Source organism: Camellia sinensis, chromosome 1, assembly GCF_055761805.1.
Source record: "Camellia sinensis isolate YWXY chromosome 1, ASM5576180v1, whole genome shotgun sequence".
Lineage (NCBI taxonomy): Eukaryota > Viridiplantae > Streptophyta > Magnoliopsida > Ericales > Theaceae > Camellia > Camellia sinensis.
In genome coordinates, this window is record NC_138961.1 from 128,878,607 (window position 1) to 128,950,695 (window position 72,089).

The following is a 72,089-nucleotide window of genomic DNA, read 5'->3' on the forward strand; positions in this document are numbered from 1 at the left end:
AAAGTAAAAGTATACCATTTTGTAAATAAAACAATAGCATTCATATGTATATATCCAATCAATATTACAATTCTATCAATATCAATGCACCACACTCAGAAAAATTCCAATAGTAATATATGTATGACCCGTAGATTAAATGGTATTAAAAAAAAAGAAGAAGAAAATAAGCTCCACATTGATCCAGTACTCACAAGCTTCAAAAAGCTTTATCTATACACTTGCTACAACCAACAAAAGATTCTCCATATTTAAAAGAAAACTTCCCATAGTGAATATAACAATTCTAACAATTCAAACATCATCTCCATCACAAATGAGACTTAGTTTATTAATATGATAGAATTTGTTTGTATAACATTAATAAAAAAAAAAACAATATATTAGAAAGCATGACTTACCCCACCCTAAGAAGAAGGTCAAGTGATGGAGGATCAATTCCTTTTTGATTGATAACAAGTTGTTATCATTACCGGAGCAGACCTAAATAGCAAGTATAGGTCATGTTTAAAGACACTATAAAGCATTAGTGCACAGATGAAAATCTTAAAAAACCATAAAGAATAATGCCGCATTTCGAATTCAGTACCTTGTCCTTTAGCTTAATGATTTTCCTTACTCTCTCATTGACTGAACGCCTTTCTGCTGCAACCATTGTCTCTCTCTGCTCTGCACTAAAGTAGAAAAATCCTGCATTTATTTCACTGAGAGAAAGAGATGTCAGTTTGATATACCCAAATAGACCATCCAACACATCAAGTAAACAATAGTTAAGTCTGTTTACTGATGAAAAATTTTCAATATCCATATCAACATCAATTTCAAAAAAAAAAAAATATCATTTTTTTTTTTCAAATTTCAACCCCCTAACTTTTTCAAAATTGCATAAAATTTTGGATGGTAGGCAAGAATGCTTCCATCTAGATGACCAAAATCTTACAATTTATCACCATAACTTATAAATGGAGTCGAGATTACAAAATATCATGTGAACTAAACAACTTGTACATTATCTCATCTTTCTACCTTCATAAAATTTGCATCATAACAAGAAAATTTAAGATTCCTCATGGCTAAATGAGTTGATGCAATGAAATCATAAATTTACAAGATCCAAATAAACATTTATTCTTCAAGATATTTATGTACATACAGTGAATAAAACGGACAAACACATACATACAAAAATATTTACTCTTTCCGCTTTCCTAGCAACACATTTTATCAGTACTTACCTTTTCTCATACTCCAGTGATACATTACATGTCAAGATATAGCAATTCTCAGCTATTCGCTTCATGTCAGGATGTCTTGAACCATGATCCAGGACAAGACCCTCAACCTAGAAAACAGTATGCGCAACATGAGAAACTAAGGGCGACGAATATAAAAATCATATTAATATACAAATCATACAACAAAACTTGCCATTGGATGTAAACCAACAAAAAATAAAATTGACCTACCAAACAGGTGTCTACATCAAACTTATGGCGCATATGCATGATCTCAACCATAAACAGATCAATAGCTTCCTCAGGCTTCTGAATGCAAAGTACCTATCAAATCCAAGGTGTGGTGGAAAATTGCAAAAAAGATGAGATAAAGGTATCAAAATATTGTATATTAATAATGCAAAGTCTAGTCAGTGGGAACTGATAGCTACCGAAAATTAACAATGTGAATAAATAAACTGCACAAAAACTCTTCCAAAATGCTCCTTATATCAAAGAACAGTTTTTCTATCAACATGTGAAGTAACAGCACCAGGAGCACTTGCCGCATTTACAACTATGTTAGTCAGTGGATCTGCCAGTGCTTCATATAACTGAAAAAGAGAGTACAACATGGAATCACCGGGCAGATGTTGCACCATGTCTAGGTCCTCCTCTATGAAAGATATCATCGGGCCCTAGTGTCCTTCTATCCGGGGCTTCTTCTGTTGGACTTGGAAGACATGTTGCAGATGCCTTACCCTTTGTGTCTCTCCTCGAATCTCGTTTGCATTGACCTTCGTATGGATCACGTTGATAACCCAAGGTCCATCCACTTATAGCGCCAGGGGGGGTGCTGCTGTTGCCAACGCCTGGGCTAGCTTCGCCTATTCCTATCTTGTCTTTGCTTTGTCTATCAAGTCTTTTAGGTGTCCCTGCCTGACCAAGTCCTCTAGGTGTTTCTTTAGAGCCCGACACCCTTGAGTCATGTGTCCATTCTCATCATGGTAGGCACAATTCTTTCTAGGGTTCTTTTCCATGTACTCCTCTGAGGTCTTCTGCGGTGCCCTAAAGTAGGGCTGTTTCCTGATCTTCTCCAAGATCCTATAGATCGGGATCTTTAAAACTATGCTCATGGCCTACATAGCCCTCAATCCATGTTTCGGCTTGTCAATGCCGTTATTTCTTCGACTGCGCTTTGATGAGTTATTTCTCTTCTCTTGCTTCACTACACTCGCCTTCTTTGTTTTCTTGTCTTCCTCCGCCCTTGCATACTTCTTGATCCTTGAGGTCCTCCATGCTTTTCGGGAGGGTCTTTGCAAGGGATTGCCGAAGACGGCAATCATTCTCCAAGCTGTTCTTGAAAGACACGATTGCAAGTTCCTGGTGTCGGTATCTGGTTGTAAACCTCATAGTATCTCTTTGCGTAAGCTCTAAGGCTTTCACCATTGTCAATCTTCAGGGCCAACAGGGAGTCGACCCTGAGTGGCTACAATCTGCTCGTAACCAACCTGGCCACAAACATCTCGGCCAGTCCTTCCTAATTCTTAATGCATCCCTTTGGCAGTTTGAGGAACCAATCTAATGCTATTTCCCCAAATGTCAAGGGGAATACTTTGCATAATAACTGCTCATTTCCACTCCACAGAGACATTGCATTTAAATATAAACTAACATGGAAGTTTGGGTCTGACTTACCATTGTAGATCTGGAACCTCGGGATACTAAATCTCTTTGGTGCCTCGAACACATCCAACTCTACTGAGAAAGGCATTCTCGACTGAGCGGTGGATGTGACCTCGGCGCCCTATCTCTTCCTCTGCAGGTAGTTTTGCAAGTCTTCTTTCGTCTGCCTAAAAGCTTGACTATTGGTTGATTTTAGTCTCTTTGGCGCGCTACTTCCTGTGTTAGGATGTGATCTCTTGGACTTCTCCACATCTATTATGTCGTCAAAATAGTGGCCTTGCCCATTGACCTGCCGAGATCCTTTGATCTGGGCTCCCTTGGTCCTGAAGGTTCTATTAGACTTTTTCCACCATGATTCTGTCCGTCTAGCATTCTATGATCGCCGATGTGAGTTCCCAAGTCTCTTTTCGTGTTGCAGGATAGTTGGTACTGCAACCTGTCCTGTTTTCTCGGTGTCGACATTTACTGCTGGGGTCGGCGTTTCCAATAAGGGCAACGCTAGTTGCATTACCTTGCTCTACATCATGAAATTTACCATTGTTTGTAGGTCCGTCAGTTTGTTGGCTAGGTCCTTCACCTCGTTATCTCTTCTCAGGCACCTTTCTTTCCATATCTGGAAGTCACTCTCATTGTAATATTCTTCTCAATTGCCTCTTCTCAGGCCATTACGACCCTTCACGGCATTGTTCACTTCAGGATTTACTTCTTGCACTTCTTCGTCATTGTTTCCTCCTCCATCATTTGGTTCCACGTACTCCTCTTCCTGACTGTGTATGTCATCATTGACTCTCGCCTCCTGTCCGACATTGGCCATCTATTCTTTACTAAGTTCCCACAGACGATGCCAAATAGTGGGTGTTAATTTCCTACCTCACAACCAAACAGGGAACTTAGCTAGAGAGCACGCGCCATAATAGATTAAACCAAGCACCTGCTAACAAGAAGACTAGAATACCACGGTGGCTCGTCCACCCGGAGGCACTCCGACGATCAAGTCAATCACTTATATCTCAAAGATATCTAATCAAGTATTCAGTGCACAAGTAAAAACTTACCTTAGACCTACAGTTGTGCCTTACTTTTATAGCCAATAGTGCCCTTGTCTACTAGCAGTCTCACTTCATAAGACTCAAGCACAATGCTTATCTTAGACTCTTAGTTAGATATGGATGAACTCAAAAGCTTCATCTTTATCCGAACTAAGCACATCACATATCTAGGACTCTTGTTCCATATCTAAATATCTCAGGATTCCGGTATTACTACACCATACATTGGCAATACCATAATCACCTCGGCAATCTAGCTCGTCCGCATGGCACGACCCTAAAAATATGTCCCCACAGGAGGTATATGAAGAAATTTAATACTTCCTTGGAGCATCTCTATGCCTTTGTTCATGGCAGGATGGTTAATAGGTTTCATTTGTATGCACCATAAAGTTACTACTATCATCTTCTTTACCATCTCCTTCTCCTCCTTCATCGTCTCTCCCATTTCTACGTGCTTTCTATTTGTGAATTGGTCATAAACCCATGAAGGGAAATAAATTTGGCTTGAATTAGCTGATGCATTCCAATTCCTCCTCTTGCCTGCTATTTCCATCAACAACATTCCAAAACTATAAACGTCAGCTTTATATGACACACCTCCAATGTTTTTGTAGAATAACTTGGGGCCATGTAACCCATGGTTCCTCTTGCTGCAGTGAGAGGCACAATACTATCAACTGTTGGATACAATTTTGCTAGCCCAAAGTCCGAAACTTTTGGAGTGAAATTCTCATCAAGGAGAATGTTGTGAGGCTTTATATCAAAATGCAGGATTTGCATATCACGACCTCGATGCAAATATTCAATCCCCCGTGCCACTCCAAGAGAGATTTCCGGGGTTACTAGTGTACCTACTCAATTTACAGATAGCATAAGCTATATCAGGACGAGTACAATTCATTAGGTACATTAGGCTTCCAATAATTTGGGAGTATTTTAACTGAGACACTGCATCACCTTTATTTTTTGATAAAGATTAACGTCTACAGGTGTTCTAGCTAAATTCATATTATCCTTGATAAATTTATCAAGAATTTTCTCAATATAATGTGATTGAGATAATGCATATCCGTCAGATGTTTTAGTAATTTTCATTCCTAATATAACATCTGCGACCCCCATATCTTTCATATCAAATCTTTTGTTAAGCATTTGCTTAGTTGATTTGATCATGTTTTGACTGCTTTTAATGATAAGCATGTCATCCACATAAAGACAAACTATGACATGTCCTTGGTCAGTGTTTTTAACATAGACGCATTTGTCACATTCGTTTATCTTAAACTCATTAGTAAGCATTGCATGATCAAATTTTTCATGCCATTGCTTAGGTGCTTGATTTAATCCATAAAGGGATTTTACAAGTCAACAAACTTTCTTTTCTTGCCCTGATACTACAAACCCTTCGGGTTGCTCCATATAGATCTCTTCATTTAGATCACCGTTTAAGAAAGCTGTCTTAACATCCATTTAATGTATTTCTAAGTTAAACAACGCTGCTATAGAAATAAGCATGCGAATGGATGTTATTCTTGTCACAGGAGAATATGTGTCAAAATAGTCCAGACCTTCCTTTTGTCTGTAACCTTTAACTACAAGTCTTGCTTTATACTTGTCAATTGAACCATCTGCTTTCATTTTTCTCTTAATATCCATTTATATCCAAGAGGTTTAGTGTAACGCCCTCAAAAAAAAAAAAACATTAAACCCATGAATATAGACATGCATTGATATGTAAAAGTTCCACATTCTTCCATTTATCAGAGTTTCATTACAAAAAGTATTACATGTTAACGACAAAAGCAAATGCCCTAAAGGCTTACAGCTTTCCAAGTTAACACTTGGTTACAACAAAAGAGTACTAACTCATTTACACATTAAGCCCTTGGCTTGAATTTACATGTAATACATCAAAAATAAGACGACAAAAGTGTGTCCGCCTCTAGCCTCCCAAGCTACGTCCTTGGAGGTGGCATGCTACCTGTACCTGAAAATGATATTCCCATATAGGGTGAGCCACAGCCCAGTAGAAACATACTAAACAAAATATGAACAATGACTAAAAGATTAGCAGTTGATAGATGGTCAACACTGATACTTTCCCTTATCACACTTTACATTTTTTTTATGACATACAAGTCCATGTTACAATTCATTTTCCAATTCCTTTCAATTCTCAAATTACAACCATGGCTCAGAACCTGGCCAAACAATTCATATGAGACAGTAACTCATATCACACACTTCCCGTTTCACATTAGATAAGCATACTAGCTATATCACACAACAACAGATAAGCATACAAGCTATATCATCACTTCCACAGATATGCATACGAGCACTATCACACTTCCAATGACAAGCATATGAGCTCTGTCAATACATCACTAGATAAGCATATGAGCTCTATCTACGGAGTCCATCCCCTATCTCCTCCCAACAACATCCGGTTTAGAGGTCCATCCCCTATTTTCCCCTAAACCGTGGAGTACATCCCCTATCTCCTCCAACACAACACAATGCATATAAACAACAATTATACACATCATCACACAATACATAAATTTAATGTATTCTTTCAATCGTCAATCTCAATGACACATTCCAGTGATTAGTTATAGTTTGCCTAATCATCATGCATTGTCTACAACAATCACGACTATCCTCCACCGATAGCCCAAAGCAGTTATTTCTATACAGAAAATAAATGCAACAATGGATATATAATCAACATTTCAACTAGGTGAGTGATAAATAATCCAACTACACCCTTTAACCCCTTTCCTTTTCAATTTCCACATTCTCAATTCAATTCCTCATTCCCAACAATTTGTTATACAAATTAATCAATCAATGTAATTAGGTTATTTTCCATAATTAACATTCCAACCCTTAGGTCCCATTTTCTTCAATGATTCAACATTTGTTCCATTTCTCTATACCAAACGTGCATTTAGGTTTATTATAGATAAAACCCCAACTTTTGTAAAATAACACAAAAGCCCCAAACTTTCACAAAATTACCAAAACAACGCCAACATCTCAAAATACTAAAATTTAAAGACAAAATCCATAGAGAGGAGTAGGATATCCCTACCTCAAATCCGGAGCCCCAAGGGAGAAGATGACAAAACCCAACGTGCTCCAAATCCCGAAGTTTTCAGATTAAAATGTAGCCCTCGACGATCAACAACTTTTTTGTAAAAGCCAAAGATGAGCAAATCACTCCTACTAGATCAAAACCTAGAGAGAAGGTAGAGTTCTAGAGTGAGAGGCTCAACAATGGTGTTTTTGGGAAAGTAGGAGAGAGAAGAGAAAGTGAAAAAGTGATTTGAAAAGTCAAAACTCGGAACTTAAACCCAAACGCCCTGCTCGAGCGTCACTCACAGAATCCCGCTCGAGCGTTAACAATCCCGCTCGAGCGGCGGATACACACTCCCATAACTTTTACAGAACCAGGTCTCCGCTCGAGCGTCAAACCTCCCGCTCGAGCGTCACACACAACAACTCGCTCGAGCGTCAAAGTTCCCGCTCGAGCGTACAACTCTGCAGAGGAGATACTGGAAGATGGAAAACTACGCTCGAGCGTCAAGAACCCCGCTCGAGCGTCAAGAACCCCGCTCGAGCGGACAGACAATAACGAAGGGCCCGCTCGAGCGTCAAAATCCTCGCTCTAGCGTGAAGGCCAAAATCTGGGCAACTACTCTTGGTTTCTAAGTTCAACCAACCTATAACAAACTCGCCCAATACATCCTATAACCCAAATACAAAGTAAGAAAGGATGTACACCAGGTAATAACCAACTACTATCATCCACGGACACATGTCCGGATCACTGTACAACAAGGGTAAACCCGGGATCGCTATAACCTCCCCCCCTTAAAGAATTTCGTTCCCGAAATTAAGCACAAGTTTTCAAAAACAGGTTTTCCTCCATTTTAAACAATGTTACATTTTAACATTCAACAATTCGACCCATTACCGGTCATCCCATCCCTTCAACAAGAGGCATTTCACAATATGTAAATAACATATGTACTTTCAACATGCATCAACATTACGCATTTCCGTTCCAATTTCAACAATATATTCAACATATATATAATGTTACATTCAACTTCCATATGAGGCAAGTTCCAAAACATACTTCCAATAAACCAAAACATTTTCAATGTTTCACAACTTAAGACATATATAAAAGCTCTTAAGTTCAACAATAGTTCAAAATCTAAATACAAGATTACATATCAACAAACAAGTCCGGATATCTCTCACGGACTTCCAACTCACGTTCCCAAGTGGCTTCCTCCACTCCGTGATGTTTCCACAAGACTTTCACCAAAGGAATGGTCTTGCCACGCAGGACCTGATCCCGCCTATCCAAGACCCGAACCGGTCTCTCCTCATACGAGGCATCCTCATCTACCTCTAAATCGGTCCAATCCAATACATGTGATGGATCTGGCTCATACTTCCGAAGCATACTCACATGAAACACGTTATGCACTCCGGACAACTGCGGCTATAAGGCTAACCGATAAGCAACCTCGCTAACCCTCTCAAGGATCTCAAAAGGCCCAATGAACCGAGGGGATAACTTCCCACTCTTCCCAAACCTCATCAAACCTCGCCTAGGTGATACCTTCAGAAAGACATGATCACCTACCTCAAACGCCAAAGGCCTCCTCCTATGGTCAGCATAAGATTTCTGACGACTCTGGGCTGTAACAAGCCTCCTGCGGATAAGCTCAACTTTCTCCGTCGTCTCCCTAACCAACTCCGAACCCAACAAAGGTGCATCACCCACCTCGGCCCAACACACTGGAGACCTACATGGTCGGCCATACAAGGCCTCAAACGGTGCCATACCGATACTAGACTGAAAACTGTTGTTGTAGGCAAACTCTACCAAGGATAAGTGCCTCTCCCACGTCCCACTGAAGTCCAGGACACAACCCCGAAGCATATCCTCGAGGATCTGAATAGTACGCTCAGACTGCCCGTCAGTCTGAGGATGATAAGCCGTACTAAAGGTCAACTTAGTGCCCAAGGCACTCTGCAAACTCTGCCACAACCTGGCGGTAAAACGAGGATCTCTATCTGAGACGATCGTCACTGGGACCCCGTGCAATCTCACTATGTCCCGAATATACAAGTCGGCAAGATGATCTACCGAATCTCTCACGCGCATAGGAATAAAGTGCGCCAACTTAGTCAACCGGTCTACAACCACCCAAATAGCATCACTACCCCGCTGAGTCCTCGGAAGACCCACGACGAAGTCCATAGTGACATGCTCCCACTTCCACTCGGCAATAGGCAGAGGTTGCAACAAACCCGCTGGCCTCTGATGCTCGGCCTTCACTTGCTGGCAAGTAAGGCACCTCGATACAAAAACAGCCACATCTCTCTTCATACCCCGCCACCAAAACTGGCGACCCAAATCCCGATACATCTTAGTGCCTCCCGGATATACCGCAAGACGTGAATGGTGAAACTCTCGGAGTACTTCCTCTCGGCAAGACTCCGGTACAAACAAACGGTCTCGGTATCTCACACTCTGGTCGGGATACACCGTCAAACCTTTCTCAACCTTCCCACTAGAGATCTTCTCTCGGAGGGACTCTACCTCAAGGTCACCTCTCTGCGCCTCTAACACTCTAGTCACAAGTGTAGGCTGTGCAACAACAGAAAACAAGGCCGCAGCCTCAACAGATTCGCCCAGTAGCAAATCAAACTCACCAAGTGCTCCCAACATCTCCCATTCCCGGATGGCTATACAAGCTACATCACTAATGGACTTCCTACTAAGGGCATCGGCCACAACATTGGCCTTTCCCGGGTGATAATGCAACTCAAAATCGTAGTCCTCAATGAACTCCATCCATCTCCTCTGCCTCAAATTCAAGTCTCTCTGTGTAAACAGATACTTCAAACTCTTGTGGTCCGAGAACACCTCGAACTTCTCACCATAAAGGTAGTGCCTCCAGATTTTCAAGGCAAAGATCACTGCCACTAACTCTAGGTCGTCTGTAGGGTAATTCTTCTCGTGAATTTTCAACTGACGTGAGCCATAAGCTACCACTTTCCCTTTTTGCATCAACACACAACCCAAACCCTCTCGCGAGGCATCACAATAAACCGCATAACCCAACCCTCTCTCTGGAATAATCAAAACCCGAGCGGCGGTCAATCTAACCTTCAATTCCTGGAATGACTTTTCACAAGTCTCACTCCATACAAACTTGACCCCTTTCCGCGTCAACCTAGTCAACGGCGAAGCTAGCCTGGAGAAATCCTTCACAAACCGACGGTAATACCCAGCTAATCCCAGAAAACTGTGGATCTCAAACACATTCTTCGGCTGTGCCCAATCTTGCACTGCCTCTACCTTGGATGCATCAACAGACACCCCTTCCCTGGATACCACGTGGCCTAAGAATTTCACCTCTCCTAGCCAAAACTCACACTTCCCAAACTTGGCATACAGCCTATGGGCTCTAAGTAACTCAAGCACCACTCTCAAGTGTGCCTCGTGCTCCTCCTCAGAAGGCGAATAAACAAGAATGTCGTCCACGAAAACGACCACAAATCGGTCCAAAAATTCCCGGAAGATCCGGTTCATCAAGTCCATAAAGACTGCCGGTGCGTTGGTAAGCCCAAATGGCATCACCAAAAACTCATAATGCCATACCGTGTACGGAACGCCGTCTTAGGAATATCCTCCTCCCTGACCCTCAACTGGTGGTAACCCGATCTCAGGTCTATCTTAGAGAAACAACGAGAACCCTTCAACTGGTCAAACAAATCATCTATACGGGGCATAGGGTACTTATTCTTGACCGTAGCCCGATTCAACTTCCGGTAGTCTATACACAATCTCAAGGCACCATCTTTCTTTTTAGCAAAGAGGGCCGGTGCTCCCCACGGTGAAACACTAGGGCGAACAAAACCCTTATCTAACAATTCCTGGAGCTGAACTTTCAACTCAACCAACTCTGCTGGAGCAAAACAGTAAGGTGCCATAGAAATCGGCGCCGTGCCGGGCACTAAATCAATAGAGAACTCTATCTCTCGGTGAGGTGGCAAACTAACAAGGTCTTCGGGAAAGACATCCGAATACTCACAAACCACCCTCGGCAATACAACATGGGTCTCATCACACTCACCACTCTCAAAGCTAGCAAGTAGACCACTAAGCTCACTTCGCCCTCGCGAATCATACCCCGGTGGCAAAACACTACCAACCCGGTCTCTCAAGAAATGGAACCACTCCCCGCTCAAGGTACATAACGTGACCCTCTGGCGGTAGCAGTCGATAACAGCCCGGTATGACGATAGCCAGTCCATACCCAAAATAACATCAAAGCCCTTCATGGGCATGACAACAAACGGAAAAGGAAGCCTATGGTCGGCGACCTCTATATCACAACCTCTAACACCTTGTTTCAAGATCAACTCACCCCCAAGAGGTGACACTACACAAATAGGAGATGCTAACTGTGCCAACTCCAATTCCAAAACAGATGCAAATGCAGCAGATACAAAAGAATGAGATGCACCCGTATCAATCAACACACTAGCAACCGAGTTGCAAAACAGAAAAGTACCTCTCATTACTGATGGAGCCGGTACTAAATCCTGCACGGTAACAGCATACACGCGCCCTGTAGGCCCCTGATCTACCTGCTCACCTCTAGGAGCATACGACTGCTGCACTGACTGGGACGACGAAGCCCCCGGATTGGCCCTCGAGGCCTGCACAGACTGAGCTGGCTGAAAACCCTGCGTCTCTCTAGAACCAGACGCTCCCGAAGTAGCACTCAACTGCGGGCAATACCTCTTCAGGTGCCCAGGCTGACCACACTGATAACAAGACAAAGGCTGGCCTCTGCCCTGACCCTGGCCCTGAGGTCTAGCTGATGAAGAAGCAGCTCGCTGACCCCCTCTCTTTTGCGGGCAAACTGAAGACTTGTGACCCAGCTGGCCACACGTAAAACAAGTCAAGCCTCCCTGACTACCTCTCCCAGAACCTGCACTCGGCACTGGAAAGGTCGATCTAGCCAAACCGCCCTGAGACTGCTGAGGGTTAGGACCCCTTTGTCTCCTACCATCACCCTGACCATCTTGGCCCCTCTTGGAGCCTCTCTGCCCCTCATCCTCCTCCTGCATCATGAGCTCCATATGAGCTGCAGCATTCACTAAATGTCTATACTCTCGGATGTAAGACCCACCAACCCTCAACTTGAGGCCCCGCCTCAACTTCCGCTCAAACTCATAGCAACGGCGTTCTTCGGACGCCACCAACTCAGGTGCAAACCTGGACAAACTAGTGAAAGTGGCCTCGAACTCTGCCACAGACATACCCTGCTGATTAAGCCGGCTAAACTGATCCCTCAGCTTCTCCCTAGCCACTGTAGATAAAAACCTCTCTTGGAAAGCATTTACGAACGCCTCCCATGTACCACCAACACGAGCCTTCTCGTACTTCCACCATTGACCCGCATCTCCCTTCAGCTGGAAGGATGCCAAGGTCACTTTCAATGCTCCGTCCTCGATGCCAAGCATCTCGAACGTCTTACTCATCTGCTCTAACCACTCGTCAGCCTTCAGTGGCTCCTTTGGATCCCCAACAAACTCCTCCGGGTTAGACCGGAAAAACTCTCTCTTCAAGAAAGAAGGCCCTACCTCAGCTGCCTGATTCCCAGCTCTGAGAATACCCAAAGCTCCCACTATCTCTCGTGCCAAGGCACTCATAGCCTGCTGGCCCGCTGGTTCGGCCACGTTGGCCTGACCAACACCCTCCTGCACTGCCGGAACCTCCTCCGGTAACGGTATTTCCTGCCTCGCAGGTCTACCACGCCTAGCACCTCTTCCTCGTCCTAACATCCTAATAAAGGTAATACAGAACGTTAGCACATTCATAAATGTGTCGAAGCTAAACACTCACGTCCTAGTGCACGGACAACAGTAATTCACTCCACGTAAGCACATAAACACATAGACACTTACGAATTTCATCTCCGGATAATGATAGTCCCGAGGCGTTACTAGAGTTCCGGTTAGAAACAGCATTGATCAAGTGCTTTTCCAACAAAACTCCCAGAAACCCAAGGATCCAATCAACATCCTAGAAACTACATTCCATACCCACATAGTCACATAAGCATGTTATCAATTAAGCACATAGCATATGACACTACATCTAAGTCTCTATCAAGCGAGACAAACCCATTGTGATCCTAATCACTTCCCACGTACCCAAAGTATTCGAACCCGGTACGCTCTGATACCAAGTTGTAACGCCCTCAAAAAAAAAACATTAAACCCATCAATATAGACATGCATTGATATGTAAAAGTTCCACATTCTTCCATTTATCAGAGTTTCATTACAAAAAGTATTACATGTTAACGACAAAAGCAAATGCCCTAAAGGCTTACAGCTTTCCAAGTTAACACTTGGTTACAACAAAAGAGTACTAACTCATTTACACATTAAGCCCTTGGCTTGAATTTACATGTAATACATCAAAAATAAGACGACAAAAGTGTGTCCGCCTCTAGCCTCCCAAGCTACGTCCTTGGAGGTGGCATGCTACCTGTACCTGAAAATGATATTCCCATATAGGGTGAGCCACAGCCCAGTAGAAACATACTAAACCAAATATGAACAATGACTAAAAGATTAGCAGTTGATAGATGGTCAACACTGATACTTTCCCTTATCACACTTTACATTTTTTTTATGACATACAAGTCCATGTTACAATTCATTTTCCAATTCCTTTCAATTCTCAAATTACAACCATGGCTCAGAACCTGGCCAAACAATTCATATGAGACAGTAACTCATATCACACACTTCCCGTTTCACATTAGATAAGCATACTAGCTATATCACACAACAACAGATAAGCATACAAGCTATATCATCACTTTCACAGATATGCATATGAGCACTATCACACTTCCAATGACAAGCATATGAGCTCTGTCAATACATCACTAGATAAGCATATGAGCTCTATCTACGGAGTCCATCCCCTATCTCCTCCCAACAACATCCGGTTTAGAGGTCCATCCCCTATTTTCCCTTAAACCGTGGAGTACATCCCCTATCTCCTCCAACACAACACAATGCATATAAACAACAATTATACACATCATCACACAATACATAAATTTAATGTATTCTTTCAATTGTCAATCTCAATGACACATTCCAGTGATTAGTTACAGTTTGCCTAATCATCATGCATTGTCTACAACAATCACGACTATCCTCCACCGATAGCCCAAAGTAGTTATTTCTATACAGAAAATAAATGCAACAATGGATATATAATCAACATTTCAACTAGGTGAGTGATAAATAATCCAACTACACCCTTTAACCCCTTTCCTTATCAATTTCCACATTCTCAATTCAATTCCTCATTCCCAACAATTTGTTATACAAATTAATCAATCAATGTAATTAGGTTATTTTCCATAATTAACATTCCAACCCTTAGGTCCCATTTTCTTCAATGATTCAACATTTGTTCCATTTCTCTATACCAAACGTACATTTAGGTTTATTATAGATAAAACCCCAACTTTTGTAAAATAACACAAAAGCCCCAAACTTTCACAAAATTACCAAACCAACCCAACATCTCAAAATACTAAAATTTAAAGACAAAATCCATAGAGAGGAGTAGGATATCCCTACCTCAAATTCGGAGCCCCAAGGGAGAAGATGACAAAACCCAACGTGCTCCAAATCCCGAAGTTTTCAGATTAAAATGTAGCCCTCGACGATCAACAACTTTTTTGTAAAAGCCAAAGATGAGCAAATCACTCCTACTAGATCAAAACCTAGAGAGAAGGTAGAGTTCTAGAGTGAGAGGCTCAACAATGGTGTTTTTGGGAAAGTAGGAGAGAGAAGAGAAAGTGAAAAAGTGATTTGAAAAGTCAAAACTCGGAACTTAAACCCAATCGCCCCGCTCGAGCGTCACTCACAGAATCCCGCTCGAGCGTCAACAATCCCGCTCGAGCGGCGGATACACACTCCCAGAACTTTTACAGAACCAGGTCTCCGCTCGAGCGTCAAACCTCCCGCTCGAGCGTACAACTCTGCAGAGGAGATACTGGAAGATGGAAAACTACGCTCGAGCGTCAAGAACCTCGCTCGAGTGGACAGACAACAACGAAGGGCCCGCTCGAGAGTCAAAATCCCCGCTCGAGCGTGAAGGCCAAAATCTGGGCAACTACTCTTGGTTTCTAAGTTCAACCAACCTGTAACAAACTCGCCCAACACATCCTATAACCCAAATAGAAAGTAAGAAAGGATGTACACCAGGTAATAACCAACTACTATCATCCACGGACACATGTCCGGATCACTGTACAACAAGGGTAAACCCGGGATCGCTATATTTAGAACCTGGTGGAAGATCCACCAATTCCCAAGTATGATTTTGCATAATGGATTCAATTTCATTATTAACAGCCTCTTTCCACAAAGGTGCTTCAGGTCCTGTCATTGCTGCCTTAAAGTTTTGAGGTTCATTTTCTAATAGGTATGTCAGAAAATCTGGACCAAAGGATTTTGAAGTTCTCGCTTTCTTACTTCGTCTTGGTTCATCATCAGTTAAATCCTGTTGGTCGAGACTATTACTGGTCACTTGTGTTTGATTGTCATTAGTCTCTTGACTTTGTGTACAATCATAAATTCTTTTCTTTGAACTTAATTCATGTCCTTTCTTGTAAGGAAAGACATGTTCAAAAAACACAGCATTCCTTGACTCTATAATAGTGTTCATATTTATATCTGGTATTTCTGATTTATAAGTCAGAAACCGATATGCACTACTATTCTGAGCATAACCAATAAACACACAGTCTACTGTTTTTGGTCCAATCTTAATCTTTTTAGGAACAAGAACTTCAACTTTTGCCAAACACCCCCACACTTTTAAGTATTTGTAGGAAGGTGGTCGACCTTTCCACAATTCATAAAGAGTGCTGTTGGTTTTCTTGTGGGGTATTCTATTAAGAACATAATTAGCAGACAAAATTGCTTCCCCCCACAAGTTCTGTGGTAAGCCTGAACTTAGTAACATGGGTGCTGTAGTTTGGTGAATAATGCAATGTTGTGCACAAAATTCACCACCCCTATTACTTCTGATATAAATCAATGAATTTCAAAACAAATTCGAGAAAAACCAAAATAATTATGACTACTCAAGTCAGAATTAATGTTTTGATAAAATCATATCCTCATAAAAAATTTTGCCTAAGAATCAAACAATTCAAAAACCCATTTGATTGTATACATTCTTGCAACTCAATAACAAATAAATGTCACTGTCATAAAAATATTTGTGACAGAAGAAAATTAAATTATCTCCACTAATACAAGAGATACACCCCCACATTAATAAAATGGTTCATGGTTTAATAAATTCTACTACGCAAGTAAAATAATTATTAATGACATCTCATGTCACATAATTCAAAATAAACTAAAAATCAACATAAAAGATTCTTAAATTTACTTTCCAATTAAATGGAACGATATAACTACATACATTTTCATGTTTAAATTTCTCTGGTGTTTAAACACCCATTCAAAATTGATTGGAAAAACTCAAATTAATCAGCATATCAATTTAACATTCCATATCACAAGAAATTTTTGTTAAGAAATAACTTGAGTTGGCATCATACATGCTTATCAAACGCATTAACTAAAAATAATGAATTAACAAAATAAAATAATCATGCATGATCCCAAAATTTGCATCATGAAATAAAAAGATTCTCAACTCATATATAAAAGTCAATGCGTGTTGAATTTTAAACTCCAAAATGACAAAACATACCTTCATTTAATAAGTTTGATTTGTACATAAATAAACTAATTAAATATGCATTAAAAAGTCCTTGTGAATATATATATATATATATATATTATTCCGACTCATATGCAGAAACTATTCACGACTACAGATCCACAAAAAAAAAATGATTCAAAAAACCAATAAAGAAACTAAACTTGCCACAAAGGTTTCTTTGTAATAAAAAAGAAATTTGTTTGTAAATTAATATTTTACTCCAGAAACAAATTCTCCTATGTATTACGATAAAGTCAAAAGAACTATGATTAATAAAATTAATTTTCTAGTTACTAAAACCAGAAAATAAATTATAACATAAAATAATTTTATTTTCCTTTTTATTTAAACTAGTAAAATAAAATACCGAAATAATATCTGATTACAAAAAATCAGATAAACAAACCACAAAATAATTTTCTAGTTACTAAAACCAGAAAATAAATTATAACACAATCATTTTATTTTTCTTGTTACTAAAACTAGAAAATATTGTAATTTTATTTTCCTTGTTACTGAAGCTAGAAAATAAAATACCACAAAACTATCTGATTACAAAAATCAGAAAAAACACAAAATAATTTTCTAGTTACCAAAACCAAAAAATAAATTAAAACACAAAATAATTTTATTTTCTTTGTTACTAAAACTAGAAAATAATATAATGTTATTTTCCTTGTTACTAAAACTAGAAAAATAAAATACCAAAATAATTTTCTGTAACACCAAATAATATTCTGCAATTGTTAATGACACCAGTATATTACTACTAGTTGTCAAAGAAAAAAGACAGTATATTACTACTATCTGTCAAATAGCATAAATCACTATTTGTTTTTCCAACCAGAATATTACTTTGAAAACACAGAAAATTAAATACAATGAAGATACCAAAAACAAAATAAGTATCTGTCTTAAGATTTTTGGACAATCTTCACTGTATTTCAAAGACTTAATTCTATTGTGTACAAAACAACAACTAGAATTTAAAGAAATAAAGAAAATGAGAGAATTTGTTTGATTACAAAAATCAAACTCGAAATAATAAATAAATAAATAAAAACAGATTTTATTTTGTTACAAAAACAAAATTAAAATCTGATTTAAATAAATAACAATAACACAAAAATTAATTAAATAACTTACTTGATTTAATTTCTTCGAATTATAATATGATCAAGTCCAGTGTTTGACACTGTGTCCTTAAGACAGATTCGTCCTCTCCACGGTGCTTTCAGAATGTGGACGTCTATCTCCGAAGATAAAATGATCTACTACAAACAATAGCAGCACTACAAATTGTTTGCCTTACGAACACACTAAGTGTTTATACTCTCTCTGACAAAAAAATAATGCAGCAAAATGAAGAGGATGTTTGCAGAATTATGAAGGACGAAAATTAGAGTTACAAAATCCAAATGAGGGCTGTCCTATTTATAGATGTAATAGTGGCTGTAGGTTTTGAATTGAACAGGTATGAAACCTGTTGGTTTTGAATTCAAACAGATTTGAATCTGTTGGATTACAGTAAATCTAAACCAATTTAATTCTGGTTTAAAAACGGGAAGGGCCCTGTTTGGATGTACAATAAAACCAAACTAGTTTAATTTTGAATTCTGGATTTTATTTTACCAAAAATTGTAACGCCCTCAAAATAACAACATTAAACCCATCGGATAAGACATGCATTTACATATAAACTAACCACATTCTTTTATTCATTAGAGTTCCATTACATAAGTATTACATGTTAACATCAAAACAAAATGCCCTACGGGCTTACAGTTTTCCAAGTTAAAACTTGGTTACAACAAAAGAGTACTAACTCGTTTACATAATAAGCCCTTGGCTTGAAGTTACATGTAACACATCAAAAGTTAGGCGACAAAAGTATGTCCGCCTCTAGCCTCCAGCTATGTTCTTGGAGGTGGCATGCTTCCTGCACCTGAAAATGATATTCCCATATAGGGTGAGCCACAGCCCAGTAGAAATATACTAAACCAACCATGAACAATGACTAAAAGATTAGCAATTGATAGATGGCCAACACTGATACAATCACATAAATCATATATTTATGTCAAACGACTTACAAGTCCCAATTACTTTTTTATTTCCCCTTTTTCAACAGATAGGCATATAACCACTACCCACATGCTCAACAGATATGTATAACAACAATATCCACATTCTCAGATAAGCAAATAAGTTATATCCACATTCTACAACAGATATGTATAACAACAATATCCACAGATAAGCATAAAAGCTATATCCACACATAACAAAGATAAGCATATAAGCTTTATCTTCACTTCTTTAGACAAGCATATGAGCTGTATCTACGGAGTTCATCCCCTATCTTCTCCCAACACTATCCGGTTTAGAGGTACATCCCCTATCTTCCCCTAAACCGCGAAGTACATCCTCTATCTCCTCCTCTACACATAACGTATATAAACACATTGGTTCTATATACAATCACCCAATACATACAGTTAATGTATTCTATCAATCGTCAAGTTCCATGACACATTTCATTGATTAGTTTCAGTTTGCCTAATCATCATGCATTGTCTACAACAATCACGACTATCCTCCACCGATAGCCTAAGCAGTTATTTCTAAACAGAAAATAAATGCACAAATGGATATTCAATCAACATTTCATTTCCTCATTTCTCACCATTAATTATCCCAATCAATCAATAATGTAATTAGGTCGTTATCCATAATTACCATTTCATCCCTTAGGTCCCATTTTCATCAATGATTTAACATTCATTCAAGTTCTCTATGCCAAACATGCATCCAGGTTTATTATGAATAAAACCCCAACTTTTGTAAAATTACACAAAAGCCCCAAACTTTCACAAAATTACCAAACCAAGCCCAACATCTCAAAATACCAAAATTTAAAGACAAAATCCATAGAGAGGAGTAGGATATCCCTACCTTGAAGTTTTAGCCAAAAAGGAGATGAAGACTCGAAGATCAACGTGCTCCAAATCCAAACCTTTTCAGATTAAATCGAAGCTCTCATCACCCTCTATCTTTTTAACAAAGGCCCTAGGCTAGATTCACACTCTAGGGAGATCAAATCTTAGAGAGAGTGCAAGTGTAGAGAGAGAGAGGCTCGGATTTAGGGTTTGATCAAAAAAAGAAGTGAAAAACTGAAGCTCAAAACCGCTACTGTCCGCTGATATAAAACACTCTTGCTCGAGCGAAGACTTGGTCGCTCGAGCGACCAGACACAGAAAACTCTCGCTCGAGCCAAGAAATTCTTGGTCGAGCGAAGAAAAACCCAGACCGCTCGAGCGAAGGAAGCTCGCTCGAGCCAAGAAAGGCAACTCTCAGGTCCAGAACCAGATGCAACCGCTCGCTCGAGCGAGCCACTCTGGCTCGACCCACCAAACACGAACCCCACTCTCGCTCGAGCGACCAACTCCTCGCTCGAGCGAAGGTCCAAAATTCTGGGCAGCAACACTAGGCTCCCGAACACAACCAACCTGTAACAAACCTGCCTAACACATCCTATAACTCAAATATGAAGAAAAAGGAATGTAAACACGATAATAACCAACTACCAACATCCACGGACACATGTCCGGATCACTGTACAACAAGGGTAAACCCGGGATCGCTATAACCTCCCCCCCTTAAAGAATTTCGCCCCCGAAATTAAGCACAAGTTTTCAAAAATAGGTTTTCCTCCATTTTAAACAATGTTACACTTGAACATTCAACAATTCGACCCATTACCGGTCATCCCATCCCTTTAACAAGAGACATATCACAATATGTAAACAACATATGTATTTTCAACATGCATCAACATTATACACTATCTTTCCAATTTCAACAATATATTCAACATATACAATGTTACATTCAACTCCCATATGAGGCAAGTTCCCAAAACATACTTCCAATAAACCAAACATTTTCAATGTTTCACAACTTAAGACATATATAAAAGCTCTTAAGTTCAACAAAATGCAAAATGTAAATACAAGATCACATATCAACAAGCAAGTCCGGATATTTCTCACGGACTCCCAACTCACGTTCCCAAGTGGCTTCCTCCACTCCGTGATGTTTCTACAAGACTTTCACCAAAGGAATGGTCTTGCCACGCAGGACCTGATCCCGCCTATCCAAGACCCGAACCGGTCTCTCCTCATACGAGGCATCCTCATCTACCTCTAAATCGGTCCAATCCAACACATGTGATGGATCTGGCTCATACTTCCGAAGCATACTCACATGAAACACGTCATGCACTCCGGACAACTGTGGCGGTAAGGCTAACCGAGAAGCAACCTCACCAATCCTCTCAAGGATCTCAAAAGGACCAATAAACCGAGGGGATAACTTCCCACTCTTCCCAAACCTCATCAGACCTCGCCTAGGTGATATCTTCAGAAAGACATGATCACCTACCTCAAACGCCAAAGGCCTCCTCCTACGGTCAGCATAAGATTTCTGCCGACTCTGGGCTGTAACAAGCCTCCTACGGATAAGCTCAACTTTCTCCGTCGTCTCCCTAACCAACTCCGGACCCAACAAAGGTGTATCACCCACCTCGGCCCAACAAACTGGAGACCTACACGGTCGGCCATACAAGGCCTCAAACGGTGCCATACCGATGCTAGACTGAAAACTGTTGTTATAGGCAAACTCTACCAAAGGTAAGTGCCTCTCCCACGTCCCACTGAAGTCAAGGACACAACCCCGAAGCATATCCTCGAGGATCTGAATAGTACGTTCGGACTGCCCGTCAGTCTGAGGATGATAGGCCGTACTAAAGGTCAACTTAGTGCCCAAGGCACTCTGCAAACTCTGCCACAACCTAGCAGTAAAACGAGGATCTCTATCTGAGACAATCGTCACTGGGACCCCGTGCAATCTCACTACGTCCCGAACATACAAGTCGGCAAGATGATCTACCGAATCTCTCACGCGCATAGGAATAAAGTGCGCCGACTTAGTCAACCGGTCTACAACCACCCAAATAGCATCACTACCCCGCTGAGTCCTCGGAAGACCTACAACGAAGTCCATAGTGACATGCTCCCACTTCCACTCGGCAATAGGCAAGGGTTGCAACAAACCCGCTGGCCTCTGATGCTCGGCCTTCACTTGCTGGCAAGTAAGGCACCTCGATACAAAAACAGCCACATCTCTCTTCATACCTCGCCACCAAAATTGGCGACCCAAATCCTGATACATCTTAGTACCTCCCGGATGCACCGCAAGGCGCGAATGATGAAACTCTCGGAGTACTTCCTCTCGGCAAGACTCCGGTACAAACAAACGGTTTCGGTATCTCACACTCAGGTCGGGATACACCGTCAAACCCTTCTCAACCTTCCCACTGGAGATCTTCTCTCGGAGGGATTCTACCTCAAGGTCACCTCTCTGTGCCTCTAACACTCTAATCACAAGTGTAGGTTGCGCAACAACAGAAAACAAGGCCGCAGCCTCAACAGATTCGCCCAGTAGCAAATCAAACTCGCCAAGTGTTCCCAACATCTCCCATTCCCGGATGGCTATACAAGCTACGTCACTAATGGATTTCCTACTAAGGGCATCGGCCACAACATTGGCCTTTCCCGGATGATAATGCAACTCAAAATCATAATCCTCGATGAACTCCATCCATCTCCTCTGCCTCAGATTCAAGTCTCTCTGTGTAAACAGATACTTCAAACTCTTGTGGTCCGAGAACACCTCGAACTTCTCACCATAAAGGTAGTGCCTCCAGATTTTCAAGGCAAAGATCACAGCCGCTAACTCTAGGTCGTGTGTGGGGTAATTCTTCTCGTGTATTTTCAACTGACGTGAGCCATAAGCTACCGCTTTCCCCTCTTGCATCAACACACAACCCAAACCCTCTCGTGAGGCATCACAATAAACCGCATATCCCAACCCTCTCTCCGGAATAATCAACACCGGAGCGGTGGTCAATCTAACTTTCAACTCTTGGAACGACTTTTCACAAGTCTCACTCCACACAAACTTGACTCCCTTCCGAGTCAGTCTAGTCAACGGTGACGCTAACCTGGAGAAATCTTTCACAAACCGACGGTAATACCCAGCTAATCCCAGAAAACTGCGGATCTCAAACACACTCTTAGGCTGTGCCCAATCTTGCACTGCCTCAACCTTGGATGTATCAACAGACACCCCTTCCCCGGATACCACGTGGCCTAAGAATATGACTTCCCTCAGCCAGAACTCACACTTCCCAAACTTGGCATACAGCCTATGGGCTTTAAGCAACTCAAGCACCACTCTCAAGTGTTCCTCGTGCTCCTCCTCAGAAGGCGAATAGATAAGGATGTCGTCCACGAAGACAACCACAAATCGGTCTAAGAACTCCCGAAAAATCCGGTTCATCAAGTCCATAAAGACTGCCGGTGCATTGGTAAGCCCAAATGGCATCACCAGAAACTCGTAATGGCCATACCGCGTACGGAATGCCGTCTTCGGAATATCCTCTTCCCTGACCCTCAACTGGTGGTAACCCGATCTCAAGTCTATCTTAGAGAAACAACGGGAACCGTTCAACTGGTCAAACAAATCATCTATACGGGGCATAGGATACTTATTCTTAACCGTAGCCCGATTCAACTTCCAGTAGTCAATACACAATCTCAAGGCACCATCTTTCTTTTTAACAAAGAGGGCCGGTGCTCCCCATGGTGAAACACTAGGGCGAACAAAGCCCTTATCTAGCAATTCCTGGAGCTGAACTTTCAACTCAACCAACTCTGCTGGAGCAAAACGGTAAGGTGCCATAGAAATCGGCGCCGCGCCGGGCACTAAATCAATAGAGAACTCTATCTCTCGGTGAGGTGGTAAACTAACAAGATCTTCGGGAAAGACATCCGAATACTCACAAACCACCCTCGGCAACACAAGCTGGGTCTCACCACTCTCACCACTCTCAAAGCTGGCAAGTTGACTACTAAGCTCACTTTGCCCTCGCGAATCATACCCCGGTGGCAAAACACTACCAACCCGGTCTCCCAAGAAATGGAACCACTCCCCGCTCAAGGTACATAACGTGACCCTCTGGCGGTAGCAATCAATAACAGCCCGGTATGACGATAGCCAGTCCATACCCAAAATAACATCAAAGCCCTTCATGGGCATGACAACAAACGGAAATGGAAGCCTATAGTCGGCGACCTCTATATCACATCCTTTAGCACCCTGTTTCAGGATCAACTCACCACCCAAAGGCGATACCACACAAATAGGAGATGCTAACTGTGCTAACTCCAATTCCAAAACAGATGCAAATGCAGCAGATACAAAAGAATGAGATGCACCCGTGTCTATCAACACACTAGCAACTGAGTTGCAAAACAGAAAAGTACCTCTCACTACTGATGGAGCCGGTACTAAATCCTGCGTGGTAACAGCATACACGCGCCCCGTAGGCCCCTGGTCTACCTGCTCACCTCTCGGAGCAAAAGACTGCTGCACAGACTGGGATGACGAAACTCCCGGATTGGCCCTCGAGGCCTGCACAGACTGAGCTGGCTGAAAACCCTGCGTCTGCCTAGAACCAGACGCTCCCGAAGTGGCACTCAACTGTGGGCAAAACCTCTTCAGGTGCCCAGGCTGTCCACACTGATAACAAGTCAAGGGCTGCCCCCTGCCCAAACTCTGACTCTGCGGTCTAGCTGAAGAAGAAGCAGCTTTCTGACCCCCACCCTTCTGTGGGCAAACTGAAACCTTGTGACCCAACTGGCCACACTTGTAACAAGTGAATTCCCCCTGACCACCTCTCCCCGAGCCTACACTCGGCACTGGAAAGGTCGATCTAGAGACTGCACCCTGAGACTGCTGAGGGTTATAACCCTTCTGTCTCCTGCCATCACTCTGACTATCCTGGCTCCTCTTGGAGCCCCTCTGTTCTTCCTCCTCCTCCTGCATCATAATCTCCATATGAGCAGCAGCATCAACTAGGTGTCTATACTCTCGGATGTAAGACCCACCAACTCTCAACTTGAGGCCCCGCCTCAACTTCCGCTCAAACTCATAGCAATGGCGTTCCTCAGACGCCACCAGTTCCGGTGCAAACCTGGACAGACTGGTAAAAGTAGCCTCAAACTCGGCCACTGACAAGCCCTGCTGTTTAAGCCGGCTAAACTGATCCCTTAGCTTCTCCCTAGCTGCTGCAGACAAAAACCTCTCCTGAAAAGCATTCAGAAACGTCTCCCAAGCACCGCCCACACGAGCCTTCTCGTACTTCCACCATTGACCCGCATCTCCCTTCAGCTGGAAGGATGCCAAGGTCACTTTCAGTGCTCCGTCCTCAATGCCAAGCATCTCGAACGTCTTACTCATTTGTTCTAACCACTCATCAGCCTTCAGTGGCTCCTTCGGATCCCCGACAAACTCATCCGGATTAGACCGGAAAAACTCCCTCTTCAAGAAAGAAGGCCCTGTCTCAGCTGCCTGATTCCCAGCTCTAAGAATACCCAAAGCTCCTGCTATCTCTCTGGCCAAGGCACCCATAGCCTGCTGACCTACTGGCTCAGCCACATTGGCCTGCCCAACTCCCTCCTGCACTGCCGGAATCTCACCCGGTAATGGTACTTCCTGCCTCGCAGGTCTACCACGCCTAGCTCCTCTTCCTCGTCCTGACATCCTAATAAAGGCAACACAGAACGTTAGCACATTCATAAATGTGCCGAAACTAAACACTCACGTCCTAATGCATGGACAACTGTAATTCACTCCACATAAGCACATAAACACATAAGCACTTACGAATTTCATTTCCGGATAATGATAGTCCCGAGGCGTTACTAGAGTTCCGGTTAGAAACAGCATTGATCAAGTGCTTTTCCAACAAGACTCCCAGAAACCCAAGGATCCAATCAACATCCTAGAAATTAAATCCCATACCCACATAGTCACATAAGCATGTTATCACTTAAGCACATAGCATATGATACTACATCTAAGTCTCTATCAAGCGAGACAAACCCATTGTGATACTAATCACTTCCCACGTACCCAAAGTATTTGAACCCGATACGCTCTGATACCAAGTTGTAACGCCCTCAAAATAACAACATTAAACCCATCGGATAAGACATGCATTTACATATAAACTAACCACATTCTTTTATTCATTAGAGTTCCATTACATAAGTATTACATGTTAACATCAAAACAAAATGCCCTACGGGCTTACAGCTTTCCAAGTTAAAACTTGGTTACAACAAAAGAGTACTAACTCGTTTACACATTAAGCCCTTGGCTTGAAGTTACATGTAACACATCAAAAGTTAGGCGACAAAAGTATGTCCGCCTCTAGCCTCCAGCTATGTCCTTGGAGGTGGCATGCTTCCTGCACCTGAAAATGATATTCCCATATAGGGTGAGCCACAGCCCAGTAGAAATATACTAAACCAACCATGAACAATGACTAAAAGATTAGCAATTGATAGATGGCCAACACTGATACAATCACATAAATCATATATTTATGTCAAACGACTTACAAGTCCCAATTACTTTTTTATTTCCCCTTTTTCAACAGATAGGCATATAAGCACTACCCACATGCTCAACAGATATGTATAACAACAATATCCACATTCTCAGATAAGCAAATAAGCTATATCCAAATTCTACAACAGATATGTATAACAACAATATCCACAGATAAGCATAAAAGCTATATCCACACATCACAAAGATAAGCATATAAGCTCTATCTTCACTTCTTTAGACAAGCATATGAGCTGTATCTACGGAGTTCATCCCCTATCTTCTCCCAACACTATCCGGTTTAGAGGTACATCCCCTATCTTCCCCTAAACCGCGGAGTACATCCCCTATCTCCTCCTCTACACATAACGTATATAAACACATTGGTTCTATATACAATCACCCAATACATACAGTTAATGTATTCTATCAATCGTCAAGTTCCATGACACATTTCATTGATTAGTTTCAGTTTGCCTAATCATCATGCATTGTCTACAACAATCACGACTATCCTCCACCGATAGCCCAAGCAGTTATTTCTAAACAGAAAATAAATGCACAAATGGATATTCAATCAACATTTCATTTCCTCATTTCTCACCATTAATTATCCCAATTAATCAATAATGTAATTAGGTCGTTATCCATAATTACCATTTCAACCCTTAGGTCCCATTTTCATCAATGATTTAACATTCATTCAATTTCTCTATGCCAAACATGCATCCAGGTTTATTATGAATAAAACCCCAACTTTTGTAAAATTACACAAAAGCCCCAAACTTTCACAAAATTACCAAACCAAGCCCAACATCTCAAAATACCAAAATTTAAAGACAAAATCCATAGAGAGGAGTAGGATATCCCTACCTTGAAGTTTTAGCCAAAAAGGAGATGAAGACTCGAAGATCAACGTGCTCCAAATCCAAACTTTTTCAGATTAAATCGAAGCTCTCATCACCCTCTATCTTTTTAACAAAGGCCCTAGGCTAGATTCACACTCTAGGGAGATCAAATCTTAGAGAGAGTGCAAGTGTAGAGAGAGAGAGGCTCGGATTTAGGGTTTGATCAAAAAAAGAAGTGAAAAACTGAAGCTCAAAACCGCTACTGTCCGCTGATATAAAACACTCTCGCTCGAGCGAAGACTTGGTCGCTCGAGCGACCAGATACAGAAAACTCTCGCTCGAGCCAAGAAATTCTCGGTCGAGCGAAGAAAAACCCAGACCGCTCGAGCGAAGGAAGCTCGCTCGAGCCAAGAAAGGCAACTCTCAGGTCCAGAACCAGGTGCAACCGCTCGCTCGAGCGAGCCACTCTGGCTCGACCCACCAAACACGAACCCCACTCTCGCTCGAGCGACCAACTCCTCGCTCGAGCGAAGGTCCAAAATTCTGGGCAGCAACACTAGGCTCCCGAACACAACCAACCTGTAACAAACCTGCCTAACACATCCTATAACTCAAATATGAAGAAAAAGGAATGTAAACACGATAATAACCAACTACCAACATCCGCGGACATATGTCCGGATCACTGTAGAACAAGGGTAAACCCGGGATCGCTATAAAAATAAAATTAAATTCAAATGTTTTTGGCCCAAAAAGATTAGTATTGGGCCAAACAAGCCCAACCTCACACCACGCGCCCAAGCCTAACCCGCCCGACCGGACGGACGGCGGCGGCGCGTGTGTGGTGATTTTTGAGTCCAATGAGTCTAGCCCATTTTGCCCATAACCTCTCCCTCTAAAACACTTGGGTACCCCTTGGGGCACACCCCAAGTACCAAACCCAAGCCTTATAAACCCATTCAAAACTTCCCACCAAATCAATGTGGGACAAGCCATTTTACAACCTTAAGGAATTTCCACCAAAACTCCATTTCCATGGAGCACACTTTGGTTTCAATTTCCCATTCACTCGGTAATGGTTTTGAGCAACCAAATATACCACGTGAATCACAATGCGGCATAGAACGCGTTACCACTTTGACCCATGAAAATCGACGCACGGAGCCCACCTAAAAAATAGACCAAACTTAGGAAAAAATTCTGGTTTTATCCAGAATTTTATAACCATTTCCAACACATGGCACACATCAAGTCTTGCTAGGATTGTCCTATGAAGGTAGACAAAGAACCGTCATCACCTAATTTGCAAGAAATTATGTTCAAATTTTCTTTTCTAATGCTGCATTTCATTTTATACTATTTTCTTTTGTATCAAGGGCCATTTCCTTTGAATTATATAACTTTTCATAGTGTTCACTAAATAGAATAAATACAAAATATAACAGGTCGTACCTATGATAACCAGCAAGAGGAAGATTTGAGCTATAAGAAAAATGAACATAGATTCAGCATTGTGACTAAGAAGAAAAAATAAAGTGATAAGAAGAGCAAATAAGCCTAGCAAAGCATACAATAAGTTCCATAAATCATTCTATCTAGTGATTGAAGGCATCTTAGAAAGCAATGAGAAATGCAATAGTTTTCCAATCACTTTGAACATCTTATATTGGAACCATTGACCTGACAATGTGACCAACCTAAAGTTTTTGTTTTTTCATACAAATATTTGAGTAGGATTTCTAACAAAACATAGGCTTATTGCATCCAACAGCAAAGAAAGCACATTCCAAGAGGAAGTATGCCAATATTTAGAGTAGAACTTGGCAAGATATCAATTCAAGACCCCTTGCAAAATGTTTTCTCCACCACTTAAGGGCCTACTTGGTACAAATTTGCTAAGTGAAAAGTGAATTTTTTTTTTTAGTCAGGAAAAGTTTGTTGTTAGTTGTTAGTTATTAGATTAGTACCTATGGAAGTTAATCTTCCCATTGTTGTAAAGTGCCAAGTGCATGCCTCCTAATTCAACTCTCCCTTAGGGAGAGTTAAGCCCATGACCTCCCCCCTTGGGATTAAACTCTTATGAGAGTCATGGTGGCCAACTTGTTAAAAATTGATAATAAAAAATCAGAAACTAAAAACATCTATCCTCTTTCTTCCAGCTAATTAGTTTTTTCAATTTATTTGAGCTATTTATACCTCATAAGCCATGGGTAAAAGCTATACGAAATACTTTGACAAATTTTTAAATTAAAAAAAAAAATTATAAGCATCACCAATTCGAGGTATTTAAAAAATAAAAAATAAAATTGGTGGAACCGATAAACTAATCCAATCTGATCCAAACTGTTAGTTTGGTTTGATTGTTATTAGTTTTAATACAGACTCCAGTTTTGAAAATGGTTAAACCTTTCAAATTGGTTCAATTCTTAGTTCTAAGGTTTTGGTTACAATTCTAAATCAAATTGAATCATGTTATATATATTTTTTATTATATAATACTTTTGTATGTAAAAGTAAGAATATAGAAGTTATAGCGATTCTGGTTTTGACTCGTTATCTATTGCATTCTAGACTCGGGTTGGTATGGTTTAGAATGATTATTCATATCTTGTTTCCCCCATATTTTGGTTTTCGGGTTGTAGTTGTGCGTTTGGAACAGGTTGGTTGCTTGTTTTTCCAAACTTTTGTTGCCCAGATTTTGGCTCCTCCGCTCGAGCGGGCATTCTTGCGCTCGAGCGGGCTTCACAAATTTTACTCCTCTGCTCAAGTGGCCATTCTTGCACTCAAGTGGGATTTGTCAACTTTCAGCATTTTTGCAGTTCTGCAAATACTAGGAAAATGCATTGGACGCTTGAGCGTCCAGTCTCACGCATGAGCGGGGTCCTTCGTCTACAAAACTTATGAAAATACATATCCTACGCTCGAGCGGAACCTTGTGTTTGACGCTCGAGCGTCACTTTCCATGCTCAAGTGAATTGCGTGTATAACAGTCCGTGAAAATGACATTTTGAATCACTTTTTCTACTCTCTCTCTCTCTCTTTAAAACTTTCCAAAAACCTAGATATACACATTCTTTCTAAGATTTCATCTAGATCCGTTGGGATTTCCACCCTAGTGCCTTTGAGAAAAAGGTAGAATGCATCAAGATCTTCATTTTGATCCGATTAAAAGTGGGTTTCATCGTTCTTGGAGTCTCACTCTTGCTTGGCTCATCTTCTTCCTTTGAGGTAGGGATTTTTCTAAACTCTCATATGGTTTTTAGCTTAGTTAATTGTTATTGTGTAACAATGGTGGAATTTGGGAGTAGTTTATCAAATCTAGGGTTTTGGAGTGAAGTGAAAAAGAGGGGTTTTTGGTGAATATGGAATAAATAAGTTTGGAGGCTGAAAATATGTTCATGTTGTGTTGGATTTTGGTACTTGGGGGTTGATATTTGGGAAAAGGGAGTTTTTGCCCTAATTGAATCAAATTGCTATTTTGTATAAATAATTGAAATTTACATTGAAAATGTGAAATTGGATGATTTTCGATATAAATGGTGGAATTGAATATGTATTACTTCACACCTTTGGATGTGTGGAATAAACTATTAGTTTGAGATTGAATATCTGTTTAGATATAATTGTATTGGGCTATCGGTGGAAGATAGCTTTGATGGTTGTAGAAATGGCATGTGGATTAGGCGAATTAAAACTAATCTTTTGATGATTGTCATTGAATATGGCCATGTCTATATACATTGTACATGCATGATTATTTGGGAGTGAAAAGAGGATGTACTCTATTGTTTGATTTTGTGTTTATATACATTGCATATGTATGAATGATTGTTTGGGAGGAGAAAAATGATGAACTCCATTATAATTAAGTTGGCCGGAGTGTCCAGGGTGAAAGTCCCAAAATTATACATGGGTGCCTAGCCCGCGGATGAAATATCCGTAAAATGGCAATTGTGGTGCTTGTATAGCCTACGTTTACAAGGGTAATAGCGATCCCGGTTTTCTTTTTTTTTTCTTGTTATATACAGACTTAGGTTCCGTGGAGCTGGTTGTTGAGAGTATGTTGTTTGCACCCTTTAATCCTTATTTTGAGTATTGGGTTGTGTTGGGAAGATTTGGAGCATGTTGGTTGAGCTTAGGAACCAAGTCTAGTTGCCCAGATTTTGGCTTGTCCGCTCGAGCGGGGGTTTGGACGCTCGAGCGGGGAATACACCCATCCAATATGTCTTGTGTAGTGTTGGCCGCTTGAGCGGGGGATTGGACGCTCGAGCGGGAAGTCGTGAGTGACGCTCGAGCGGGGAGTTGGGCGCTCGAGCGGGGACCTGTCTGCAAAAACTTCTGGGAGTGTGCATTCGCCGCTCGAGCGGGAGTTTGGCCGCTCGAACGGGAGTCTGTGAGTGGCGCTCGAGCGGGGGTTTCCACGCTCGAGCGGGGCGACTGGTATAAAAATCCGAGGCCCAACTTTCTGGATCATTTTTCATCTCCTTTTTTATTTTAAAACCCTAGAACCGTCTTCTCCCTCTCCCTACACACCTTCTCTCTTAGGTTTGATCTACTTAGAGTGTATTTCTACCCTAAGTCCTTTGTTAAAAAGATAGAGTGGGTCGAGGGCTTCCGTTTAATCTGAACAATCTTGGGTTTGGAGCACTTTGGTTTTCGTCATCTTCTCCATTCGAGTTCTTCGCTTCAAGGAAGGGATTTCCTACTCCATTCTATAAGTTTTGTTCTAAGTTTTGGTATATTGATATGTTGGGGTTACTTTGATAATTTTGGGAAAAACCCTTGTATTAATTAATTAATATGTATAATTAACTTAAGGGAATTGGGGAAATTGGTTAAATTCATGGAATTGGGGAATTCATTGATTAAATGGTGTAGTTGGTTAATTTAAATCACTCACCTATTGAATTGTTGATATATTTATTTTCAAGTTTAGAAATAACTGTTTTGGGCTATCGGTGGAGGATAGTCGTAATTGTTGTAGACACTACATGTGGATTAGGGATAACTGAAACTAATCATTGTTTAAGTCATCAATTTTGACTGTTGAATTAATACAGACATTATGTGTATTGATTGTGTGTTGTATATGTTGTGTGTTTACATACATTGTTTTGTGTGGGAGGAGATAGGGAATGTACTCCACGGTTTAGGGGAAGATAGGGGATGGACCTCTAAACCGGATTTTGTTTGGGAGGAGATAGGGGATGGACTCCATTAGCATCACTTTTATGTGTGCTTATCTATATTGAAGTGTTTTATTGATACAGCACTAAAATGTGTATCAAACTGGAAGTATGAAGTGTTTTGATTTGAGCCTGAGTCTCAATTGTTTGTTGACATTGGAGGAATGTGAATATGATATATATATATATATATATATAGTTCACTGTTGTAAGTTTGGCCAGGTTCTGAGCCATATTGATAATGTTGGAAAGTAAAACGTGTTTTAGACATTAGTGTCATAAGACTGTATAATGATGTAATTGATTATCTTGGTTGACCATCTATTGAATGCTGTAGCTTTATTCAATGCTTATATTTGGTTTAGTATTTTTCTACTGGGCTGTGGCTCACCTTATATGGGAACATCATTTTCAGGTTCAGGTGATAATCTACCTCCAAGGACTTAGCTTGGAAGGACTTGGAAGACTATTTTCAGTTATTTGTTTTTATTTGTTAGTACATGTAAACACTCAAGCCTAGGGCTTAATTTGTATTTGAGTTAGAACTCATACTTTTGTGTCCAAGTGTTGGTTTGGAAAGATGTAAGCCTGTAGGGCATTTAAATTGATGTTACATGTAATGCTTTGAGTTAGTAAGACTCTAATGAATGTTATAATGAATTGTTTCCTTTTTAACATTGCATGTTGATGATATATCTATATTTAATGGGTTTATTTTTTAGGGCGTTACAACTTGGTATCAGAGCGTACCGGGTTTGAATACTTTGGGTACGTGGGAAGTGATTAGTATCACATTGGGTTCGTCTCATTTGATAGAGACTTAGTGTAATGTTATATGCTTATGTGATAACATGTTTATGTGATTATGTGGGTATGGCATGTAGTTTCTTGGATGTTGAATGGACCCTTGAGTTTCTAGTAGTCTTGTTGGAAAGGCACTTGATCATTGCTGCTTCCAACCGGAACTATAGTAACGCATTGGGACTATCATTATCCAGGAATGAAATTCGTAAGTGCTTATGTGATTATGTGCTTACGTAGAATGAATTATTGTTGTCCCATGCATTAGGACGTGAGTGTTTAGCTTCGGCACATTTATTAATGTGCTAACATCTTTGTTTCCTTTATTAGGATGTCAGGACAAGGACGAGGACGCGGTAGGCGTGGTAGGCCGGTTAGGCAGGAGGTGCCTGTGCCAGAGGAGATTCCAGCAGTCCATGAGGGAATTGGCCAGGCCAATGTGGCCGAGCCAGTAGGCCAGCAGGCTATGGGCGCTTTAGCCCGAGAGATAGCAGGGGCATTCAGGGAGTCAGTAGGCATTCTCAGAGCTGAGAATCAAGCTCGGGATGTTGCTGCAGATGCAGGACCTTCCTTTCTGAAGAGGGAGTTCTTCCGGTCTAATCCGGATGAATTTGTGGGTGATCCTAAAGAGCCGCTTAAGGCAGATGAATGGCTCGAACAGACAACGAAGACGTTTGAGATGCTTGGCATCGAAGACGAGGGGTTGAAAGTGACCTTGGCATCTTTCCAGTTGAAGGGGGATGCGGGTCAGTGGTGGAAGTTTACTAAGGGTCGTATAGGAGGTACATGGGAGGCTTTTGTTAATGTTTTCCAGGAAAAGTTCTTATCTCCAGCAGTTAGGGAGAAGCTGAGAGACCAGTTCTGCCAGCTTAAACAGGCGAGCTCTTCAGTAGCTGAGTTTGAGGCTGCATTTACTAGTTTGTCCAGGTTTGCACCTGAGTTGGTGGCGTCTGAGGAACGCCGTTGTATCGAGTTTGAGAAGAAGTTGAGGCGTGGCCTCAAGCTGAGAGTTGGGGAAGCTATGATTCAAGATTATGGGCATATGGTTGATGCTGCAGCCCACATGGAAATCATGATGCAGGAGGAGGAGGAAGGACAGAAGGGCTCCAAGAGGAGTCAGGATGGTCAGAGTGATGGTAGGAGACAGAAAGGTTTTAATCCTCAGCAGTCTCAGGGTAGCTTTTCTAGATCGACTTTTCCTGTGCCAAGTGCTAGTTCGGGGAAAGGCAGTCAGGGAGACATTACCTGTTTCAAGTGTGGCCAGCTGGGCCACAAGTCTCCAGTTTGTCCTCAAAGGGGAGGAGTGCAGAGAGCAGCATCATCTGCGGCTCGATCTCAGAGCCAGAGCCAGGGTAGAGGCTAGCCACTCTCGTGTTATCAGTGTGGTCAGCCGGGGCATATGAAGAGGTATTGCCCGCAGTTGGGTAGCACACCTGGTGCATCTGGTTTAAGGTCGATTCAGGGTCAGCAGCCAGCTCAGTCGGGTCAGGCCTCGAGGGCCAATCAGGGGGCTTCATCGTCTCAATCGGTGCAGCAATCTTATGCTCCTAGGGGTGAGCAGGTTGATCAGAGGTCGTCTGGGCGCGTGTATGCTGTTACCGCGCAGGATCTTGTGCCGGCACCATCAGTTGTGAGAGGTACCTTCTTGTTTTGCAACTCGGTTGCTAATGTTTTGATTGATACGGGTGCATCTCATTCCTTTGTGTCTGCTGCATTTGCATCTATTTTGGAGTTGGAGTTAGCACAGTTAGCATCTCCTATTTGTGTAGTGTCACCTCTTGGGGGTGAATTAATTTTGAAACAAGGTGTTAGGGGTTGTGATATAGAGGTTGATTATCATAGAATCCCATTTTCCTTTGTAGTTATGCCTATTAGGGGTTTTGATGTTATTTTGGGTATGGACTGGTTATCGTCATACCGGGCAGTTATTGATTGCTACCGCCAGAGGGTCACTTGTTGTACCGTGAGCGGAGAGTATTTTCATTTTCTGGGGGACCGGGTTGGTAATGTGTTGCCACCGGGGTATGTTCCGCGAGGACGAAGTGAGCTTAGTGGTCTACTTGCTAACCTTTCGATTAGTGAGGATGATGAGAATCAGATTGTGTTGCCAAGGGTAGTTTGTGAGTACTCGGACGTCTTTCCCGAGGATCTTGTTGGTTTGCCACCGCATCGAGAGATTGAATTCTCTATTGACCTAGTGCCCGGCACGGCGCCGATTTCTATGGCACCTTATCGTTTTGCCCCAGCCGAGTTAGTTGAGTTGAAGATTCAGCTCCAGGAGTTACTAGACAAGGGATATATATGTCCTAGTGTTTCGCCGTGGGGAGCACCGACCCTCTTTGTTAAAAAGAAAGGTGGTGCTTTGAGACTTTGTATAGATTACCGGAAATTGAATCGGGCTACGGTTAAGAATAAGTACCCTATGCCTCGTATAGATGATCTGTTCGATCAGTTGAAAGGTTCCCGTTGTTTCTCGAAGATAGACTTGAGATCGGGTTATCATCAGTTAAGAGTTAGGGAGGAGGATATTCCGAAGAACGCATTCCGTACGCGGTATGGCCACTATGAGTTTTTGGTGATGCCATTTGGGCTCACCAATGCACCGGCAGTATTTATGGATTTGATGAATCGGATATTCCGGGAATTTTTAGATCGTTTTGTAGTCGTCTTCGTGGACGACATCCTTATCTATTCACCTTCAGAGGAAGAGCACGAGGAACACTTGAGAGTGGTGCTTGAGTTACTTAGAGCCCATAAGCTTTATGCTAAGTTTAGGAAGTGTGAGTTCTGGCTAGAGGAGGTCAAGTTCTTAGGCCATGTAGTTTCTGGGGAAGGAGTGTCGGTTGATACATCCAAGACTGAGGCAGTGCAAGATTGGACACAGCCTAAGAGTGTGTTTGAGATCCGCAGTTTTCTAGGGTTAGCTGGGTATTATCGTCGGTTTGTGAAAGATTTCTCCAGATTAGCTTCGCCTTTGACTAGATTGACTCGGAAGAGAGTCAAATTTGTATGGAGTGAGACTTGTGAAAAGTCGTTCCAGGAGTTGAAAGTTAGACTGACCACCGCTCCAGTATTGATTATTCCAGAAAGAGGGTTGGGTTATGCAGTCTATTGTGACGCCTCACGAGAGGGTTTGGGTTGTGTGTTAATGCAAGAAGGGAAAGTAGTTGCCTATGGCTCACGTCAGTTGAAAATTCACGAGCAGAATTACCCTACGCATGATCTAGAGTTAGCAGCTGTGATATTTGCCTTGAAGATTTGGAGGCATTATCTTTATGGTGAGAGATTCGAGGTATTCTCGGATCATAAGAGTCTGAAATATTTGTTTACACAGAAAGACTTGAACTTGAGGCAGAGGAGGTGGATGGAGTTCATAGAGGATTATGACTTTGAGTTGCATTATCATCCGGGAAAGGCCAATGTGGTGGCCGATGCCCTTAGCAGGAAACCTGTTGGTGACATAGCTAGTATAGCCATCCGAGAATGGGAGATGTTGGATGCACTTGGGGAGTTTAATTTACTTCTGGGCGAATCCGTTGAGGCTGCGGCCTTGTTTTCTGTTGTTGTACAGCCTACACTCGTGACTCGAGTGTTAGAGGCTCAGAGGAGTGACCTTGAGGTAGAAACCCTCCGTGAGAAGATTTCCGGTGGGAAGGTTGAGAAGGGTTTGACGGTGTATCCCGACCTGAGTGTGAGATACCGAGACCGTCTGTTCGTGCCGGAGTCTTGTCGAGAGGAGGTACTCCGAGAGTTTCATCATTCACGCCTTGCGGTGCATCCAGGAGGCACTAAGATGTATCAGGATTTGGGTTGCCAGCTCTGGTGGCGGGGTATGAAGAGGGATGTGGCAGTTTTCGTATCTAAGTGCCTTATTTGTCAGCAAGTGAAGGCTGAACATCAGAGGCCATCGGGTTTGTTACAACCCTTGCCTATTGCCGAGTGGAAGTGGGAGCATGTCACTATGGACTTCGTTGTAGGTCTTCCGAGGACTCAGCGGGGTAGTGATGCTATTTGGGTGGTTGTAGACCGGTTGACTAAGTCGGCACACTTCATTCCTATGCGCGTGAGAGATTCGATAGATCATCTTGCCGACTTGTATATTCGGGACATAGTGAGATTGCACGGGGTCCCAGTGACGATCGTCTCAGATAGAGACCCTCGTTTTACTGCTAGGTTATGGCAGAGTTTGCAGAGTGCCTTGGGCACTAAATTGACCTTTAGTACGGCTTATCATCCTCAGACTGACGGGCAGTCCGAGCGTACTATCCAAATCCTTGAAGATATGCTTCGGGGTTGTGTTCTTGACTTTAGTGGGTCATGGGAGAGACACTTGCCTTTGGTGGAGTTTGCCTACAACAATAGTTTCCAGTCTAGTATCGGTATGGCACCGTTTGAGGCCTTGTACGGCCGATCGTGTAGGTCTCCAGTCTGCTGGGCCGAGGTGGGCGATGCACCTTTGTTGGGTCCGGAATTGGTAAAGGAAACGACAGAGAAAGTTGAGCTTATCCGTAGGAGGCTTGTTACAGCCCAGAGTCGTCAGAAATCATATGCCGACCGTAGGAGGAGACCTTTGGTGTTTGAGGTGGGTGATCATATCTTTCTGAAGATATCACCTAGGCGGGGATTGATGAGGTTTGGGAAGAGCGGGAAGTTGTCCCCTCGGTTCATTGGTCCTTTTGAGATCCTTGAGAGGATCGGCGAGGCTGCTTATCGTTTAGCTTTACCACCGCAGTTGTCTGGGGTACATGATGTGTTTCATGTGAGTATGCTTCGGAAGTATGAGCCGGATCCATCACATGTGTTGGATTGGACCGATTTAGTAGTTGACGAGGATGCCTCGTATGAGGAGAGACCGATTAGGGTCTTGGATAAGCGGGACCAAGTTTTGCGAGGCAAAACCATCCCTTTGGTAAAATTTCTTTGGAAGCATCACGGAGTGGAGGAAGCCACTTGGGAACGTGAGTTGGAAGTCCGCAAGAAATATCCGGATCTGTTTATAGATGCTTGAGCATATGTTGTTTATTTGTAATATTAGACCTTAAGTGTATTGAATATAACTTAGGTTGTGAAACATGGTTTATGTTTTTGATTGATAGAAGCATTTTGAAACTTGCCTTATAATGGAAGTTTAATGGAATATTGTGTATGTAGAAAATGTTGTTGAATTGAAAGGGAATGCATATTGATAATACAAATTGAAATATATGTGGTTTTATATATTGCGTGATGCCTTTTGATAAGAGATGGAATGACCGGTGTTGGGTCAGATTGTTTAAATATCGTAATGTCATATTGTTGGAAATTAAGGAAAACCTGTTTTGTTTGAAAACTTATGCTTAATTTCGGGGACGAAATTCTTTAAGGGGGGGAGGTTATAGCGATCCCGGTTTTCTTTTTTTTTTCTTGTTATATACAGACTTAGGTTCCGTGGAGCTGGTTGTTGAGAGTATGTTGTTTGCACCCTTTAATCCTTATTTTGAGTCTTGGGTTGTGTTGGGAAGATTTGGAGCAGGTTGGTTGAGCTTAGGAACCAAGTCTAGTTGCCTAGATTTTGGCTTGTCCGCTCGAGCGGGGGTTTGGACGCTCGAGCGGGGAATACACCCATCCAATATGTCTTGTGTAGTGTTGGCCGCTCGAGCGGGGGATTGGATGCTCGAGCGGGAAGTCGTGAGTGACGCTCGAGCGGGGAGTTGGGCGCTCGAGCGGGGACCTGTCTGCAAAAACTTCTGGGAGTGTGCATTCGCCGCTCGAGCGGAAGTTTGGCCGCTCGAGCGGGAGTCTATGAGTGGCGCTCGAGCGGGGGTTTCCACGCTCGAGCGGGGCGACTGGTATAAAAATCCGAGACCCGACTTTCTGGATCATTTTTTATCTCCTTTTTTATTTTAAAACCCTAGAACCGTCTTCTCCCTCTCCCTATACACCTTCTCTCTTAGGTTTGATCTACTTAGAGTGTATTTCTACCCTAAGTCCTTTGTTAAAAAGATAGAGTGGGTCGAGGGCTTCCGTTTAATCTGAACAATCTTGGGTTTGGAGCACTTTGGTTTTCGTCATCTTCTCAATTCGAGTTCTTGCTTCAAGGTAGGGATTTCCTACTCCATTCTATAAGTTTTGTTCTAAGTTTTGGTATATTGATATGTTGGGGTTACTTTGATAATTTTGGGAAAAACCCTTGTATTAATTAATTAATATGTATAATTAACTTAAGGGAATTGGGGAAATTGGTTAAATTCATGGAATTGGGGAATTCATTGATTAAATGGTGTAGTTGGTTAATTTAAATCACTCACCTATTGAATTGTTGATATATTTATTTTCAAGTCTAGAAATAACTGTTTTGGGCTATCGGTGGAGGATAGTCGTGATTGTTGTAGACACTACATGTGGATTAGGGATAATTGAAACTAATCATTGCTTAAGTCATCAATTTTGACTGTTGAATTAATACAGACATTATGTGTATTGATTGTGTGTTGTATATGTTATGTGTTTACATACATTGTTTTGTGTGGGAGGAGATAGGGGATGTACTCCACGGTTTAGGGGAAGATAGGGGATGGACCTCTAAACCGAATTTTGTTTGGGAGGAGATAGGGGATGGACTCCATTAGCATCACTTTTATGTGTGCTTATCTATATTGAAGTGTTTTATTGATACAACACTAAAATGTGTATCAAACTGGAAGTATGAAGTGTTTTGATTTGAGCCTGAGTCTCAATTGTTTGTTGACATTGGAGGAATGTGAATATGATATATATATATATAGTTCACTGTTGTAAGTTTGGCCAGGTTCTGAGCCATATTGATAATGTTGGAAAGTAAAACGTGTTTTAGACATTAGTGTCATGAGACTGTATAATGATGTAATTGATTATCTTGGTTGACCATCTATTAAATGCTGTAGCTTTATTCAATGCTTATATTTGGTTTAGTATTTTTCTACTGGGCTGTGGCTCACCCTATATGGGAACATCATTTTCAGGTTCAGGTGATAATCTACCTCCAAGGACTTAGCTTGGAAGGACTTGGAAGACTATTTTCAGTTATTTATTTTTATTTGTTAGTACATGTAAACACTCAAGCCTAGGGCTTAATTTGTATTTGAGTTAGAACTCATACTTTTGTGTCCAAGTGTTGGCTTGGAAAGATGTAAGCCTGTAGGGCATTTAAATTGATGTTACATGTAATGCTTTGAGTTAGTAAGACTCTAATGAATGTTATAATGAATTGTTTCCTTTTTAACATTGCATGTTGATGATATATCTATATTTAATGGGTTTATTTTTGAGGGCGTTACAAGGGTCCCGTTTGATGGCTGCCCGCGGACAAAATATCCATGAAATGGAAGTTTGAAGTGTTTATGTGTATGTATTGTATGATTTGAAACATTGAGTTGTAACCTTAGTTTGGTTGTTGAGAAATATTGAAATTGACTCATGAATTGAGAAATATAAGTGAACGGCATATGAATTGAAAGAAAATGGATTAAGACTTGAATTTGATATCTTATGAGTATATACATTCGTGAAAGTTTTACCCCAAGCATTGTATATGCACTTTGTACTTATATCTCTGCTAAACCTCATATATTGTATTAGATGATTCCTACTGGGCTGTGGCTCACCCTATTTGGGAAAAACATTTTCGGGTAATGATGGAACGTCTCCACCAAGGCAATAGCGTGGGAGAGATTTTCGGGATTAAGAGTTTCTTATTCTGATTATATATTTTTGTAAAGTCAAGGGCTTAAGATATAATGAGCGAAACTCACTTTTGTTGTAACCAAGTCAAGGCTTGAAAAGATGTGAGCCAATAGGGCATTTATTTATGTTAAACTCTTTTGTATCTTTAACTTCATGTAATGAAAGAACTATTTACTTTGATTTATGTAGTTATTAACACATATTTGGGTTGCATTTATTACGTTATTTTTTGGGCGTTACAAAAGTTGCTAGTAAGTTTTGAACACTAGTCTTGATTGTAAAATTGTCAAACTCTAATGAACTCAATTAAACTAATTATAGCTAGTTTGTTTACAATTATATAATATATATCATATTTCTTGTTACATAAAATATTGGCCAAAATTCATTTCACTGGTATGATTTTATAGCACTTTATCCCCCTGTCTTTTAAAAATAGGCATATGCCCCCATGTGATTTTGGATTAAAATGCAACCATTAACACCGTTAATTATAGATGTAAAATGATTATAATACCCTCAAACTCTATATTTTTTCTTATTTTCTTTGTCTCTCATCTCTTGTACACATAATTTATAGCGTCTAGTATTAATTCAATTAAATCACAATTAATTATAAATTCTTAATTATTTATTGTAATTGTTAAATTTGTATTCTAATTCTAATTTAATTATATTTTATATCACAATTAATCCTAAATATTTAACTATTTATTGTAATTACTAACTTTTTAATCCAATTTTAATTTAATTATATTTTAGATCACAATCAATCCTAAATTCTTAATTATTTTTTTATAATTTCTAACATGTTAATCTAATTTTATTTTAATTACATTTTAGATCAATTCTTATATTTTAAATCAGTTCTTAATTATATTTTATATTTTAGATCAATTCTTAATTATATTTTTATTTTATTTTATTTTATTTTATTTTAATTAACATATTAATCTAATTTTATGTTTGGAGAGAAAGGGAATAAAATTGTCCTTTTGTTGTATTAATTCATTCTAATTTTTTAGAAAACAAAACCCACTCTATAATATGGTGTATATAATACACCATCCGTTAGTTTAGATTAAAAAATTAATGGTAGGATTTTAATCCAAAATCACATGGGACTTTTTTGGCTATATTTGAACGATAAGGGGTAGTAAAGTGCTCCAGTCTCAAACCACAAGGGAGGCAAAATGAATTTAACCTTAAAATGTTTAGACGTTGTAAAATCAAAGCATATTGGTTATATAGATTTAACGATTCGATCACGGTTTCAAGTTTTCAAGAATTGTAAGAGTCGATTTGATTTTTGGTTTGCTCTAAAACTGAACCAATCTAATTCATGAACACCCTAAGCACAAATAAGTTGCACCAAACAATAGTCTTGCAAACAACTTCAGCATTGAGAGGATTAGAAATCAGAGGAAGAATACTCACTCTGGATGAAGCTCCACAAGTTGCCTGAAATTTTTGGCGAAAAAATTACGTTAGTCAACCAAAAATTGCAAAAACTACTAGGAATTAAAAAAGATCAAGCCGACCACATCCGTATTTAATTTTCACAACATTATCTTGTCCATCATTAAAATGAAATAATGTGTACTATCAGCCTTCTTGCTCTATCCTGATGGCATCTCCATCAATATGCCTTAGAATTTATAGCCACTACTTCAGATCTATTATAATACGGTAAATTAATCGGTCACTTATGTGTGAATTTTGCTTTCATATATAACTACGAAAATTGTTAGCAAAATTTAATTTACACTATTTTTTTTTTTTATCAGAATATAAATTTCCATTAATGTAACCAAACGGCACATATAAAGAGAAATCCATCCAAGAGATAAACTTACACCAAGTAAAGGAAAGATGAAAACAAACAACACACAATTCAATTTACAATAAGAAGAAAGAAAAAAAAAAGAAGTGTATCAAAAAATCTAAAACTATAACAGTAGATAAAGAAGAAATTGTAGCAAAATATCATTTATACATTATTCTCCTCGCATTTTTAACTACAAAAATTACTAACTTAACTTGCATAATCTAGGATTGGATCATTTTTAATTTGAAACCTAATAAAAAATTACACCTAATATAAGAATCAAAGGGCCTAAATTCGAGTAAAAATTTGGAGCTCCTGAGTTTTCTAACCTATGCCAATGGCAAACCCTGTACTATGATATCATTCTATACTGAAATTTTCATTCATTTTATTTTAAATATTTCTTTAATTATTTCTCTCAAGGATGTGTGAAATTGGAATAAACTTCAAAGGTTCGTATACTCCAATGTAAAATGTTTTACTTTAAAACATAATTTTCATGTCCTTATATAGTAAAAACTAATCATTTTTTTATTTTTCGGTGTTTGGCTCAATCCTTGGGAAAAAAATTCAAGAAAATACCCTCAAATAATTGACATGAAAAAAGACTTTCAACAAACCTTTATTAAGAGAGCATAAAACCAGAAATTTGTTTTTCAGTTCAAAATTCTCCTAAATTCTATCCTCAAAGGTCCAAAATTTCAAAAAAATACTCAATGAACAAAATAACAGCAGGTATCCATTGACACATTTTATCGAACAGTTGACAGCTAAGGAAAATGGGAGTAAGGTCAAGTTTGGAAAGATTAAATAAGTGTACTTTTTGTCTTTTTAGACTAAAAAGTTGAGGTTGAAAATATGAATGTTTGGGTTAACTTTTTGACTTTTTATGGAAAAATGTGTAATAAAAAATTGTAAAAATTGATTTGTAGGAGAAAATTAGAATTGGGAGTTGTGCAGCCGTAATTGTTGACTTTTGGTGAATAGTGATAACTTTTTAACTTTTTGAGTAACTTTTTGGCTTTTTGGCTTTTTGGAGTGTTCCCAAACTTGGCCTAAATCTCACGCCCATGAACTGAAATGAGAGAAACTATACATCACAAAAGCAACAAGCTATTCCAACATCGAAAACTTTCTCTATAACCAAACACTCTTGTTGTATACTGTTAGAATTTACCATCCACTACACTACACCTCTCCACACCTACCATCTCCACTAGCACCCACTTCACCTACCACCTCCACTACACTACACCTACTACCACCTTCTTTTCTATTTATAGAAGTTGTAATTTGTAATCAAACACATATCAATCAATAACAATCAATATTACATAAATTTCAACATGGTATCAGAGCGGGTTTAGAACCTAATATTTTTCGCTTCACCGGCGGACGGCAACCTCACCTTAGTCGTCCGCCGGACCTCAACCTATTCCTCTTATTTTCTATACATACCTTCACTCCGCTGCTCTCTCTCTCGGCAACTCTCTTTTCTGGGCAAAACCCAGCTTGTTTTTTTTTCCTGGTCCGAAACAATCCTGTTCAAGCCTCATATCCACCACATGGAATCAAGCCATAACTTCAGCGAGGAAGAACACGGACAGAACCGAAACTTCACCGCCGCCTTCTCCTCTGGCCAACGCCGACCATGCCACAGACACCACCACTGCCATCACCACAGCAGCCACGGGAAGCACCACATCACAGCCGCAACTCTACCTGCCGATGAGAGGCATTTCATTCCCCACGTCCTTGCTTTCTTCGCCGCCTCTGCTGGACTTGTCTTGGAGAATCTCGCCGGACGGTTCATGACGGAGGCCACCCAAAGACCATCTTCTTCTCACTCCTACCTGTTGAGCCCGTGGATAGACAATCTATGGCTGCTTTCAAAGATGAAGCACACATACACACACACACTTGCACTACACCAACCTATTTTAATATTTTACCATCCACTTTGCTGAACACTGCGCACTTTCTCATTCTCTTTCTTCTTATTTTTATTATTCTCACATGGCCATCACATGACCAGCTTCACATGGCCATCACACAACAGAACCCCTTTCTTTTCTTTTCTTTTCTTTATTCTCCACTCACCAAACCTTATCATCCCCGTTGCTCCACTTTTTCTCTTTTCTTTTATTTTTTTTTTATTTATTTATTTATTTTATTAAAAAAAAAAAAAAAAAAAAAAACGGAGGAAGAAGACGAACTGCAAAATTTTATTCATATCGGGCCTCACCCCGATCATCATTTTACACAAAAAAAAAAAAAAAAAAAATACAAACAAAACAACCACCGTGGGATTTTTCTTTTCCCTTCTCTATTCTACTGCAGGTCTCTTCTTCTTACTTTTATCTTGGGTGTCCCGTGCCAGTCCGGTCTCCGTGTTTCCTTGTCCACTGAGCACGTTCACTCCCCCATACTCCTCCACTGCAGCATATGGAGGACCTCCAAATCGGAACATCACAGTGGCCTTCCGCTTCAGCTCCTTGTTTTCTGCCCTTAGCACGCTTATCTCTGCTCGCGCATCCTTATACATGCGTTGGAGCAGAGCCAGCTGGGAGTTTACATGCTGCACCTCATTTGTCCTACTCTGCAGCCGGTTCGACAAATTTGTGACCGCCGTCATGGTTTCCACGCATGACTTCAGAGTATACTGATTAGCCTCAATATCAGTTTGCATCGCCATTTTTTGCTCCACCGACCGCATCGGAAAGTTCAATGGAGCAAAACCAGAGGTGTTTGGTTGCGGTTCACTGGCCACCGCACCAGTTATTTCTCTTGTGGGCTCGTTCAGTTCTGGAAAGAGCGTGAGCAGGTTCTGGGTAACTGGACGGGAAGAAGAGGCCATGTTTTTGAGTTGCTAAGTGTTTCAGAGAAGGGTTGGTTTCCGGGTGTTTCGAGATTTGCAGAGACAAGCTCTCCGAGCGTTCAGAGGTTTCAGACTCGTATGCACAGCCTTCGCCTCAACCTTGTTTTAAATAGCCAGGGCCAGCCACGCGCATCGCGCGCCTTTTGCCGCCCGACAAATTGGCACGCCTTTTCATGGCACATCTTTTGATAAAGTGGGCACGCCTTTTGATGGCACGCCTTTTGAAAAATTGGGCACACCTTTTGAGGGTGCAACTTTTCCAACGGTCCGACATGACCCTATAAACTGTCCCGACATTTGATTCCGGTTAGCCATCTTCAACGGTCCGACATGACCCCATAAACTGTCCCGACATTTGATTCCGGTTAGCATCTTCAACGGTCCGACATGACCCCATAAACTGTCCCGACATTTGATTCCGGTTAGCATACAGTGTCCTCTACACCGTTATGACACCACCCTACAGTGTCCTCTACACCGTTATGACACCACTATCCAGTGTCCTCTACAACGTTATGACACCACCATCCTGTGTCCTCTACCACGTTATGGCACCACCTTTCAGAGTCTTCACCAACGGTCTGACACGACCATACAGTGTCTCCTATCTTTTTTATTTTTCTGTATTTTTTTATTTATTTTTATGTATTTTCTTGTTTTGTTCCTCTCTCCAAACTCAAGTTGGTTAGTTTCTATCCTCCTTGAGTTTGCGGGGGGCTGTTAGAATTTACCATCCACTACACTACACCTCTCCACACCTACCATCTCCACTAGCACCCACTTCACCTACCACCTCCACTACACTACACCTACTACCACCTTCTTTTCTATTTATAGAAGTTGTAATTTGTAATCAAACACATATCAATCAATAACAATCAATATTACATAAATTTCAACATATACAATTTAAAAAAACCTTTTTTGGACATTTTCAACTCGGTAGTGTGCTCCTAAAGAAATGGCAGTCAAATTTATATACATTCATTTCAAATAAAAAATGAAAAGATTTGTCATCAAACACAGCATTCTAATTTAATTTTTGTACAAAAATTCTCTTTGGAAATCACTTTTCGGTGTAAAATATTTCTCGGTAAATTTATTTAACTTTTTGTACATCCTAAACATCAAAAAGTATTAAAAATATTTTTGTCGAAACAAATAGAAGCTAAGGGACCAGAAAATTTTACTCACTTAGAAAGGAAGGCTGAAAAGAGCACACATTGGAGCAAGCGGCCGTGACATCCAAAACATCGGCGAAGCAAGATGCTTGTGTTTTGCAACTTTTGTGGGGTAGCGGCGGCGGTGATGGTGGCGGTGTGGTGGTGAGTAACGTTGGTAGTGTGGTGACATCGATAGGATTTTAGTCCGGAAAAATACTTTCCGCCTTCTAAAAGTTGAAAACAATTTCTGTCCAAATAAGTTTGCTTTTTTGTTGACCTTGAAAAATGTTTTTCATTGACTATTGTTTTTTATCATACCCAATGCTCGAAAATATAGAGAACATGTGTGACAGATGGGGAAATTAGTTGGAAAATTCCTCAATTTTTTGCTTTCAATGAGTAGCAAGACTTTCTTGAACAAAGGATAGTAATACTTCATGATCTAAACCTCACAGGTAATACTCTATTTCCAACAAGCCACGTAAGAAAATAAAACAAATTCATTTAGTGGACAAATTACCCTCGGTTTTGTATTTCTATAATCAGGTATACATATTCAAAAAGAGACCACCAAGTTAAGTAGTCCAAGGCCACTCAAAAACACACATTAACCCGTTTAATCAAACTCACATGATTTTTGAGGCAGAGAATGCTGATTGAAGTGTAGTGAGAGCTGAAAGACAAAATTTGATATACAGGTGAGTATCAGCGTTGCCTCTAAATAAATGTTTCTTGGTGCAATACACTTAACGTAAACTTATATCCATTGTTAAGGAATCCATACAAGCGCCTGATAGAATCGGCAACTGGGTAGGGTCTATGTCGTTTCCATTCTCACTCAACATCGCCTGTGGATGCATAAAAGTTTTGGGAGGCATCTGAAGAAATTCAATACTTCCTTGGAGCCTCTCTACGACTTTGTTCATGGAAGAACGGTTAATAGGCTTCATTTGTATGCACCATAGAGCTACTACCATCATCTTCTTTACCATTCCCCTCTCCTCCTTCGTCGTTTCTCCCATTTTTATGTGTTTTCCATCTATGAATTGGCCATAAACCCACGAAGGGAAATAAATTTGGCTTGAATTAGCTGATGCATTCCAATTCCTCCTCTTGGCTGCTATTTCCATCAATAACATTCCAAAACTATAATCGTCAACTTTAAATGAAACACCTCCAATGTTTTTGTAGAACAACTCTGGGGCCATGTAACCCATGGTTCCTCTTGCTGCAGTGAGAGGCACAATACTATCAACTGTTGGATACGATTTTGCCAGCCCAAAGTCAGAAACTTTTGGAGTGAAATTCTCATCAAGGAGAATGTTGCGAGGCTTTATATCAAAATACAGGATTTGCATGTCACAATGCAAATATTCAATCCCCCGCGCCACTCCAAGAGAGATTTCATACATTTGCTTACAAACTAAGGAATTTTTTCCTTTTCCAGAAAAGATATACTTCTCAAGAGACCCATTAGGCATGAAGTCATAAATAAGAGCACGCTTAGATCTCTCAGCACAAAATCCAATTAGGTGAACCACATTGACATGATGAATCCTTCCTATGGTGGCTACTTAATTGATGAATTCTTGCCCATCAAATTTAGGCTTACTTAACATCTTAACTACCACAAGAGTGCCACTTCGAAGCTTTCCTTTGGATACAGAACCATAGCCTCCTTCCCCCAACTTGTCCCTAAAACCTTTGGTCATCTTCTTGATATCCGAGTATGAGTACCTAATAGGCGTGAGATTATTTTGACTTTGTAGGAAACCTTCAATGCTATCAAACATTGATAAATGCCTTGTCCTGAACTAATAGATTAAAAATCCAAACACACATGGTGCACATAAAGTCCTTGCTGCTAGGATTACTCCTGTGTAGGTAGACAAAGAAGTAATAAGAAAATATTCTTTTATCCTTCCATTGTCACCTAATTTCCAAAACTTATGTTCAAGTTTTCTTTTATACTGCTGCATTTCATTTTATATTATCTTGTTTTGCATTAAGGGACATTTCTTTTGTATTAAAAGATACCTTTTCATAGTGTTCACTAAATAGAATAAATGTCATACCTATGATAAACAGCAAGAGGAAGATTTGAGCTGTAAGAAAAATGAGCATAGATTCAGCAATGTGACTAAGGCAATTAAAAAGAACAAAAAAATAAATAAAGTGATAACAAGAGCAAGTAAACCTAGCAAAGCATACAATAAGTTCTATAAATCATTCTAATGAACCTAATTAAACTAATTATAGCTAGTTTGTTTACTATTATATAATATATATCATATTTCTTGTTATATAACGGCGCTGTTTGGGAAGCACAAAATAAGGCTATTATAACCTATTTTGACAAATTAGCCCAAAAGCCTTTTTCAAAAAAAAAAAAAAAAAAAAAAATTCTGCACAGCCGGCAGTGTAGGCTGTTCCTACACTGTCAGCTACAACCCTTCTCCCATCAATAAGTAAATTACCATTTTACCCCTTGATATCAATTTAAAAAAATATATTTTTAGGGATAAATTTGTCATTTTAAATTTAAACATCATTTCAACACACTTTTCAATACAATAACTCAACTAAAAAATCATCTCATCTTCCCAAACACAAAAACTAAAATAGTCACTAAAATAGCCAAAAAGCCAAATAGCCTACTAAAATAGCCACTTCCCAAACGAGGCCTTTGGACACTGTAGAATTGAACCATACTGATTACATAGATTTAACAATTCGATAAAATGTTATATAAGGATAGGATTGTGCGATTGTTGTCGCAGAGCAGAGTGTAGTTGTTGTTGTTGTTGTCGTCGTCTCCGCCGCAGATTTGTGTGTCGGAATGTAATTGAAGGGGAAGGTGATGTTATGGATGTCTTCGCATGAACTGCCGATGAGCTGCTGGTTTTGATTGATGCCATGGCCAGTTGCTGAAGATAGGAGGACAAGTACAACAAGAAGGGCTCTGCAAAACATAGAAGCCTTCTGCTGAACATATATATATATATATATATAGAGAGAGAGAGAGAGAGCTGGCAGTATGTTAAGAATAGAGACAATTGTATGAAGAGTAATTGCTTTGTTTTTTTTTTTTTTAATCGAATTTTATTATTGTTAAAAGAAATTATTGGGTAGTATCATATATGGGAAACACGTTCCAAAAAAAAAAAAAAAGAGGGAAATTTGGCTATAAACCCTTTTTACCTTTCTTTCATTGTTAAAAGGACTAAGAAAAAAATTAAATTTTCTAAACCCCTTCATAATTATAAAATCTTGCATAAAGGACAAAATTCATTATTTAAATATTTTTCAGACTATTATACCCTCAACTAAATCTTCTCACCTTCTCCACCCACTCTCTCTCCACCTTCTTGGTCTCTATGACTCTGGCCAGCCCAAATCGAGTTCATTTAAGCCTAAGATTCATTCAATCTTTGACCTAGAACACTGACCTGGTTCAAGCAATCACAATCTAACCTGTGTATTTGAATTGAAGCTTCGTTTGAAGCTTTAATCTAATTTACGTCTGTTAAGAAACCAAGGACTTCATCGCAAAATTAATCCGATTCGACAATCAACCCGAATTCAAGCTTCTAGAACTCGCGATTACGAACTAGAGTCCTTCGCGATCTGACCTTGGGTTCTCTCTTGTGACTCGTTGTTCTTTAAGTCAACTTCGATGAGAACTTTGGATTTCAAGTTCTAATTGGAATTGCGATTTCAGTTTGCATCTGGCTTAAAGGTTGCAAACTCTAAGTTCGAACGACTTGCAGATCGACTTCGCTAACTGAATCGAAATCAGACTTGTGTTTGCTATCTTGAAGCAAAATTAGACTCAATTTGAAGCTTCTATTGCAATTTGAAGATCCATCGAGTTCGCAATGACCACGTGGAGAAGAGTGCGGGTGGAGTTGTTTGGTTATACATATTTTTTTAAACACAGATTTGAGTTTTGAATATATGTATATATATATATACATGTATTCTTTTCATTGAGATTTGTGATTGTTGATCGAGTTTTAGAAGTTTTTCTTCTCAATTAGATATGTTGATTTGTTGATTAATTTGTTTTGTTTTTGTTTGTTTGTTTGTTTTTTATTTATTTTTGTTGTTTTGTATTTAATTTCATTTGACAGAATCAGAGTAAAATTTTACTCTGGTTCTATTGTTTTATTTTTTTCATTTGACAGAACCAGAGTAAAATTTTACTCTGATTCTATTGTTCTGTTTTTTTCATTTGACAGAACCAGAGTAAAATTTTACTTTTATACAGAGTAAAATTTTACTTTTGTGTAGAGTCTAACATTTTACTCATTTTTTAGAGTAAAATTTTACTTTTATACAGAGTAAAATTTTACTTTTGTGTAGAATCTAACATTTTACTAGTTTTTCAGAGTAAAATTTTACTTTTATACAGAGTAAAATTTTACTTTCATACAGAGTAAAATTTTACTTTTAGTTTCAGAATGTAAAATTTTACTTTCATACAGAGTAAAATTTTACTTTTAGTTTCAGAATGTAAAATTTTACTTTTATACAGAGTAAAATTTTACTTTCATACAGAGTAAAATTTTACTTTCATACAGAGTAAAATTTTACTTTTAGTTTCAGAATGTAAAATTTTACTTTTATACAGAGTAAAATTTTACTTTCATACAGAGTAAAATTTTACTTTCATACAGAGTAAAATTTTACTCTGAAATATATAGTGAAGATGACTTAATAGGAGAGCTGATAGATATGAGGGTAATATAGTAAAAGAAACAAGTTTTAAAATATTAGGGGGTTTTGAAAGTACTTATATAATTCTTGTCCTTTTGAAAGACAAATTAGATAGTGAGAGGGCTATCACCAAATCCCCCTATTATACCATGGTACATATGTATCTTATATTTACGAGCATTCATATCAGTCTCAATAAATTTTGAGTCAAATTATTACTCAAAATTTGTTTTTATATTTTAGCTAGCTTATTTTTTATTTTAAATTCTATTTCACTAAAATATTATGAACAAGAAAGCAAAAATAAGGCCTAAGACAACAACAAATCAACAGCAGAGCAGCAACAACACAAGAGCATCGAAACCACTGAGGGGCGGTAAACCGACCGGGCGGTCGACCGACCGAGCCAAATTTGAGCATTTTCCTTCTTTTCTTACAGGGTACTCACGGGACATCCGACCATGGCTTTTTGGCCCAGAAAATATAATAAAAAATAGAGTAACCTATGAACAGTGTCTCGCTTAATCAGGTGAGATAGCAAAACAAAGTCAAAATGAATGGTTACTATAGAGAGTCTGATGGAGCACGTATTTATAGGTTTTGCTCTCTACAATAGTTTCAAAGTCATTGTAGAGAGCCTGATATCGATGCTCTAAAGAAGAAAATAATATATTTTCATATTTTTTGAATTATAAATAAAAATAAAAATTATCATAATTAAACACAATGTGAGACATAACTAAAAAATTCATGAGTTATAATTAAAAATAATAATATAATTAAAGATGCATATAATATACTATTTTGAACGTGTGTATGTTAGATTTTTCATCATATATATGTGATATTTTTTTATAAATGAAAAACGGTGATGTTTCCTCGGAATAAAAATTAGACTCATTTTTTAAATATAATAATTTGGGAGTCTATTAGAATATTTAAGTTGATTTTTTTTTTCCTTTTCTTTTCATATCTTGTTTGGTTATCAACTAAAAACTAATTATTTCATTTATACATTACTAAGTCTGGATTTGTATACCATTTTCTAATCAAATTACAAGTGTTTCATTTTTATTTTTCAATTAAAGCTTTGTTTGAGATTTAATTTGTTTGCTGAAATTTTAATTTATTTAGCAAAAAAAGAAAAAATGTGTTTAAAATTTTTTTTTATAATTGCATGAAAAAAAAAGGTGAATAATAAGTTTGTATGACTTTTTTCTTATTTTTTTTTTAGTAATTTGCTTTTCTTTTTTTTAATACTATTTTAAATCAAAAAATCAAGTTTCCAAACAAGATGTAATTTATGAGGGAAATTTTATGGTGTATACCCTCTAAGGTGTGTACTATATGCACTTTTAGTTATGATTTTTGTGTTTTTAATTATGACATGTGTTGTTAGTTATGACATGTTATGTTGTTAGGGAGTGTTTGGCATAATCTATATAAATATACTTATTTAAGTCGCATCACATTTTTACTGTTCTGTATATCTTTTCATAAAACATAAAAAGTATATAAATCCTCCCAAATACCCCCTTACTTGTGATATTATTTTAATTATGATTTAAGAACTATTTAATTATATCTCATATGATATTTGATTGTAACTCAATTTTTATTTTTATTTTTTTAATTATAACTCTCATAATACTAAATTATGTCATTTATGATGATCACACTCACAAATAACTTGCGTAGTATTTCACGATTAACAAAGATGGGTCACTAATGTTCTATTCACAAAATTTTTCTTACTTGAATAGTTGGATGAATGGTATTTCAAGACTAATTAATAATGAACTATTATTAGATAAAAGGAAATTTTATAATAGGAAAATTAGTGAAATAATCTTTTTTAACTTTGTGTAATAAGAGAGGTATAAGATTTTTTTTATTAGTAAGGTCCCTCGATGAATTTCTCTGTGATTATATCAAAGAAATTTTAAATCAGAAAATTTCTTTGTGTTGGGGTCGAAATTGCTCTGAGTCGGATCAAAATTTCTCTAAATCGAGCACAAATTTCTCTGAGTCAAATTTTATCTATGAAAATGTTTAGGGACCTTAACTATTATAAAACTATTGTATATTATTTATCTTATAAAATCTAAATATCAGGGATCTTAAAAAAAAAAAAAAAATTCTTCTTAGATTTTATGACCGGTTTGTTTTGAGTTAAATAATATCTAGTTATGACGGCCTCATTTGGCAAGTGAATTTTTTAGCCAAAAAGCTAAAAAATCACTAAAAAAATTAAAAAGCCAACAATCCATATAAAAAAGTCAAAGATTTCATTTTTTTTCTACTTTTTACACATCTTTTCGTAAAAAATCAAAAAGTCATCCCAAACACACTAGTTTTTTTTACATCACATTTTAGCCAAAAAGTCAAAAAGTTACTATTAAAAAAGCCTGTTCCCAAACGAGGCAATGTATTTGTGAAATTTTATTTACTTATTTATGTTATAACTCATTATGAATTATTATTATTATTATTATTATTATTATTATTATTGTAGTGATCCGTAACGTTTTGATTAACTCCCTGGCTAGGGTAAATATGGGTTTATTCGTTTCCAACAATGATAGAAAGTTTTAATTTTGAAGTTTTAAAAGAGTTCTAATAATGGGATAAGAGAAATAAAAATTAAAAAAAATAAAAATATAGACACACACATCACATCAAATGTGAGCCTCACTCCTTGTCATATCACTAGAATTCTTTTTAGAGTTTTAAAATTAGAACTCTCAATCTTTATTTGTTTCATAGTTAACAAAAAAACCAAGATCGATTTTTTTTAATTTTTTTTTAGCATAAAACGATTGATAGGATTTAATTCATCTACTTTTAAGCGGATAGTATGAACAAATGGATATGGATATTTAAAAAAAAATGAAATCCGCTTATGTTTAGACTGACGGCGAGTGAAAGGCCACGACCATCCAACCTAACCTGATCAGTGAACTTCCTAAGAAAATAATGATATATTTTTATACTTTGTATGTGAAAAAATAATATTATAAAAAAGTTTGAATACATTTTGTTTAGTAATAATATTAGTTACTTATGAAATATAAAAGTTTGACTTTTATTTTAATTATAAAAAACTGGGGAATAAAAATTTTTAGATTTAAATAAGGCTCAAAAAAACTAAAAATTTGCTAAAATGGTTTTTAAAAAAACATAACATAATAAAGTCTAAACCGCCAAATCAATTATATCTATCCATTAACCTACATATTCCGTCCAATCTGCATCTGTTAATTAAGCAAACAGATACAAATTATTTTTTTTAAATTCAAACTGATGATTGATGAAAGGCGACCCCCATAACCAAGATAGAATTTGAGACAGAAATGTAAACGTGTGAGTCCTATTAAAGTAAAGTCAGGAAGACTTACGTATTGGTCCTACTAAGTGAAATTATTGTCCAATAAATCCTATAATAATTAATGATATTTTTCATTATACATTATTAAAAAAGATCACTAATTGTTAATTTTTAACAACAATTTGAAAATTATCATAAAAATATCACTAATTATAAGTTTTAGTAACAGTTTAAAAAAATCGTTACAAAAAAGCGTCACTAATTTTTAACTTTCAGCAACAATTTGAAAATTTTCACAAAAAAATGTCACTAATTGTAAGTTTAAGTAACAATTTATAAAAATCGTGATAAAAAAAGTTACTAATTGTCATTTTTTAACGATATATGTAAAAAATTATCACAAAAAATATTTTTAGGAGTAATTATATTAGAATTTATTTTCAATAAGATATGATGAAAATTAAATACAACAATTAAAACTAATTAGTAGTTGATCCTAAAGTTGTGAAATAATATTGGTCAAACATAAGGGGATGGGTATGGAAGCCTCATCAGATAGACCTTAATGGTCAAAAGCAGTAAGCTTGAACTTAATTATTAATTATCATATTCTAAAGTTTAAAAGATAAGTAAAAAATAAAAATCTAAGGATATAGTAATTAAAAATATAAATTATATTGAAGAGGTTTCATTATATTATTTAATACTAAATTTAGTATTTTTTTTTTAATTTTAAAAAATTATAAATTTACAAATATGCGATGAAAATCATTCTTTATAGACATAAAATGGAGATTATCAAAAATCCGTCAATTAAAAATTAAAAAGTAGTCAAGTTGATGATATATCTATTCTATGTAGATATTGCCATCACACTCACATGGGATGCCAATAGGTAGGTAAGGACCAACCAACCAACCCACTGAATTGATGGCTGAGAGGAAGGAATAACATGACAATGGCCAAATCACCGAACATCTAACTCTCTCTCTCTCTCTCTCTCACACACACACACACACAGAGATGAGACTTTAAAGATAGTAATCAAGAGAACATGGTCATCTTTCTTTCGGATTCTCTTTTTGGCCCTGAAATTCTCACCAAGACAAGATGTGTGCACTCTATTGTCACAATTAAATATAATATAATACATAATTAAAAAATTCATAACTCATAATTAATATAATATTATAATTAAATTAAAAAAAATTAATTACAATTAAAAAAAAATTAGACTCATTTTTTAAATATAATAATTTGGCAGTCTATTAGACTATTTAAGTTAACTTTCTTTTTCATATCTTGTCTGAATATCAACTAATTATTTTATTTATATATCACTGGATTTAAAAAATAGACTTATATATCATTTTTTAATCAAATTACAAGTGTTTCATTTTTATTTTTTAATTAAGGCCTTGTTGGAGATTTAATATTTTTGTTGACTTTTTAATTTATTTACCCAAAAAAAAGTGTTTAAAAATGATTTTTTTTTTTATAATTGTATAAAAAAAAAAGTGAATAATAAGTTTGCATGACTTCTTTCTTAGTGATTTTTTTAATAATTTGTTATTTATTTATTTTTTTACTTTTTTTAACAAGGGAAATTCATGACACGTTATGTTGTTAGTTACGATATTATTTTGATTATGATTCAAGAGTTATTTAATTATACCTCATAGGATATTTAGTTATAACGCAATTTTTATTTATTTCTAGTGGTGTTTTGAGAAGTTGGTAAAAAGTTAATTTTTTGACTTTTTTAACCTATTTTGGCCCTGTTTGGTAGAGCTGTGAGAAAGTGCTTATAGCTTATGCCTCAACAGCTTATAACTTATAACTTTCAGCTTAAGCTGATTTCCAACTTATTCTTAAAGCATCTCCTGCCCCACTCAAAGAATAAGCTGATTTCTGACTTCCAAAAAGCTATAAGCTATAAGCTAAACTAAACACATCAAAATAGCTTAAATTAAGCTGAAAGCTAAAATAAGCTGTAATTAAGCTCTGCCAAACAGGCACTTTGTCTTTTTGTGGGTAGAAAATGTGAGAGGTGATGTGACCAAAAATGGGTAAAAAGCCAAAAGTTGGCTTTTTATCTTGTTCCCAAAAGCTGGCTTTTATCTTTTTTTTGGCTTTTTTAGTTGCGACTCTCATAGCATTAAATTAGAGTTAATTATTTAAAAGTCTTATTTATAAATAGAAAAATGCTTGGGATCACTAAAAGGGGATCACTAGAGGGAGCACTAATGATGTGGCAGTGGGTCCCGCTTACTTTCTGTGCCTTGTTTTTATTTTTTTATTATTTTTTTTGTCATTCCCAATATATTAGTGCTATTAGTGATGTATTTTTTAGTAGTCTAAATCATTGTTGTTACAAATATTATGGTAGTTCAAGTCTTATCTAAAATTTTTTGAACTAACAGATCGTATTTAGTAAAAATGAAAATATTATCAGCTTTTCCTAATTTTTAAAATAAAAACATTATCAATTTTGCATAGTAATATTTCAGATAATTGTTCCACTAATTGATGGAAAAAAACAGAGCATGAGATTATATGTTTTTGCCCTTCTACTTTTTAGTTTGATTCAACTATCTAATAAAATCGAGAACATTATCAATTTTTTTCATTTTTTAAGTTTTTATTTATTTATTTATTAGTTTTGCACACCAATTTTCCATCATCTTGCTCCTTTATAGATACAAAATTTTCAGCTTTGCACAAAAAAAATAATTCAATTTTTTCAAAGAAAAAAAAACATTTTTTTTTTTTGCACATAATTTTTTTTTCAATTTGAGAATTGATATTTTAAAGTTTTGAAAATCAAAATAAATGTCAAATCATCATATTCCTTTATAGATAATTATAAAATGATGAGCAACCATTATTTCAAAGGTAATTTTAACTATTAAAAATTTAATGAGATTTGAAAGTTTAAAAAATCTTAATTAGAAAAGTTCATAAATTAGAACTTATGTGTAAATATTCTATTAAATTATGCCATTTGTGATGGTCACATTCACAAATGACATAATTGCATACAATGTGTTTGGTAACGTTTACGTTTTCAGTTTATATTTACAAACATTTTATAAACTGGTTTTTGTTTATTTTTTGTTTATTTTTAGAAAAATATAAACTACAAACGCGTTTGGTAATTGACAAAATGTTTAAAAAATTTTAAAAATATAAAAAAGAGTGAGAAATGGCAAGTGGTGGCAAGTGGCAGCGGAAGACGGTGGTGGAAAGTGGTGACAGTGGGTAGTGGGTAGCTGGTGGTGATGGGTGGTGGCGGGTGGGTGGTGGTGATGGTGGGTGGGTGGGTGGGTGACGGCGGCAGGTTGTGGGTGGTAGCGAGTGGGTGGTAGTGGTGGTGGTAGTGGTAGCGGGTGGTGAGTGGTGGTGGCAGGTAGGTGGCGGATGGCTGGTGGTGGGTGGTGGTGGCGAGTGGCGAGCGGTGCTGGATGGTGGGTGGTGGCAGGTGGTGGCGGGTGGGTGATGGGTGGTAGCTAGTGGGTGGTGGTGGCGGGTGATGGGTGGTGGTGGCAGGTGGGTGGCGAATGGCGGGTGGTGGTAGGGGGTGGTTGTGGTGGTGGTGGGTGGGTGGGTGACGGTGGCGGGTGGTAGGTGGTAGCGAGTGGGTGGTGGTGGGTGTTGGATGGTGGTGGCAAGTGGGTGGCGAGTGGGTGGTGGTCGGTGGGTGACTGGTGGGTGGTGGTGGCAGGTGGGTGGTGAGTGATGGTGGTAGGTAGTGGTAGGGGGTGGGTGGTGGTGGCGAGTAGGTGGTAGGTAGGTGGTGGCCGGTGAGTGGGTGGTGGGTGGTGGTGGCGGGTGGTGGTGGCAGGTGGGTGGTGAGTGGTGGTGGCAGATGGTGGTGGGGGATGGGTGGTGGTGGCGGAAGACGGTGGTGGAAAATGGTGGCGGGTGGTGTCTAGTGTTGGGTGGTAAAAAAAAAAAAAAAAACTCAAAATTCAAAATGAAAACACATTTTTTATGTTTTCATTTTTTGGCCAAATTTATAAACTGAAACCACTGATTTATAAATCAAAAATTTTACCAAACAAGTTTTTATTTGAGTTTTTAAAATTTTCGTAAATATAAACAGAAAACTGAAAACGTAAGTGTTATCAAACGACACCATAATATTTCACAATTAACAAAGATGGATCACTAATATGGTATTTCAAGACTAATTAATAATAAACTATTATTGGACAAAAGGAAATTTTATAACCGGTTATGATCATTTATAATTGAGAGGGGAATTTTTTCCGAACAAATGGGCCAAGCAAGATCCGATTGGGGCCTCGTTCTTGACCTAACAACCAAGCTGGAAAACCACTCAAGTGTTGGACTCAGATGTCTAATTAGTTCGGACCAAGAGTGGAGTTCAATCAAACAGTAGCCTTGCTTTCAGCCGAGCTAAGGGACGGCCAATGACTTCGACCAGGCTGTGGATCTAGGCGGAGTTTATCTAGATGAACAGAATACAACCGAGCTAAGGAGTGGCTGAGGTCGGCGACTCTGCCACGAGTGGGCTAACCGTGTCGACCATGATTCGAGGCCAAGCAAGGTTGGGAGCTAAAGGTGACTAGTTTGGCACCTCGGATCTAGGCCGATTGGAAATAGCTGGTCTTGAAGGGTGGAGAGCATCGCACTGGGCTATAGACAGCTCGGCGGGAGTTACCACATGGCCCAATTGGAGTGCGAATGAGAGAACTCACCATCTGTACACGTCAATACCGTTTGGTTGTTTTGTCGATATTGTTTGCCAAGATTGACGCATATGCATGTAAGAAATAAAGAAAGTAGTATACCTACTCATCTAGCAAAGGACGACAGAAACAGTGCGTGCACAACCTTGGGAGACAAGACAACAACCTAGATAAGGCACACGACCTCACACTCAGAAAGGGGTAAGCGAATTCTAACGACTCACTCTTTCTCTCTCCACATTCCTTTTCTCTCTAAAGGGTGATAACTTGACCGTCGGAGGAGTTTTCTGACAACACACCATTTGGGTAGTTCACCGTCGTTGTGCTTTTAGGAAGTGAGGTGCCATTCGGAGCAAAGCAAGCTTGGTAGCAAGATGTACGGGCGACGACGAATATTTCATCCCTGTATAATAACCTTTTGTTATGAGTTAAATAATATATAGTTATGACGTAGTGTATTTGTGAAATTTTATTTATTTATTTATTTATGGCTCATTATGAATTATAATATATTATTATTATTAATTTAATTATAATATGATATTTGTAGTGGTTCGGTATGACGTTTTGATTCCAACTCCCGTGGTAGTGTAGATATAGGTTTCATGTGGTCAACAAAAAACCAAGATCCATTTTGCGTAAAACGACCGGCGGGAATTAATTCATTTGTTTTTTAGCAATTTTGATAGTATAAGAGGATAGATATAAATGAATTTTTTTTAAATTTGTCTATGTTGAGATGGATGGTGAATGAGAAGTCACGATCATCCAACCTAACCCGATCCGTAAATCTCTTTAAAAAGTAATAATATATTTTTACGTTTTGTATTTAGAAAATGACATTTTATTTAGTAATAATATTAACTACTTGTGAAATATAAAAGTTTAACCTTTTAAAATGAAGAATAAAAAATTTTAAATTCAAATAAGATTCAAAATAATAAAAAATTATTTAAAAAAAATATATATAATAATAAAATCTAAATAAATAAATCAATTCACATCTATCCATTCGTTTAATTTGCATACACTAACTAAACGAACAATTATATATTATTTTTTTTAATCCGTTTAAGTTCAAAGGTGGAGAGAAGGCGACCCTATAGCATAACCAAGATAGAATTTGAGACCGAAACTTAAAACGTGTGCGTCCTATTAAAGTTATGTCCCCATAGCATAACCAAGATGGAATTTGAGACAGAAACGCAAACATGTGGATCCTATTAAAGTAAAGTCAAATAATCTTGGTCGAAGATAAGGAGATGGGTATAGAAGCCTCATACGTTAGACCTTAATTATTCAAAAGTAGTAAGCTTCAAATTAATATAAATATGGGATAGAAAACCCTTTTATAATTTTATTTAAAAAATTTTATAAATTTTTTCATAAAAAATATATTTCAATGAAGCACAATATATTATTTAAGAATATTTTAATATTACAAAATTTTTTCTTCTTCACTTCTTCACTCTTTTTTTTTTTTTTTTTTCCTAACAAAAATACTTCTATACATACCTAAAAATATGTCCGTTAGAGAGACGCTCATCCACTTCAAATCAAAGGGCCAGCACGCAGGTACAACTTTTTCAAAAATGACAGACAGAAGAATTAAATTAATAGCTAAGTCACTTTTGATAAATAATGAAATACACAGTAACGTAATATTTTACAAATTTCAAAAATTATACAGTAACTTGAATAGTAACTTTTTAATTAAAAAATATATAAGGCATAGTAAAATCTATTTAAATAATATTTATAATAAATATATTATACCACATGTATTTTAACAGATAATATTTTGTGTCAAAAAATATAAAATATGTATATTAAAAAATTACAATTTATCTTATAATATTTTAGATATTATCAAAATTAAATCACATGATTAACATATATGTTTGACCAAAGCTTACTAAGTAGTTTTTGTACTCCTTTTGAAATGTTTAAAGAATCCCACATTCTTTTGAAATGTTTGAAGAATTTGATATTTCAAATCATTTTTGTACTCATTTTAAAATGCTTTCTAAATAAAAAAGATTCACATATAAAAATTTATCCCAAATTTGATTCTCATAAATTGTATATCTTATATTTCTAGCACAAAAATAAATAAATAAATAAATAAATAAAAAGAAAAGAAGTAAGAGTATAATCATAAATCTAATTTTCAAATAATATATTAAATCTACCTTTCCAAGATCAATGAGACTAATTGGTCTATAAAGAAATTCCTAAAACTAAATGATCACCATTTCTCAAAATGAGGTTTATAGATAAATTTTCTGTTCTATTATATCATTTGACACTAAATTTAATAATCTTTCTTGATTTTAAATAATTATAAATTTTCAAATATGTGATGAAATCATTCTACATAGACATAATATGGAAAGTATCAAAAATCCATCAATTAAAAATTAAGAAGTAGTCAATTTGATGATATGTCTATGGGTAATTTTATTTTCACACATTAATTCATCTTAGTACGCATATTTAATGAACATATTCTCAATGTACACATTATAAAAATATACATTCTTAGTACACATATTTATATTTCAATATTACCCTCATTTTCAGTTTGAAAACCCTAAGACTATGTTTGTTTTCAATATTTGAATCAATTTTTTAAAATTTTTTTGAGAAAATTGTAAATTAATTTGACAAAAATAAATATTAAAAAAATATTTTTATTTTTATTTTTTTTTGGCCCCTAGAAAGATAAAACCATATTGAAATGAGAAGTTTTTAATTATTTATTTTTGAAAACATATTCTAAAACTAAATTAAACATAGCCTAATTTTTATTTTTATTTTCATTCGCCCACTCCTCCTTTATTGTCATTGCCGCCACTTTCAACTCTCTATCACCACCACTACCGCTACTTCTAGCTCATCCCCCTCCATCCTAGACCTCCATAGTCAACCTTGAGTGATTCGCGGTAGAAGACTTGTAAGAGTGTATAGTTCATGGCGGAAAGTGATTGCAGGCGAAAAGGAAAATAGTCAATGGAAGGAGATGGCGAATGAGAAATATGGCTGGCGATAGAAAATGGTTGTAATGTTTTTAAATTATGATTTGAATAAAAAAAAAAATATTTTTATTCTAGGACAAAATTCTATTAATAAAAATTTTCATTAAACCTGTGAACTAAGGAGAATTGATTTTGTGAAAATAGAATTACCTACGTCTATTCTTTGTATATATCGCCATCACGTTCAAATGGGATGCCAATAGGTAGGTAAAGGACCAACCAACCCACTGCATTGATTGTTGAGAGGAAGGAATAACATGACAATGGCCAAACCACCATACATCTAGTACACAGAGAGAGACAGAGAGATGAAACTTTAAAGATAGTAGCCAAGGGAACATGGTGATCTTCCTGATTCTCTTGTTGGTCCTGAAACTCTTAGTAGGACAAAATGAGTGCACCCCAACAACATGCTCAGACCACGGTCCAACCATCCAATTCCCATTTCGTCTAAACTACCGCCAGCCTCAACATTGTGGCTATCCCGGCTTCGATCTTTCTTGCTGCCAAACCAACGACATAGTCCTTGACCTCCCATTTTTTGTCAAAGTTTTGATCAACTACATAAATTACACATCTCAATCCATTCACATCACAGACCCATATGGTTGTTTTCCTCACGAGGGTCTAGGGGGCAACGCCACGGCGAGGTCGAGGGCCCCGAAGCAAAATGCAATTTTGCATTCAAAGTTGTATGTCCGCCCTTTCTTGCTTGAGCCAAGGAGTTCTCGCTCGAGCGAAGGCTGCGTCTAGCAAAAAACTTGAAAATGATGATTTTACGCTCAAGCACAGGTTGTTTGGCTTGAGCGAAGCCACTTATGGAAAACACACGTTTCTGGTTCCTCGCTCGAGCGAGAGAGTCTTTGCTTGAGCGAGCTTCGCAGTCCCAGATTTCTATAAGTACGGGTTTCTGTCAGATTTTAGGATTACTGCTCCAGATCTACTTTTTAGATATTAAGGTTTATATCTGAGGATATTTTGCTAGTTTTCTTTGATGTTTAATTGAGTATTCAACTCATGGGTTAAGAAGAATACATCAAAGGTTTGTTTGTTCATTCTATACAAAAGAGAGAGTTGTTCTTCGGTGGATTATGAAGAATTTGAGCCCGAAGCTTTGGTGGATTCTGGAGTGGCTCATCGTCAAGACAATTCTGAGGTGAAGACGGGGTTGGAAGAGACACATAGACGTTGGTTCAATTCAGGCGTGGATTCGCTAGGTAATTGAGAGTATACCTATGTAATTCCTTTATATCTACTTAGTGTATTGTTTTGTGACTGTTGCCCGTGGTTTTTTTATCTCAATTAGAGGTGTCCAATTGTGGTTTTTCCACGTAAAATCATTGTGTCGATTTGTCTTGATTGTTTGATTGGGATTGTTGTTTGCTGCTTAAAATTGATACATAATCACAAATCAACATCTAGGGGATTTCTAGAATTTTCACGTTTGGTCCTTCTGAGGTATGTGATCAAACACCAGACCTGCAATTGAAATGGCCGAAACAGATATGTGGCAACTATGAAGCGTAAGGCAAGTATTCTAGATTGAATATCAGTAACAGCACGGGACATGAAAATTTTGAATGCTTTGGCTTCCTCAAACCACCAAAGGAAGGTTTGTACCTTTTTCACTTGTTTGTTTATTGCATTCATGTGATTAGGTAGGGTAGAATGTTCATGGTTTCGATCAAGGTAGTGTTTTTAATGTAGGCAAGGTGTTGTTAGAAGCTTTCTTAGGCTGGTTTTATATTTGTTGAAAGGGTTGGTTACTTTAGGCTGTTTTGTATCTCCTTGTAATTAAATTTAAAATCTTTTATTTTTTTATCAAAAAAATAAAATATTATGGCCCGCTACAGCCTCCAAATGCTTGTTGACAAGTATTCCCCATATTTTACAGGTGAATCGAAAAAGCCGCGAGTGATTGCAGGTGAATTTCTCCACCACCTTTCCATGTTTGCAATGAAGATGGAATTTTCCTTCTTAATTTGGTTGTTATAAATTGCAAGTGTGGTTGTAGGCTCTTTTTTTCTTGTTATAATGGTCATTGCATTGTATTGTGTCCACGGATCAAAGAAAATAAAGAGAGAGGACTAATCAAAGATTGAAAGATTCTTGGAGGATTACAGGGCTCTCAAGCCATCAAGATATTCTTACGCAGATATCAAAAAAATTACATATCAATTTATGAACAAAGTAGGCCAAGGAGGCTATGGAATAGTGTATAGGGAATAGCTTTCCAACGATGTTCATTTGCGGTTAAAGTCCTCAACAATTCAAAGGGCAAGGGGGAAGATTTCATCAACGAAGTGGAAATAATAGGTAGAATCCACCACATCAATGTGGTTCGCTTGGTCGGCTATTGTGCTGATGGATTTAGAAGAGCTCTAATTTATAAATTACCAAATGATTCCCTGGAAAAGTTTGTATCATCTGATCACGAAAAGGGTTTACTTGGTTGGAAAAAGATGTAAGATATTGCTTTGGGCATAGCCAAAGGAATTGAATATCTTCACCAAGGGTGTGATCAACGAATCCTTCACTTCAATATTAAACCCCATAATATCTTGTTGGACCTCAACTTAAATCCAAAGATCTCGGATTTTGGTCAAGCAAAGTTGTGTTCAAAGGAACAAAGTATTGTATCCATGACTACTGCTAGGGGGACAATTGGCTACATTGCACCTGAAGTGTTCTCTAGGAACTTTGGGAATGTGTCATACAAATCGGATATTTATAGTTTTGGGAAGTTGTTGCTTGAAATGGTAGGAGGGAAGAAAATTTTTGATGAAACAATGGGGAACACCAGCCAAGTGTATTTTCCTGAATGGATTTACAATCGTTTGCATCACGAAGAAGGGCTCGGAATCGAGACTAAGGATGATGCGGATGCTGGGATTGCAAAGAAGTTAGCAATTGTTGTACTATGGTGCATTCAGTGGTACCCAGCAGACCGACCCTCCATGAATGTTGTGGTTAAAATGCCAGAAGGATATGGGAACACTCTGATCATGCCCGCCAATCCATTTGCCTCCACAAATCCAATAGCAACTATGGGAGCAGTGGATGTAAGGCCTGTAAATAGTGAGTTAGAAATTATTGTTGAATCTGAATAACAAAATTAAGCCATGTTAGTTTTATTGTAGTTTCATCAGAGTAGAAATATCTCCACTGTCATCGATCATTGACTGGTCGTTTTTTATGCATAAATCTAGTTTTTGATTAACACATTTGGTTCTCTCTTTAAAAAGTCATGGCATAGCGAATTAACATAGAGAAAGTTCATTTAATCTGGTTTTTATCATAGCTAGGAAGCACTTCATACCATTATGCAGCAACTACATGAATTAATTAAGATTGTTAGAGGTCAATTTTTTTAGGGTGACTTGGCTCTCAGCTTGCAACCACAAGATTCTACTTTTCTATATTATCAGTTGTATATCAATTTTAAAATTATCTAAGCTAAAATTGGCCACTTAACAATTCCTTTTTTCTTTCTTGCTTCCAGTTCAATGTCAAATGTGATAATCTCTAGCAAATCATTTTAAATCACTACCATCTTTTTAAAACTGAATGTATGTCAGCATCAAATCCCCATTAGCTAATTCCATCCATATGTTATCTATTGTTCTGTCAAAATTTCTATCTCATTGCTTACAATCTAAACTGGGTAAATTACACATACCTTCCCTGAGCTTCATTGTGTTGTACAATTTAAAAAGGAACAAGGATTCATTGTCTTACTGTTGCCCGGAGCTCCATTGTTTTAATAGTCAATGCCCGTTTGACAATAAATCTTGTTTTCTTTCCTGATCATAGTTCTCAAAAAAAAAAAAAAAAAAAATCTTGTTTTCTTTTCTGCAAGTGATCAGGAAATAGCCTCTCCAAAATTGAGATAAGGTTGCGTTTATCTTACCCTCTCTAGACCTTGCTTTAACAGTAGTTTTGTGTACTATGTCACTTCTTTTTACTTTGCCAAGTGATCAGGAGGAACCTTGAATTAGTGGGTAGGCGTACAGAGCCAATTCATAGAACAAAATCAGTAACGAACAGCTCATAGTACCATGTTTAAGGCTCTTGATATTTTAGGGGACCACAAAGACTGAGTGCATTTACCTAAGATACAAAAGATGGAGAACCAAAAAAAAAAAAAATACAACTTATGAGAGTTTCGGCAAACTGGACAAGTAGGAGTTAAGCGAAGCCATTCATCGATGCAATCAGCATGGAAGTAATGTTGGCATTCAAGTATATGTCTGAGAGTTTCCATGGTCCTGTATTCGGACAAGCATATTGGGCAAATGTTGTAATCAGGCTTGGGTAGACGTCTGCTCTCACGAAGGACTGCTTTGGGGAATGACTCAATAGTGGGCTCGTCAAGCCCAGCAATGTCGGTGATGGTGGGCTGTGGAGCAAAGGCGAATTCAGCCACCGAACCATGTCTCCTGACGTAGGACTTGACCACCCTGCCACAAATGAAACACAACAGCCCAACTGTCAACATCAGTGCTGGTACTCATGCTCCTACGGTTATGGCATAGCTAGCACTCCTCGGCAATCCTGAAATTTTTTGTCATTTAGAACGTTGTTAAAATTCGATGAACCATTTATCCCTAAATAACATGGAGAGGCAATTGGTGTTTTTTGTCCCGTAATAGAATGGTAGTTATTGTGGTCAAAACTTATCGAAGTAGACATAACTTGGCCTTTGTTTGGCATGTAAGCTAATTTGGATTTTTGACTAAAAGTAATAAGCGATAAAATAGATTAAAAAATTAATAAAAATATGACATTCAAATTATAATTATTTCATCTTTTTTTTCATAAAAGTTAAAAAAGCTAAAAAGTCTTAACATGAACGAACTTTTTAGCCTCATGCTAAAAAAATTAAAAAGCTAACTTACTTTCCAAACGAAATCTTAGTTGGTCAAGTATTTATTTATTTTGAAGGTTAAAGTTTAAATCTTATTATATATACAAGATTCTCGTTAATTTTGACTTAGTCAAATATGTGTGTGAGTTTTGTTTTATTTGAAATATAATACTCAGTCCCACTTGTTCAAACTAATGTGTTTTTCTAACTAATGTGTTTTTTTTTAGGAGGACTTACTTATAAATCTTAATAAGTTTTAAGATTTATTTTTTAATAGATCTTATGATAATTAATAATATCTTTTATCAAACATTATTAAGAAAAAAAAAAAGTCTTTAATTATTAATTTTTAGTGATAATTTGAAAATTTTGTCACAAAAAATGTCTCTAATTATAAGTTTTAGTGATAATTTAAAAAAATTGTCACAAAAAAGTCACTAATTTTCAATTTTCAGTAGCAATTTGAAAAAAATTGTCACAGAAAAAATCACTAATTGTAAATTTTAGCGATGATATATAAAAATCGTGACAAAAAAAGGTCACTAATTGTTAATTTTTAGCGACATGCAAAAAATTGTCACAAAAAATTATTTTTAACAACGATTTTATTAAGATTTATTTTCAATAGTACTTGATAAGAATTAAATTCAACTATTAAAACTTATTGATTGTTCACTTGATGTGTTTTATAAACCCCATAACCTTAATAAATCAAAATAAGAAATGACATTTGATCTACAATGAGTTTTTTTTTTTAATTTTTAATTTTTATAAATATAAACAAAAAATAATATTTATATTTATAGTTTAATGTTATACTTATAAAAAAAAACTTTAATAAAAAACTCATTTAATATCTATTTTTATTTTTTAAAAAATTATAAACAGTTTATAAAATTTATTAAAACTTCATCGTCACAAAAAAATAAAAAAAAAAAAAAAATTCAATATCACTTATTTAGAAAAAGAAAGAAAGAAAGAAAATGGATTCATTTCCCCTCCGACCACCACCCTCTACTCATCACTACCACCACCTCCAACCACTATCATGAGAGACCTTCTCCAACAACCACCTCTCATCAACAATCACCACATCTTGCTAAAAAATCACCTTCAGCCATCACCTTTCAATGATAGGCCAACCATCTCCGATCACCATATTTGGCGATCAACAACCACCTCCAAACACCTTTTCTTGACTTTCAACAACCACCTTTAGCCATCGCCAATCACTTCCCATCGGTGCCAACCACCTTCAGCCACCGTTTAATACCTCGAAAATATTACAATAAGATCATCTCATGACAGGTATTAAATAATAACATATGTCTGAATATAATGTTCTCTCATTCATAAGGTTTCATCTTTTTACAAAAGTGTAACACATGCAGTAATACATTCATAAGTCTTAACCTTGAATCTATAGCATGTATGACAGCAAAATATATGAAACAAGAGTTAAACAGATATAGTAATGCCCTATTGGCTACAACTTTTCAAAACAGTGCTTGGTTACAACAAAAGTGAGTTTAAACTCAATACAAATAAAACCCTAGGTTTGTACAAAATAAATACAACAATAACAAAAATAGAAGCTCTTGACTCAAAGTCCTTCAAGCTATTGCCTTAGTAGAGGCAGATTATCAACACTTGAAAATCGTTTTCCAAATAGGGTGAGCCAAAATCCAGTAAAGATACTCTAACAAAATGTATGAATCTTAACAAAGTTATAAGGTGAATGCATATTTTACATCTCTTTCCAAAACCATTCAATGTCAGGTTATATCACAATTCATGAATTCATTTGCTTTACAATAGAAAACATGGCGGTGGATACAATATTGGGAATCTCTAGAATGTGTTTGCAAGTGGGCTACAAGCACTACTAATTGCCATTTTTTACTGGTATTAACCGAAAGGCTCGACACCTATCCACGCGGGTTTCTGGTCTTTCACCAAGAACACACAGTCCAATTTAATACTACAACTACACTTCCACCCAAATTCACCAAGGTATTCACTCATTTTTCTCACAACAATAAACACTTTCAATGTGTTAAATATGTTACAATGCTCAATGCAATGGATGATAAATTAGTTTCAATTCATCTAATTCTCATGCAATTTCTACAACAATCATAGTTATCCTTCACCGATAGCCCAAAATAGATATATCTAAACAGATAATTAATTTTCAACATAGATATACTTTCCAACATTTCCAATCAGGAGTGATAATTTATATCCGACTCCACCACCATCATTATCATCGTTCCATTTTCATAAAACCAACATCAATTCGATTTTCTCTTTATAAAATCAAATATTCACATTTTAGGACAAAACCCTCTTTTTCTTTACAAACCAATTCTAAGGATAAAAATACATCATTTTTCCTCAACTCAACCACATTTATAATTTCATAACCATTGTCAAGGATCTATTTGAATATCCCTCTTTTGATTTCAACACCAAAACCCTAAATTTTTGTTAAAATCCCCAAATCTCATAATTTCTTTGAAAAGACAAATAATTAAGTTAAAAATCATATTAAAGTATGGAGAAATCCCCACCTCAAAGACAAAGACGAAGAAGAACAAGAGTTAAAACTTGGCGAAGCCGAAAACGAACTTTGTTCCGATCAAATGGAAGCTCTAGGTGAGCTCTATCTTTTTCTCCAAAGGACAAGGGTTGAGAAACCACTAGATCAATGTGTGTTTGAGGGTAGAAGATAAGTTCTAGAGAGAATGTGTCTAGATTTAGGGTTTGGAGGTGTTTAGAGAAAGAGAGAGAGAAAGATATGATGAAAGTGACTTAAAATATGGTTGTTACGAACTGATATACGCGTAGACCGCTCAAGCGCAAGAATAGTCGCAAGAGTGACCAGACAAAAAAGTGAGACCGGTTAAGCGAAGAACACCACCCTTCCAGTATTTTTGCAGGCCGACAAAAGTACTGAAAGTTCCAAAAGACTGCTCGAGCGCAAGAAGGACCGCTCAAGCCAAGACCACTTGAGCGCAAGAAACGCCACTCGAGCGAAGAATGCCACCACTCGAGCGAAGAATGCCATACTCCCAGTAGCTTTGCAGACTTGCAAAAGTACTGGAAGTTCTCAAAGTTCGGTTAAGGGTAAAAAAGTTCATTCGAGCGAACAAGCCAAAATCTAAGCAGCACAGTTTTGAAAAGACTGACTCCCAATTTGTTTCAAACACAACCAAGACACTCTAATAACCAAGCTCAACAAGGAATAAGATAGAAGAAGGCATGAACAACCATCAAGACAAGAAAACCTGAATCCAAAATAATGAGTAGATCAGGTTTAAACCAGAATCGCTTTACACTACCTCCAACGGGCTACAACCATTTTGAATATTTCCGACGGTTAATAACCACCTCCAACTAACTAGTTCACTAGTTTTTAAAAATAAAATTTAAAAATACATTTGTACCAAGCTTATCTTATGTTTTTATTTTTATCAAAAATAAATATAAACATATTTAATGACTTTAGTAAATAAAAATAATAATAAATCCTAAATGTTAACCACACCTACTAATATATTATAGGCAAATTACACTCAAGTTGCCTCAAACTTTTATTTTTTATTTTTTATTTTTTAAAATTGCAGTTAATTTATATTTTTGATATAATTATATTGAGTCACATTTAGTGAGGCTAAAGTAACCGAAACTAAACTAATATAGATTGTAGGCATATACTAAAATAAACAAAGATAAATATATATTTGGATTATATTCATTTTTCCTCCTTGTGGTTCGGGATCTGAGTACTTTACCTCCCTATAGTTCAAATATAGCTAGAAAGCCCACATGTGATTTTGACTAAAATGTCACCGTTAAATTTTCTGTTCAAACTAACAGAAGATATATCACACACACCATTTTTTAAAGTGAGATTGGTTTTCTGAAAAAATAAAGTAAAATTAATACAACAAAAGGACAGTTTTAACCTTATTTATTTTTCGTCATAAACCCCTAAGGAGAAAACACATAATTGAGTAACACAAAGTAATATATATATATATATATATATATATATATATTTATATATAGGGTTTGGTTATGGTGTGCAACTTACACCTTACACCTTATACCTTAAACTTACACCTTACACTTACACCTTTTGTAAAAAATTAAACCTTACACTTACACCTTTTTTGAGGTTGCACACCATATGCAACCCACTTACACCTTACACCTTACACTTATACTTACACCTTACACTTACACTTTTTGTGTAAGTGGCACATGGTGTACACTTGCACACTTAAGAAAACTCCTTATATATTTTCCTTTCTTGGACAATATTATAAGAGTAACATGTTACTGTGAACTAAAGTAACATGTTACTGTTAAACAGAGTAACATATTACCGTCAAATAGAGTAATTGTCAAAAAGAGTAACATGTTACTGTGAGACAGAGTAACATATTACTGTCAAATAGAATAACATGTTACTGCTACTATTTACATCAATTTCACCGGTAATAATTTTTATTTTTATTTTTTTCAAGAATTTCATAGTTATCATGGATCTTATTTGATAGATCTTGATTAGAGAATTCTAAAAATATTAATTTTATTAAAAACTGATATCTATATCAAAAGTTATATTATTTTAAAGTTTAATATTTTGATAATA

General features: G+C 37.7%; 2 pseudogenes; one reads left to right on the forward strand and one right to left on the reverse strand.

The window, feature by feature from the left end:
- Positions 1-4,226: 4,226 nt before the first annotated feature.
- LOC114274970 (rust resistance kinase Lr10-like) lies at positions 4,227-48,552 on the reverse strand (annotated as a pseudogene).
- A 16,649-nt stretch (positions 48,553-65,201) lies between these two features.
- Positions 65,202-65,669, forward strand: LOC114274962 (rust resistance kinase Lr10 pseudogene; annotated as a pseudogene).
- The last annotated feature ends 6,420 nt before the right edge of the window (positions 65,670-72,089 follow it).